Below are 72,089 nucleotides of genomic sequence, written 5' to 3'. Positions count from 1 at the left end.
TGGAAAATTGTAAATGTTGTCTTTTGGTATTTACTTTACAACCCTCTGTAATCTTCAGCAGTATTTATAGCTTCAAGCGGGAAGGAATCAAAATTAAAGAGGCCAGCTTGAGTTTCCTTTGTAATCAAATGCTTTTCCCATTTCTCCTTAAAATAAATGTGCAGCCTGCACATTTGGCTGCCTGAGGAGACCACCCGAAGAGTTTACAAGCCGTGACCTTGCAGAGAAATAGTTCTGTGGAAAAGCACAAGTTGCAGGAACACACAGAGAGGAGTCTCTCGGCTGGATAAACCAGCCGATGCTTTGAGGAGAGAGCGAGTAACTCGGCTTTGAGTTGGAGGGTTTAACTAGCGATAAGAAGGGGAAGGGGTGAGGTTTTCATTCCGGACGAGCTGCGATCTCCACTCACTCTCTTTCAGCAGCGCAGGCCGTGCCCCGGGTAGGGCTGGGCAGGGCTGCGGCCCTGTCAGTGCCCCGGACAGGGCTGGGCAGGGCAGGGCCGCGGCCCCGGCCGTGCCCCGGGCAGGACTGGGCAGGGCTGCGGCCCCGGCCGTGCCCCGGCCCCTGTGCCCGGCCGTGCCCCAGCAGCCGCCCCGGGGCCGCCCAAGGCCGGCCGGGAACAGCGGGGTCGGGCAGCAGCGGGGCCAAGCGAGGCCGCCGAGCCCGGAGCTCGGCCAGAGCTGCCCCCTGTGTGCCGCTGCCCGAGCCAGGCACCGACCCCAAGGAGTTGTGCGTATTCCGGACTGGAGAGACGGGAGGAAGGGCTGTGCGAGGGGAAGTCACTCCTAGGAGGGCATGGCTGTTGCAAGGGGATGAATCCAGTGCAACTGGCAGCGCAACTGTGCCAGCTAGGCACAGCCAGCGACGAGCACTCAGGGAAATAAGGGCGCCACAATGCAGAGCCCAAGGCTGATGGTGAAAATTTGGCCAGCAGTTACCTGAGAATTACTTCTGTTGTTAAAAAAAAAGGGTATTTGAGAACTCCTTTTAGGTCTCGACTTTGCCCTGTTGTTTACTCAATGCTCAAAGCAAGGTTTATAAAGAGAATTGCTTTTTATTGGACTAACTGCACTTCTTGGCAAAAACAGCTAAGCTTTGGGGCAAACAAAACCTTCAGACTTGTGCAGCTGTGGAAAGGTGTCATGGGTACATAAATTACAGGATCTCCTCTCCCTGCTGCCAAACACGCTTGGTCTAGGACTTGAGAACTGTTGCTACAGAGGGAATATCCCTGGGGAGCAAACTGGGGGAGTTCGAGGTATACAGGAGACTTAGCGAGAGAGGTTTTGGCTCTGGACTATCCGTGTAAAGAAAACACTATAACTGAAATGAAAGTAGAACTGCTAAGACGAAAATTTATCTCCCTTAGCAGCTTTGGGAACATACCAGAGCTGTAGTTGGAAGAGCAGCAGGGTCTGCTGTGAAGGAAACAGAATAGGAACATTTTCCAAAATTGCAAGTAAGAGCATTTGCCTTTTTACCAGCTAACCTAGGTCCAGGTCATCAGATCATAGCTACTTTTCATTTAATTTTTTTTTCTTTATGTTTGGACTGAAATGTCCATTTTGCATTGTGCTTCCTCCATTGCTGAAGCCTTCTCATCTGCTTTATTTCTAAACAGAATGCAGGATCAGAAAATATTTCATGGATAATGGAGCCTAGTTCCTTCCCTGCAGCAGTTAAACAGGTCATATAACCCCATTTGTAAATTTACCAAGGTTTCATCTTAAAACAGGTTTGGGGTTTTTGCCTCCATACTCCTATTGGGAAGCTGTTGCAGCACTTTATGTCCCCAACAATAATGTAATGAAATGAAGGTAACAAGCTAAATAAAATAAGGTAATAAACTAAATAAGATAAATGCTTTTTAGCTTCATCTCCGTCATAGTATGTAGTTTTGCTCCAAAAGATATATTTACTAGGTTTTTACCTAATTATCTTTCCCCAACTATTAGCTATCATCTGGTAATAGAAAATTCCTGTTATTAATTCCAAGGCTGCAGCCATGCACTTTGTACACTCTAACCTCATCCCCTTTCAGTAACTGGAGTTCAATGACCTGTATGATATTCCAAGCCTTTTCTAGTTTGACACTGCCTCCAGACTTTGTCATCAGAAAATGTCATAAGCACACGCTTACGCTGTACCAAAATTAGTCATGATACTATGTGCTATTTTTAGTCTCCAAGCTAATCCTAGAAAATTCTGCTGTTAACTTTACTCCAAACATACTTTCCCTTTCAATGCAATAGATTGTATTGAAATCAGTTTGAATTTGTGAGGGTAGTAGAGTCTCTCCAACACCAAGGAATTTGTGGTTTTCTTTGTAATTTTGATCTGATTTCCGTTAATTTCATTCCTCTAAATTATTATTTTCTCTCCTTGAAAAGTGAAGCCTTTCTCCTATTGTGGGCTAATTTTTGATGGGCTAATGTATAAATGGTTTAATAAGGTAAACTGGAAAAAAAGGAAAATTGTTTTTATCTGGTAGAAGGCCACTAGGTAGATCTCTCATAGTCTGTTTGACATGAAAGGATTTTTTATCCTTCACTGTTTCAAATTTCCATTTACATGGATGTGTTAATTGTTCTTTCCCATGCTGTGTGTTTATAAACCTTTCATAATTTTAAAGTCATCTTAATAGGTTTATAGTTTAATTAGTTACTTCCTCTCCTCTTCCATACTCTGTTTGCTCATCTTTTGTAATATGATGCAATTCTTGCCTCTGCTGTTCAGTTCACCATTTCAGGCAAAGGAACAGATTTTTAGAAAATTTTGTCATTTTAAAAATAAGCTTTGCAAGGAGCAATGTGCTATTAGGAGCAGGACTGGGGTTCCTGAAGCAACAACGATACAGAACTCACTTGGCTGTGTGCCAGATGGTCAGCAAATTCACGGGGGTTGTATCTAAACGGGGGAATAGAAGGAGGAGCCTCCTGTAACTGTATCTCGCTTAAGTTAATTACCGAAATGCCTGGTTTTCCTAGTCTTTGTTACTGGAAGTCACTGATTTACCATAACAATGACTAATCTGTTTGGTCTGAATCGTTCTTCACTATCATATGCTATGTTCTTCAGAAGTAATACTTTTTTCAGTTGTTTATATTATCTTAACCTTCTCAAATATATTTCGTAATTAACATGTGATATTTTTTCCTGTATCTACACCAAAACAGGAAAGATGTGCAGTGTTCTGACTGGCCAGCATTCTAGAGAATCTTGTCAGAATTTCCAAGGAGCACAAATGAAAATGAAGCTTAGGGTATTCTCATCAGCTGTAGTTCATATGGTACAAATCTTACTCCATAGCAGATATTTAAAATTAAATTTTTCTGTGTTGACAGACCACTGCAGAGCCCAGACATCTGAAACTGCCATCCTTATATCTTTTAATGTGAACAGTAAAACTTTTCATTTAGATTCTTACAACATATATCTCAAAATTATATAAACATGTTTTTCTAGGATAAAACAATAATTTCATTGTTTGCCTTACGCTGTAAAAAAGGAATGAAAAAGGATAATTGCAAAATTTTCAAGAAGGAATCTGAACTTCTACTCCTTGCATAGACAACTGTATTCTTCTTTGAGATACCTACTGTAAATGATGCCACTTGGCCTTCCCAGTGATAACTCCAGAGAAATCTGATTTTTGGTTAGTAAAGAAAGTATGTTAAGTTAGAATTTCTAAAAATCATGCTTTTAAATTTTGACCACTCTCTGGTAATATGGAAAGCCTTAATATTTTCTCTAGGTTCCGACTCTCTCACATATTTGTCTGTCTTACTCTGTTAACACTATTGGTACAAAGCCTTAACCACAAATCTGGAGCTGTCTCTCCTGAAGCCAGAGAATATGGAAAGAAAGCTCTCCTGGTCTGATGCATGCCTTTCTCAACAGTGGTATTCAAGGAGATGCAGTAGCTTATTTTACATCTTTGAACACCATGTCTCCTGATGGTTGGTTTCTTTGGTTAATGTCCTGAAATGTAAATAGGAGGTCAGTGTGTACCATGTCTGCTATTTCAGGGACATAGCTATTAAGATAGAAGAAGGCCTCTGCTTTGCTAGGCACCAGACAAATGGATCAAAAGGGCCCAAAGCCTGTGGGTTTCCTCATCGCCAAAGAATGCAGTTTGCTTCAAAGTCTCATTTTAAATCACAGTGAATCAAGGGCTTCAAAGATGAGCTCTGAAGTGAGAGATTACAGATTCTGAAGAGAGGACTGGCTTGTACAGATATATCACGCGAGTTGCTATAAATGTTAGGTCTACAAAAGAGCCCTTCAAGCCAGTGGCCTGAAAATTATAGTCTTAGATGGAAAGGGTGAGGCTGAAGCAGGGAGTAGAGGACCTTATCCCAATCTGCCAAACTGTATAGACTCTGAGGAGCATGGATTGTGGAGGAGGGCATGAGTTACATTGTATGGAGGCTGTTGATCTCATGTTTTGCTTCAGTCAGAAGATACATCACCGTGTCATCTTGGTACAAGATGCTTGCTCTTTTTGTTCTTTGTGCTATGATTCTTATGTGGTATGAGGCCATAAAAAACCACCTGCTGGAGCTCAGCTACATTTTTTCAGAGTAAATAACCTGAAAAGCTTGCACTGTTTAAAGTGCAGAAGAAAGTCTGTGAGAAGTTGTGTTCTATATGTCGAACAGATTATTCTTCTTTACAAAAGATTTGTCAGCAAGCCTTGTGGTTTGAGCCCTCTCATGACACAGTGTCTGTAAAAAGAAATGACTGGCTTTATAGTTTGGTTTAATGCAAAGTTCAGATTCTACACTTCCCTGATATACACAGACACAGGGATTGTTTAAAGACAGGTGTGTAAGTTGCTTATCTTTGCTTTTTCCTTTCTTCTCTTCTGTTTTTGACAGGTTAACCCATACCTCATTAGTTACAACTTTGGGAAATTTCCCAAGAAACCTAAAAAATTCTCTGAGAAGAATGTGTTTTCTGAGCTAAAAAAGATGCATTAAACTGTACTTCTACGCTTTCAAATTATACAGGAAGATTATGAAGGTCATACTCAGATTTCAGATCTGAATAAAATTTTATAGGCTGCTGTGTAAATACACACAGAGTAGTTCTTATGTGGTTTCTCGTAATAGTTGCTCTAGGCTTTCATCTGGTGCAATTTTCACTGAGTGCCATAATGACAGGTTCCACAAAGGCCCCCTCATTCATTTTTAGCTCTACCAATTCAAAAAAGAAAAAAAACTCGGGACAGAACAGCCAGTATGTAAACCAGACTGAGAAACAAGAACTTCTGCTGGTAAATCCTGTCTCCCCACAATGGGGACTGGTCACTCTAACTCTATTGAAAAGCTGTATGTGTAGACAAATATTTAGAATGCAGTGGAAGTGAGATGGTGACCAGCACATTAGGCAAGGTGAACGTTGAGTAGCAGCAAGAAATCAATTCATTTTATGGGACAGGTCAGTTTAACCAGATCAAAGGGACTAAGCACAAAGGCTAAGGATCAAATGGAGCCTGCCCCACAGTAGGTAGCTGCCTTTGAAATCATGTTCTGGATGAAGTCAAGTAAGAACTTTACCAAGCTAAGCAACTCAAATCAATGTGAGCTAAAACTAAGTCTAATGAGTTTGCTGGGAAGATACTATTCTTAAATAAAAGAATTTTAATAAAGCAGTAAATTTTCCTTATTAAGCAAAGTTAGAATGACTCCATTAGAATGCACTTCATCTCTGTCCAAGCTATATTTTTTATTTTTGGTTAGTTGGAGGAGATTGAAATCATAATCAGTAACATAAACAAGAAATGTGTATTCTTCAAATCTTCACCCTCACTAACTAAAAAAAAAAAAGAAAAAAAATTAGTTGAAATATGCATTAAACAATCCTGTGGCAATAGCCTACCTTGTTCTAGTAAGATCATGCTCTCCATTCTGCCCTGCTAGCCAGTTCCTACAGAGAAATATTTTAAAGCTGCTTTATCTCAAGGTGTAATTATTCAGGTAAGTTACTGAAATTAAAACTCTACATAGAAGCCTTTGGCTTATAACCTAACTAATTAATCATGCTTCTGCCACTCTGTACAGTAGATTGAATTTAGGTAGCACTCTGTTAACTGCCAGTTGAGATATATAGGTGATATTTACATGTGGCAAGCTAAACCTCAGTGCAGCCATTTTTCCTAGTCAAAACAACTATGGTATTTAATCATCAGGGAATGTGTAAATGCTGGAAGTGTTGAGATGATGTTTGTGGAGCAGTGATGTTTGCCTCTAAAATTGGCTCAGGAAGAACAATTTTCTTGAAAGATGATTCTGTATATAAATGCTTGTATTTCAAGTAATATTGATATCAATTTAATATTGATCATCTGCTTTTATTTACAGACTAACAAGATGGGAGGCTTTGTATAAAGGAAAATTTGGATAGGAATACAGATATATACAGATATTATTCTGCAGAAGGTATGCCTTGCTTTACAAATTCAAAACTTTCTTTGTTTTCTACTTATTTAACTTCTTCCACTTTGCTTCCTATTCAAATATTCCTCCTATTCAAATGTTCTCTTTTTTCCAATTATTGTGAATTTTATTTTTCCTTCTCCTGTAACATCTTTAAAAATTGTTCTGCAGCACAGTTTTCTAGAGAACAAAAGCACACTGCTGAAATGTTCTTTTTCCAGCATGACTGTATTTTATATCATTAAAGCCAACTCTGGGCAATAATTTTAATATGATAAATTATTCACCACAATAAATAACTCTCTATTTTTTTCTCTAATTACTATTAGGCATTCTGTTGAACATTACCAGAGTCCTTTGTGGGAATTAGCTTGCAAGTGAATACAAATTAAACCATGGATTTCAAAGGCCATATACAGACATAACCTTTATAAAGATTTAGAAATGTGGAACAAACTGCAGGCTCACCTGTCATGACCAAATGAAACACAATGTAACACAGGAGCTGATGCTGCCACAAACCAGGTCAGTCTGTCCCTTGGACACTTACCAGATTATCTGTTAGCTCCCTGTCCACTGCCACTGGGCCTGGTATGTGTTGAGTTTCTGGAGTCTGAAGAGAGTCCAGGTGCTTCATTTGTGTTTTTATTGTGGGGTACAAACTTTAGTGCTCCCTTCTGAAACTGAACATACCGTTCAACAATCTGACTCCCATGCCTATTGTTGGCTCTTCAGGCTTTTTTTATTGTTGTTTAAGTACGCTTTCAAGAAGAATTTGACATTTGGGACTATGTTTCAGTTCTTTGGGCATACATAGATATGAAGTAAAAGACTTGGTGAGCTGCAAAAGAACTAAAATATGAACTTTCTTTATTTACAAGGTAGCAGATTTACTGGTTGAAAATCAATATCTAAATGCAATTCACTTTTAAATTTCAAATTATTAGAAGTCTGTCTGTTCAATGTGACAGGACTTCTTCCTGCAATTTCTCTACCTGCTTTGGGTGAAAATGCCCATGTAGGTTAGCTCTTAATATTCTTTAAGTTCTCAGCCCCTCTTCCAAAAGACTTCTTTATCCTAGTTATCACCTTAGGCAAACAGGTACTTTGTAGCTTAAATACCCCATCCTTTTCTCCTGCTGCAGACCACAAAGAGTGCACTGTAAAACAAGTATCTCCTTGTATAAAAGATAATACTCAAAATGTTACAATCTTAGGCCAACTTCCCTTGGAATTCTGCTTCAAAATGCAGGTATGAAAATGGCATATGGGCTTGCAATCAATGTTTTAAGTTTGAGATAACACAATTCATAATCAGGTTACTCTAATCCTTTATAACAGGCACATGAGTACAAATGTTTTCCACATAGACACAGAATGTTCAGTATATTCATAACAATTTTTAACAGTCATCCAGCTTATCTGATTGGATACTATATCAAATGAACCATTTTATATTGGGAGGAAGCTTGATATGATTAGAACTATTTCGGGCAGAAAGATAGTGCAAGAAAGAAAGATTCATGATAGGGACATATGATTACAGTGCCCCTGAAGTAATGATTCATTTTTACTGAGACATTTTACAGATAGAAATTTCAGAATAACTTTCCTGAAGGTATATGTCATCTCTCCTAGGTTTTTGCCTCCTTTTTTTTCCATTGCTCATATGATAATGAAAGGACCTCTTTTTATTCTTCTCCTGCCCCAGTATATCCTGAATATTTCCATTCTTCATATGATAATGAAAGGACCTCTTTTTATTCTTCGCCTGTCCCAGTATATCCTGAATTCCTCCAGGGCATCATTCTTGGTATTATGGTTTTTTTTCAGGATTTCTTCCCTCAGTTCAAAATTTAAGCTTTTCTGAACAGCCAGGTACTAGCCTGGAACCATTAGCTAGTATTGATGAATGAAATGTCAGATTCTGGATCCAAGCCCATCTGGTCGACTTGTTGAAGTGTTTGCCCAAGATTTTTCAGTCTTTTTCAGAATAATCCCTGATCTCTTTCCATGGGTGTCCCTTGATATCTCATTTAGCTCTACAGTTAGGGAATATGCATTACTCAAAAGATTACTCCAATGAGTTTTTAAAGTTGAAAAAGTTTGAAAAGTCTCTGTTTCCAAGACCTTAATAACCTATTTCTCCATTTTTTACATTGTCTGTAGTCACAAGAGAGAATTTTTAAGGGGTTAGAGAGGAGTCAAGGTCTCCAGACAAATGGGTCTAACCAAAACTGACTGTGCCTACGGAGAAGAACAGTTAAACTGTCAGCTCTTTTTTGGTTGTTTTTCTTGTATTTAAATTTTTCAGGTCAGCATAGCAAATAGTACTGTTCTTGGACATCAATAGCAATAAAAGGAAATAAATTATTACTGTGGCATTTAGAGAATCATCTCCTGTTAGCTACTGGGCTGAAAGCCTCTTTAAAAGGGCTAAAACCTTCAGCTCCTTTTGATTTGATTAAGTGCACTAATCATCTGTTCAGCTTGAGTCAGAGTGAGATCCAAGTGCCAGCACTTCACAAGCTGTTCCCTGTGTCACTCTGACCACAAAGCCGCAGTAAAGTCAGGCTGAGACCAGCACCTGCCCAAGGCACCAAGGTGAGAAACTGCTCCTTGGGAACCAAGTCAGCTCTTAGTTAACAAACCAGCCAGCTGATTGCTGCTGCTGCCACCTTCAACCTGAACAGGGGACACAGGAAGTGACCAGATCTAGGGTCAAGGTATCACCAAGACAAGGTGCAGCAGCTCTGCTCTAAACTCTGGTTGGTTTTGTATCCCACTGGGGATTGAAGCAGTTATTCTGGGAAAACATGAATTCTGAGTTTCTTAGAGATGACTCAAAGAAAGTATTTCAGTTAAAGTTGCTTCACAGTTGCACATCTGACAAATAATTCAATATTTTTTGCTTTTAGGAAAATGTCTGTAGTTTAATTAAATATTTTAGATTAGAGAAGGGCTTTCCCTGCTCTTGAGTTGCTGTATTTAAGCACCTTTGTAACTGAATTAGAAATGTGTTTTGAGTCTCTGGTAATTTTGGCCTTTGGGTGTTCTCTACCAAAATACATTTTATAATTCTGTACTAGTAAATGCCACCATGGTAGAATAACTTTATTGAAAGCATATGACATAGTGATATTTTGGGTGTATAAGGAGTCTTTGGTTTCAAGGCATTTTCCTCAAATTAAGCAACTATGGTAAAAAGAATAATTATTCATATGTTACAGAAGGAGAAATTGAAACACAGAATGACAAGCCAAAAAACTTAGTAAAAAATTTGTCATGTAGTAATTTTGCATATCTATTTAAATATTCATTTTTCAAGGATGTTGGCATCTACAGGGCTTCTGTGTAGTCCACCAAAACTTATTTCAACAAGTCTGATACTGAAGAACAAATAGTGGAGTATAATGTATAAATTACTTTTTTCCCTCCCAGTACACATTTCATGCTCCTAGTCCTCTTTTCCAACAAGCAGACTATTCTTTTCTGGAAACCTTCAATGTTTCACTTTTTCAGTGGTGATTCATGCAAAGCTACATTTCAAAGTTAATGGTTCTGCAGCAACTCACCATCTATCTTACAGTATCCACCAGCACAACACTTTTAACACTTTCCTACAGAATGTTTTTCCCATCTTTTGAAGTTGTTGTGGGCAACATTCTACTTAAAAATTATCTTGTAAGTTGCTAACTCCATTTAGAAAAAAAGTAGAACTTTAAATTACATGTATTTTTTTTCAAAACGGCTAAAGCCAACTAAAGCAACCTTTCTGAAAATTTCTTTAGAATAAATAATTCCTGGGGTAAATATCAGTTGGATTCTCAACATATGCCAAACTTACATTGGCAATCAGATAGTGTGGCTGTTACAGCTCTTTCCAACAGGTGGGTGTTCATATGATACAATCCTCTAGTCAGCAGTCCAAAGGTCTTTTCAAGATGAGATATATATTTTTTGTCCTAAACATGTTATTCTTGGAAGGTGGATTTGCATGTTGAGAACAATAAATTATTGAAAAGAACTCTAATAGTACACTTCCCATTTGTAACAAAAAAAAAAAATTGAAATTGTACTACAGATACTTCTGAGAAAGGGGTCTTCCTCATTAAAGAAAATTTGTTTGAATTTTAATGACAGAAATGACATTTTAGTTAAATGATGTTTGAAGTGAGTAGCGAACAAAGTGGTAGAAACTTTTAGCTGGTGAGAAAGCAATTCAATAACAGACATTAGAAATTACTTTGCAAATATTTATATACAATACATTTACTTAAATTGAAAACCATCTACTCTTGGAAGGAACTTTCTTTTCAACAGTTGTGATTTGGCAAAAACAGTCCTGGGGACATTGTGTCCTGACATTGTTGACAGGCATGAAAGTCTTCTGTATATTTTCCTTCCTAGGAAAACAAACTGATAGCTCACATTCACTTTCACTCTCAGCTTGAATCTCCCACCAGTAGCATAGCTAAAAAGTCCTGTTCCTTCTTTGGCTTTAGGATAAGAACTGCCACATGTAATTTTTTCATCTTTTGCTCATCTGAAAGGAGCTTTAAGTGCTCATTCCTCTCCTTGTTGCCTTCCCTAAGCAAGTTCTGATCTTCCTGCCTGGTAACCTTCTTTTGTTCCACTCCAGCTTGAGAGATCCCATCAGGTTTAGCTTATTTACAGATTTGCCACAAGACTTTTTTACCCCCACCTAACGTCATGTGCAGAGATGTGGAAAAAGAAAGGAAAAGAAGTAGTTTTCTTCCAATGTTGAACAAAGGCTTTAATAGGAATAGAGAGAGAAAACACCTTCAAAGTTATACTGTCTTTAGTTCTGCTTCACCAGAGGTCCCTCTGTCCAGAGTTTATCACTTTTACTCCTGCCTAAATAAACAATACACCTGTTCTTCTATCTGACAAAGACAGGGTGACTACACGGCACCTAAATTCAAAATAGACCAAGTCACGTGGAAAAAAGACATCTGTCATACAGACAAATATTTTTGAAGTTTTGAACACTGGAATTAGGATTTTTGGGGTGTTAATTACCTAAATACACAGAGGACACACAGCAAAGTATTCAGGTTTCTAAGTGTATGTCTAGCTCTCAAATTCAATAGCACTTGTGAAAGTGTCAGCAGTGACATAGGGCTACCTAAAATCCTTGTGTACCTACAGAGCACACGGGGAGTCATTTATCTTCAGAAATTTAGTACTTAGCTCTCTTGTAAAAGTTAATTCTTTATATTGTTAGTGACAAAGAACAAAATAAAATAAACCCCAAGTAAGAACATCACTCAACAGAAGGCCTGAATTATTTCTTATTCATTGAATGACCTCTAGTGGTCATTCATCCTGGCTTTTACAGCAGTTGAAATGCCAGCTCAGAACATAATAAGCATTTTTTGGTGAAATATAGAGCATGAGAATAAATTATTTTCAAAACTGTGCATTATGAAAATTTTCTCTACCTCTGGCAGTGTTAAAATTATATTTTATTTCACTTTATACAGTGAGCCCTGGGAACTCTGCAGGAGTTTTAAGCCAGAGTTCTAGCACCTGCAGTGCCCCTTGCTGTTTTCTCTCTGCTAGCCAGTGCCTCCCTCAATCTTTGAAATCTCCCTCAGCTACTTTGAAGTTTGTCAGAGACACCCTTCTGTCATCCAACACAGCCTTGAGTGTATTCTGTTACCACAATAACCTCTGTTCAGCTTCTCACAACATCACTGTATTACCTGAAAAGGGCCACCAAGCATCACCTCTCACAGCTGGCCAAAGCAGAGCCCTTCATTCTGAACACAGATGGCACACGGAGTGAGCTTCTCTGTCTGAAGAGCAAACTCAGCAGATTTAATACTTGCAATATAATTGGGAAGAGAGCTCTAATCCTCAGTATTGTGGGACATGAAAAGAAGTCTGAGTTAAACATTCAGCAATATGTCAGAAAACAAATGGTATTCTCATCACTCAGGGGTTTTATCAGCATTTCTGCTGATGTTTCTGTGGCTTCTTTAACCAGTTGGGCCAGATTGTTCTGCTGGACATGGATATCGGTCTAGATATTAAAGAATGTATTAAAAGCTTTTGCAAAAGACAAAAAACAGGTTCTGAGAAATATCACCTCTATTACTATCTTTCTCAACTATGGAAGTTATACAGAACTTCTTATATTTTATTTTTTATGTAAATGAGCTTAGCTGCGATGCAAGCTGCATTACAGGTGAAGTATTCACATGATAATTTTATTAAACTCAGGCAGCTTTTGACAGTTATCTTTTCCACTTCACAAATCTGGTAACAGAGAAAGAATAGCACCTCCAACAGGAGATCAGTGAATAAGGAATTTATGGTTAAAAGCCTTTAAAGATTGTTTCATAGCCCTACTTCCAGTATTAAGAGATACTTGAGAGGAACTTGAACAAAATGCTTAATTTGTTTAAAAGGCATTCTGAGATTCTTGCTTACTAGAATAGTGTCAAAAGAAGAATAGTTTATGTGAGAAATAGTTTGGAAACTATGCTGACAGAACAGTGAGGAGCCTTTTCTACGGAGGCAGCACAATCTACATTGAAGATGGGTTTTTTTCTCAAAAAAAGAAAAAAGGAGCAAAACTGTGAACAGCTTGTATGACTGCCTGAATTTTAGTGCTCTGGATATTTTGCAAGGAAAAAACCCAAAAGAACAGATCTGTAGATGAGCATAAGATGTCATCACAATTTGATCAGAATGCTTACCAAAGGAGCAATTCCAGTATTAAAGGAATTTCTTCCCTAATTTCTCATTCATTTTATTGTAAGTGACAACAGTGGGTGGATTCTAGAGAATGATTCATTAATATTTTTTTTCTTCCTAGAAATAAGAGGACATGCATCTTAAAGCTAATATTTATAGCCAAGGCATTTCTGGGCTTGTATACCAAGTCATGTACAAGTAGATAGTCAGTCTTTAATCATTAAACCAAAGTATTAGAGAATACTTTGTCTCTAGTCTGTAGTCAAGTCTCAATTAAACATTCTTCTTATGTTAGAATTGATGCCTAGAAGGCACTCAAATTATTTTTTCTAATACCCAATATTTTTGAACATCTAAAGCTTGATTTATCTCTGTTGTTTGGTGAAACACTGTAGTAAAAAGTATCAGGCAAAATAACTTTTTAGTATTGTAATTAAATATTTTTTCTTTGAAATGCTGACTTTTCTGCTGAAAATTTACACATTTCTTTGGAATATAACCTAAGAAGAAATCTTGTCTTGTTCCTAATTTGATCAATTGCTCAGATTTTAGTGGAGATTGAAACTGTATGGTACCATGTGCCTCCTCAGTAATTTTAAATTGTACACATTGGGATTCTTACTATATGTTTGGGATTGATTGGTATTAGATAATTGGCTTCGCTATTTATTTTCTATAAAAGTTTATTTTCTATAAAAGTGGCCCTATGTTGGATTGAAAGGATTTCCCTAAGCTGGTCTGGTCAGCGTGTCCGTGTGTACAGTTTGCTCTGGGCTGAGAGTCCTTCTTTAGGGGTATTATGTGTATGTAGCTTTGCCTAAAACTTCATCTGTGCTCAAAGACTATTTTTTCCCAACCTTCATATCAAAATCCAAAATAGTTTCTTTAACTAGTCTCTGTGCTGGCTATGAAGATTCTAGTATTTTGTTTTTAACAAATAACTCCATTTTAATGTATTTTCCCTTTTTGAAACTAAGCCAAATATCAGTGGATATTTTGGGTTTGTTGCTCCTGCAAGACATTAAATACAAATTTATTATTGTCATTTTACAGAGTAGCTCTTGGACAGAAGTATTCAGCATTAAAACCAGGTTAAGGATACTAAATCCTTATGGTTCTTTCAGAGGCTGAGTAGGTCTTCTTTTTGAGGGTTCAGACTAGCCAAAAACATAGCTCATGAACTTTAGCTCAATTCTGCCTTCATGCTCTGAGCAGAATCTAAAATTTAGTAATGGCACAGCCTTAGCTCCATATCCAGCTCTGTTACTCCATAGAGAGGGGTTGCAAGAGCACTGTCAGGAGGAGAGTTTTTGAATTCAGATTGGGTGAAGATTAAGAAATAGCAGCAGTTCATATTGACCCAAATTTCACTAAGGGCTCCCACAGAAATGTGCTTTTAAAGTTCAGAAACTTTTGCATATGATTTTGCATATCAAAATCAATCCAATCTTGAAAGATTTCAGGGAAGTGGAATTGGAGCCTATCCCTAAATAGCCCTGCAGAACTTGCAGATTATCTTACAGATAGGTAAAGAATTCATCCTCCAGATCTTTCTATAAGTGAATATATATCTGCTTCCTATGTTTAAAGAAAGTTCTTTTCATCTCCCTCTTTAATAGTCTGAGGAGGCTAAGAAGTTAAAGACACAAAATGTGTCGGTAGCACTGGATGGACTTACATGTCAAACAATAAAATTACATTTACATTTCCACTGGATTTGACAAGAGCTGATGAGATGTGACCTATGCTTGTGACAACAGCCTCTGTAAAATATGTCAAAGTTGGTTATTGTCTGATATATTGCATTAGGAGGAGTATTACCAGCAGGTTCAGGGATGTGATCCTCTCCCTCTATTCAGCCCTGGTGAGGCACATCTGGAGTGCTGAGTCCGGTTCTGGGCTCCTCAGCACAAGAGGGACATGGAGCTCGTGGAGTGGGTCCAGTGGAGAGCTGTTAAGTTGGTCAAAGGTCTGGAGCATCACTCTTAGGAGGGGGAAAGGCTGAGGGAGCTGGGCTTGTTCAGTCTCGAGACGACTCGGAGAGGTCCCCATCAGTGTCTGTAAGAATCTGGAGGGTACCAAGATGATGGATCCAGGCTCTTCTCAGTGGTGTCAAGCAATAGGATACAAGGCAACAGGCAGAAACTGATTCACAAGTTCCACTTGAATATAAGCAACTTAGTCCCTGAAAGGTGTCCCTGCCCATGGCAGGGGACTTGGAAGTAGATGATCTTTAAGGTCCCTTCCAACCCAAGCCATTCTGATTCTATAAGGAAGAACTTCTTTATTGTGCAGGTGAACACTTAACAGGTTGGGGGGGTCCCCTTCACTGGAGATACTCGAGAACCATCTAGATGCATTCATGTGCCATGTGCTCCCTGCTTGAGCAGGGAGGTTGGACCAGATGAGCCCATCAGTGTTCCCTTCCAGACTTACCAGTTTTGTGATATACCTCATCCAAGTGTGAGCCTTTACTATAATATTTTACTATACTATATATGCATATGTAAGTATACATTATTTTAGAATGTTAGTGTAATCATAAAAGGTGATTTGTTTTAGGAATTGCTGTTCAAAAATGGATTTTTTAATTACCTCTAAGATTATGTCATCTGTCTGACCACTAGTGTCCACATTTGCAGACATACTTCACATTTCACTTGTATATAGTTCATTCATTAGGGTTTCTGCAGCATTTTCTGGAAGGAATCATGCAGCTCCCCACCTCCAGTCTGTTTGGGCAGTATATACATGGTGATCAACACAACTGCATTTTCTTCTCTTGTGGTTTTTCAAACCATAAGTACCGTTGCCTAAAACTTCACCAGTGCTCAATGCCTTGTTTTCTCAACCTTCAAGTCAGATTGCACCATTTCTTTAGAAAGTAGGTAGCAGAAAAGATCCTGTGATGGGATGGGACTTCTTGCTGTCTAAGAGCTGACCAAGGCTAAACTCCTATACAGACTGTCTTTAAAAATCCAGTGTTTTGCTCCCAGCCCATGTGTGAGTATTACAGGGGAGTCAAATGGACCTGGAAGAAATCACTGATGCACAATTAAGTGGGCTGCCTTTGTTTTTGGATTTAACTTACAACTCTTGCAAACTATGGTTTTCCCACTATTGTATCTCAGAGTGCAGAATGAACAGTACCAACCTATACCAATACAATCAGAATAAAATAACAGCAGAATTTTAAAAAGATTGTGACCACAAATAACACTGAGAATTACTCTTAAGCCATGTAACACCATGTTGTAAAAGCACACGAACTGAGCGCATCCTAGACATAACTGAACAATCAGTGGAAGCTCTCAAGTCACTGTTCCACAGCAGTGTGCTGGTTCTCTTTCCATAGCTGGGAGAGCACTGCATGGGAGGTTTTGTCTCTGTCACTGTCATGATCAGAATACAGCCAGGGACCATCTGTTGAACAGTTAGTTGCAGGGCAATATGTGGTATAGCATTCAAGTCAAACCTAAATAAATAACTGCAATTTTTGAATTTCTTAGTGACTTTGTATTAATTCCATCAGACCTTTAAATTGGCTGAGAGCATTTCTAACTATATTTTTCTTGGTTTTGGAGACATTATCTACTTTGCATAAGGACTTTAATCAGAGTATTAATACTTGCTTAGAAGTACATACTTATAAAGTAAATACTTAGAAGGAAAAGAAGCCAACACATTTTCCTTGTAAGGATGTCTTTCTGATATAGCAGGAGTAAACACTGATACACAAAGAAAGCTTTATTTCCTGTTTAAACTGTCAGCGAACAAACATGCTCCAGATGTTGATTAGCCTAATGTTTTTACAGTAAATGCAACTCCTGTGATTACAGCACCATTTCCACCCATAACACTTAAATGCTAAAGTACTTTCTTTCTTTAACTATTGTAAATGGACTTATATTTATACAGTAAATGCCACTCCTGTTAGCATGGCATCGTCTCCACCTTAAGATTAGCACCTAACTGCTAAACCAGTTCCGTTCTGGAAATAAGAACCTAAGAACTTCTGATTCTAAATCCACAGTAAGAGACATTTCCTAGAGCGATGCACGGGATGGGCTTTGTTTGTTGGAGAAATTTTTGTCACGGAATAATGCGACAGCCACTTCGCACGTTCCCCGTTACGAGCTCTTCCCAAGGGGCGCAGCAGCCTCTCTCTCCTGTGTGCATGAAGTGCAGAAGGTGGGGAGGACACGCTCAGGAGAGAACATCCCCGCTCTCAGCCTCTCTCTCCTGTGTGCATGAAGCGGAGAAGGTGGGGAGGACACGCTCAGGAGAGAACATCCCCGCTCTGCCGGCCGGGCAGAACGCTGTAGGGCAGAGCGGGCGGGCAGCGCACCATCAGCGAGGCTGGAAAAGACCCCTGAAAGCACCGAGTCCAACTGTGACCGAACACCTCCTTGTCACCTAAACTATGGCACCAAGTGCCACACCCAGTGTTTCCTTAAAGACCTCCAGGGGCAGCGACTCTATCCGCTCCCTGGGCAGCCCATTACAGTGTCTCATCACCCTTTCTGTGAAGGAATTCCTCCCAGCGTCCAACCTAACACCTCCTCCCCTGGCGCAGCTTCAGGCTGTCTCCTTTCGTCATAGCTTAGGGCTATGTCCTCTTGAATGAAGCCAGCTGCCTTCGTGGGCGCAGGGACATGAACACGGGCAAGGACAGGGGAATGGACATGGGCAGGGATAGGGAGCGACAGGGACACGGACATGGCCGAGGGCAGCGGCACAGGCGGCGGTGGCGGAAGTGGCGGCGGCCGCCCCCCCGGCACGTCACGGCGCAGCGCAGGCGCGCGGCGGGGCTGCCTTGGCTCCCGCTCCCCTCAGCCGCCTCCCTCCTCCCCTTCTTCCCTCCCTCCGGCCGTCCCTCCCTCCGGCCGCCGGGCCGCGGCTCCTCCCTGCACCACCTTTGGCCGAGTCGCGGGAGTGCGCAGACGGCTCAGCTCCTCGGCGGCAGCGGCTTCATCCGTGCCGAGCATCAGTCGGGAAGGCGCGTCCTCCTCCCCTGCCTCTCTTCTCGCTGCCCCCGCGGCCATGGAGCTGCCCGAGAGCCAGTGCAAGAAAGTCAAGCTGAGCAACAGGGTGCCGAGCTGGGTGAGAGGGCGGGCGGTGCGCCGGGGGGCAGGTGGGCGTGCGAGGGCAGGGGAGCGGGGAGGAGGCAGCGCCGAGCGCCGGGGTGATGTGGCAGAGGGCGGCAGCGGGAGCCGGGACGGGGGCTCCGGGCGCCGCTGCCCGCCGGGCCGGGAGGGATGCGGGCGGGGGCGCGGCGGGGCGAGCCCGGTCACGGAGCGGCAGCGCCGGGGGCAGCGCGGCCGGGAGCCCTGCGGGGCGGCTGCGGGGAAGGGCAGGGAGCCCCTCCGGGGAGCACCCGGCTCTGAAGGCTTCATCCCTGCCTCTTCCGCAGCGAGCCCTCGGCTTCCAGCTTTTTGGAAGAAGGAAGACTTAAGAATGCGATGTACAATGTGGCCATTCATAAACCTGAGTTGGCCAGAGACTGGGGTTCTTTGTATAGCGGGTGTTATGTGGAAAACTGTCGAGACTGGGCTTAAAAAAATCTAACCAAAGCCTTCATTCTTGTTCATAAAGATGGGGGAAGATCGGTTTACAGCAAAGACCAAAATGCAGCTATTTAGAAGAGACATTGCAGGCCTTTGATAACATTTGATACCTCTGATGATGCAAGACAAGCGAAAAGAAATGGAAAAGAAAATGATTTCTTTCAATCAATGCTGAGTTGAACCAGGCAAGACATAAGATCCAGAAAAAATTTGATATGAATGTAAGAGTGTAAATCAGTCTTTGAAGTCTTGCTGTGAGTAGTGCAGGCCACAGCTTTCTTGATAAAAGCAGCTGTTGCCTGAAAAACGGGGAAGTTGCTGTCGTAGTTCTGGGTAGATGTTGTGCCTGTCCAAGCCTCTAACACCGTGTACAAGCTCAAACTCGTTCACATAAGAGAGTAATCGGCAATTTACATTCTTTCAGTTTCCACTAGAAAAAAGCAAAATCAGATGTTTAGAAGACAGTGAAATAGACGATGTCTGCGTGGGCTTAACAGAGTGTATGCAAATGTTACTCTGTATCATTTCCTTCATCACAAGCAAAGCCAAGATAGCTTTGTCCAAACGGGGGCAATTCCTTAACGGACATTAAGTGTTTGCTGAGTTCAGCTGAGGTTGGCAACCCCCCTCTATGCTACGTGGCAAACAGAGGAAGTCTTCCACTTCTCCCTTTTTCTTCAGAAGACCTCAGCTGAAATGCTGTCTATAAACCAGAAAGCTGCACCAGGAACAAAAGTGCTGCTGATTCACATGCTCTGCAGGCAAATGTTCGGGCACTTCTGGCTCTGCATCTGTTCAGCTGAGAGCGAAGGCAAAGCAACTTACCCTGATGGACTTGGCAGCCCCCAGGAGAGTAGGCAGAGCCCCGTCTTTCAGAATTTCTCTGTGTGTGCAGTGTGATTCAAAATCCACCTCTGCCTGTGGAAATGCCCTTGCCAAGCCCACCTCTGAGCACAGCCAACAGTTACTCCCCATTTACAGCCACAGCATAGCCACAGACACTGCCAATAAGTGTGGAGAACACGGCTTGATAGGGAGACATGTGGAGCACTTTCTTTAGAGTGGCTTGGATTCCTAACATTCCTGACAGCTGTTATGTCAGTTTGCAGGTGACTCAGAATGAGAACTTGCTCCAATTCTTGTTTCTGAGAGCATATTCAGTAGGGTAATTTTGGCTTCATTTTTTATCCATCCCCTCTGAGGCCAGGCAGTGAGTCCTGTCCAGCACTGGTCAATGAGCTGTCTCTGCTTTTGGTCATACTGGTATGGCAGCAGGTGGCAAGCAAAGACACGCTCCTTAATAATATCTTTAATACTGAATTTCTTGTATCCACAGTACTGGGGAAGATTCTAGGTGATTGCTGCTACTGTGATCTTTCAAATTGTCCCAGCTTTAGAGCACCTGGCAAAGGGGAGCTAGTCTGTGTTGGGAGCATGCATTTGGCAGCTCGGGTGCTGCTTTATGTAGAGGTGTTTAAGTGCCTTATTGTCACTGTGGCAATCTGCTTTCTGGTGGGCTGTTGTAAGGATCCAAGTAAGAATTCTTGTTGTAAATGGGAGAAAATGTAATGCTATAGGCTATGGCAGAATATGGATTGGGGAATTATGTGTTTAAAAGAGTAAAAGATATTATTGCTCAGGTGTAATTTCTAGGCTCGCCCTTCCTTCCCAAGCACAGTTGTCCTAATCAAAGCACAGATTTTCAAACCTGAATTTGAGAAAGTAGCTAATGGAAGGTATTCCTGACAGATCTTTTAGTCCTGAAATCTCATATAAATATGTAGGTATAACCTCTGTGGTAGCTGAATTTTTGTGTTGGAACCATGTCTGTTTTCCTTATTTGTGTTTGTATGTAGACAAAAAAGATGGGCACTCCTCCATGTGTTTGAGTTTCTGTTTGGCTATTGAGCAGAACACTTTGCAGGGAATAAAAAGAAGGCTACCAATTGGTTATCAGTGCTGAATAATAAATGTCAAAAAAATGTGTTGTTATCAGGGAGTCACTGGTTTATAAGAGCCATGGCGAGCAAGTTAACAAATGACTTAAAAAACTTCTGTTAAGACTGGAAGTGAGAAAGGCATTGAAAGTAAGACTGCAATTCAGAGGGGAGATTGCATGTGTGGCTTTTGCAAACTTATGGGGGTTCCTGGCTTGGGAAACCAATACTGTCATCTTAGAGCAGAAAGATATGGAATTACAGTTTCTTCAGTGTATGTGGTTTATGTGGAAACTGTGTCTGTTTTCTGATCCTTCCAGCTTCAAGCTGTCCCAAGTTTATGATGCGGCTTGGGGAGTCTCAGCTTGCCATGGAAAGATTTACTTCATTCCCCAGAAGAGAGTAAATTGCTTTGTGAAAACTTAAAATTTGATATTGATCGTGGAATCACGATCAATATTGTTGCTTGGAAGTAACGAGGAATAAATTCAGCTATGCTGGTGTATATGCCATTTGTCTGTTAACCATAAAACAATTAAGATATAATCTCTTCTTTTGGCTGTCTTATGATCTTGGCATTGCAACTTGGGTTTGCTTTCCGTCATCTGGTTGCCTGTCTGTGTTCTTGCATCAAAGGTGTTTGGCACTGATAGTCTGATTTGGTTTTGGCAATAAAAAAATTATAGCTGTAACTGGGCAAAACATCAATAATAATAATAATAAAAAAATGTCATCTCAGGAAGTCTGTACATAAAAAGGTTGACAGAGTTAGTATTTCCTTTTGATCCCCATCATCTTTCTTTCTTTCTTTTGTTCCCATGGTTCCAAGGTGTCTGTAATCATTAATTTCCTTGGTCAACTACCTGCAAAGCTAAAATTTACCTTCATGGCAGGAAAAGTAAACACCGGGTTATCCTTCCCTCTTTATCATTGCAGCTCTCCAGTGCACATCCAAGAAAGGATTTCTTTAGTACCGTTTTTTTTACTTCAATCCCAAGATGTTTGCCTGTTGGAGCAATTTAGGTTTCTTGCGAGAAATGAACCAGCATGGTGGTGGAGAAGAAAGGAGGGATTTATCAGCATTCTCAGCTGACATTACTGCTATAATGAAGCACAATGGACTGAAGCACTATTTCTGTTTTACGTGGCAAAGTAGGAGGGAAAATATTAAGGTGAAGTGTTTGTCTGCAGAATGCAGAAGCCGTGTGTTGCAGGGTGGAAGACATTTTTATGGGGATGTCAGAGTGGAACTATCTAATGGCTGTTAAAAATGCAGATAAACCTTGGTGATTAATGTCCTCTTTTTCATTAGCCGCTTTACAAAAATGTAGTGTGTCCTTACAGAAGTGACTGCTATAGTGAATGTAATTGGGCTTAGAATTTGAAAATAGCTTTTTCAAAGAGAACTTGCTCATCACACTGTTTTTCTATCCCATGTTTCCTTAGTTTCATTTCTTTTAACATTATTAATATAGATCTCCAAAGTGATGCTTTGATATAGTGTAAAAGGAAATGACTGTTCTTTATGTCTGGTATCATTTTGGTTGGTCATTTAATTTCATCAGTTGATAGTCATCAAATTTCATGTACAAGAATTTCAAGACTTGCTAAATAATTCAAGACCACAAACAATATGTGCCAGTGAGTATTTTTTTGTGCCACATCAATATTTGTATTTGTATGTCAGGGATAGTAATTAAAAACTTGGGTTATTGCAGATACAATGTTCAGCTATATATGCTCAGTGGTGTGGGCAAATCATAGGGAAGCAAATTATTTAATAGGAAAGTGAACATAATTCGGGAACTACTTTTTTTTTTTTTTCTTTTTTCAGCAATGGAGAATGACTTGCTCAATTATTAACTTTTTAGAGCACCTCTTTAAAATTGGTTTTCTTTCAGAAGATAAGGGGGATTTGGGTACTGCTTTGCCCAGGATTAGTAGTGAGCTGCCTTGTTTGTGTGCCTGTACACAGACACAAAAGGTGGGTCAGCTGGTGACTGGCAGGTGTGTGTTTGAGTGCATGCAGACTCTTTGGGCACTTTAACCTTTAGTCTTGGGTGCCTGCTTCTGGAGTACAGGTGGGTTATTGTCCCTCTGCTCAGCTCACTGGCTGCTCCACTGCACATGTGTGCCTCATCCTTGAGCAAGGCCTTCTCCTTCTCCTTGCTGTGATTTCTTGTCTCTGCTAAGTAGGTATTAAGACTGTTTTTTTTTTCATAAAAGTTGTGTCTTTTTCATATTTTAAGAACCCCTCCAGCCTACTTCCTCAGGGTTTCATGAGTTTTTTAAACCTAGTGTAATACCCTGATTAGTTTCATTGCTGCTTTCCTAGTTTCCTAGAAAAGAGAGGAAGCTGATATAACTTATGGAATATGGACTGGAAGAAGTCTCCTTGGATGAGACATTTGACCTCTAATGTACGAGTCTGATAACAGACTTGTTGCCAGGGTTCAAAAGCCAAGCATGTGTGGGTTTATGTCTTGTAGGAGAGCTTACTGAGACAGTGGCATGGGATTTGTGCTTTGAGACTGCTGTTTCTCCAGTGCCTGGTACAATGCAGTACAACTGCAATTAATGAGAGAGTGTAGCTATTACTGTGTTAGTTTGAATGGCTGTGTACATTCATTATGCGCTGTATAGCTTTTAATTGAAGCACTTCAATTATTTGTGTTGGTTTTAGTTCCACAATTTGCTCACTAAGATCTCCAGTTTTATGTACTGCATAATTGTTCCTGCTATAAGAAGAAAGATTTTGATTTTTTGACTTTTGGTTTTAGTCAGCTGTATTGCGTGCACTTTGTGCACAAACCAGCTTTGTTTTAGGAGATAAATTATTTGAAGTAACATGATCAGCAAGGGTGATGTCATTTTGTATGGCTATAACTTGTTTACAGATTGTGGTTTCTTCTGGGTTGATATTCAGTGTTCATCTCACTTTAGTTGCTGGACTGTCACCACTGAATTACGGAGTTATTGTGTTTAAAACTGAACATAGGTTCTTACCTTGAGCTTCTGTTTGTACTAGTGGTGAGCCCAGCCATGTCTAGAAGTGGGGCATAAAATCACACAACTTCATGATTTCCAAATTAGTTATAGATAAACCTTTGAATAGAAGAATGCTGTAGCAGCAGTCCTTGAAGCCACAAGTAGATACCATATTTTTGTTAATTCTGCTTTGTGGTGTCCCTCTCTGAAACTATGAACAGCTCTCTGCTAGTACTCTGTAGAGGAATATAGTCCCTACTTTCTTTTATATTAAATATACTGCATGTTTTCTTTTTTGACTGGCCCTGATACAATGATGAAAGAGAAGGTAGTGGCAATATATTGCAAACAAGGGAAGCCAAAGCAGGATTAAAGATACCACTGATCCCTCTCATCCCCTGCCCCCCTTCTCTCTTTTTTAAAGTCTTATTTTGTGTTTGATTGCTCATGCATGGTCTGACAATCTAAGGTCTTGATCTTTCACAAACAAAGTTCCTATAGCCAGATACCATTAAACTCTGGGATGATGCCAAGGCTGATCTTCGTGTGGGCTCTCTCACTTCAGATTGTGAAATGTGTTTGACAGCAGGCTCATCTTACTGAATTTATTTGTAGAGCAGGTTATTATGATGAATAGTTTTAAGAAACTTGGTAACCAGGTTTATTTTAATTAAAATTATATTTTAAAACCCCTATCCTTAAAATAAATTTTTTAAAAAGTTCCTTGAAATAATACTTTCTTTAAACATTTAGAATCAATGATAACTATCTCTTGTCTGGAGACTGATGATAGACTGGACACTGTGCCACACATAAAGACACTTGCTTAATTGAAATTTGGAAGAGATGTGCATAGTTTGCAATGAAAAGGCCTCTGAGGAGTTAAAAATGAGCCAAAGAGCCAGTGCCACCAAATTTAACAGGTATGAGCTGCCCTTGGTGAAGTCAAGTTGGCAGTCACAAATCACCTCCTTATTTTCTGTGTGTCTTAGTATAGTTTCCAGGATCTTCTGCTCCATGATCTTGATGGGCAGAAAAGAGAGACTGGTAGGTTTGTTGTTGTCCAGGTCTTCCTTACTTTCCTATTCAAAACCAGGATGTTTCTCCTTTTTCAATAGAAACTGCTGTGGCTTCTCAGATATGGTGGATCATGACTTAGACACATCCTCCACCACCAGTTCACTCAAGAGCTATGGGTCCATCTTATCAGGTCCCATTAACCTGTGCACCTTCAGGCTCCATAGATGGCCTCAAATGTGGTCTTCTACCTTGGGCAATGGTTCTGCATTCTCCCAGTCCCTCCATTTGCCTTTCATGACTTGGGTGGTGTGACTGGAGCACTTGTCAGTGAAGACTGAGGCAAAAAATGTGATTGACTACCTCAGCCTTTTCCATGTCTCTGGTAACCATGTCTCCCTTTTCCATCCAGAGAGAGCCCACGTTTTCCCTAGTCTTCCACCCTCTATAGGATTCCTTTTTGTGTTTGAGTTTGTCTGGGAGTTCCTTGTTCATCATAGGAAATCCTAGGTTTCCTAGCTGGTTTTGCCTGACTTCCTCTTCGTTGGGATGAATCACTCCTGAGCTTGGATGAGATGGTCCTTGAATATTAACCAGTTTTCTTGGGCTCCTGTTCTGTTCAGGTCTTTATTCCATGGTACTCTACCAAGCAGATCCCTAACATCACTTGAATAGAAATCAACTCAAGCAGTTCTAGCAGTTCATCTCTCTTTATTATAGTTGATTTTTCTTAAGCAAGTTTTATTTGAAAGTAGAAGTTGATTAACCTGTCCGTCCCAAGCTTCACTGAAGTAGCCCAAGGGGTGTGGTTGTCTCTGGCCAACTGTTCTAATTTCCTGTGCCGCCTTTGATCCCTGCTGGAGCTGATGGAATCAGTATTGGTTTTACTTCCATTTTTCTGTCCTCAAGTCTTTCTTTGTGCCTGTGGATGAATTTGTTTGCTTTGCCAACTCACCCTTTATCAAAGACTTAATCGACTTCTTCTTTTCCAGGGAATGCAAAGGGCAACCAATGTTACCTACCAAGCTCATCATGTCAGCAGGAATAAGAGGGGCCAAGTGGTAGGAACAAGAAGTGGTTTTCGTGGATGCACAGTCTGGTTAACAGGTACAGCCATGGATTTCTGAGGATCCTTTCATTTTAGTTACTCCTTTGAAAAGCTACTTAGCTGTAGCTCTTTTTTGCATGCAACATTGAATGTTTGTGAAATCTAAGACCTTGATGCAATTTTATTACTATTTTTAGGTAGACTAGCAGGAAATTGCTCTGGGACAAATAGTAACTTGAGAATATATTTTGTTCAGTGCTCTGAGAGGGTTGTTTTTTGATACTGTCTGCTACTTAATTCTGGTTTCCTTTGTGTGTCTTGCTTTTTTTCCCCCACTCTTTTTGTTTTAACCAATTCTGTCTCTTTGTACTGTCCATTTTATCTATTTAGAAATGAAATGCAGCGCAGTTTTGTTTTTGTAAGAGTCTGTACTTCTGGATCTTTTCTGTAAAAGCCTCTTCTCTTTGGATTCTTATTGTCTCCTTGGTTTGAAATAACATTTCAATATAAACCTGTGCCATTGGACAGCAATTGCATGTTTAGGCAATGCATACTGGCAGTTAGTTTTGAAGTCAGCTCTGTGGGACTTTTTTTTGTATATAGAGAAGATAAATACATTCTGGAAGACATTTTTTATTTTGTAACAGTGAGGAAATTTTTCTGTCTTTCAAAGTTTTTGGAAGCTTTAAAATATTCCCTGTAAAGTTGTTTGTTTTTATTTTTATTTTTAGTTATTCTGGTAATTTAAAAAAGTAGCAAAATATATAATTTAATTGGCTTGTAAACATTTAGAACATTGTTGTATTGCAACATAAAAGATAAAAAGTATTAGGGAAACTTACTACATTTACATTAAGTAAAACTGATTTCCATTAGTGTTAGTAAATGTGTGTGAAATGTAAAGCAGTCATTATTAACAAACTGCTGAGAGCCATTCCAAGCAGATTTCCTTACTGTCATGTATTTCTTTGGGAAAAGAATGGAGCCCGTTCACTCCCTCTTTGCATCACACAGCTCCAGCCTGTCTCAATGCTTGAATGATCTGGCGGGCTGCCTTTCTGTTTCTTCTGGTAATTCATTAATCTAATTTTGAAAAAGTTCATGATAAAAATGTGGTTTCAGTTATCTGCATGGCAACATTTTCCAGTCAATGTTCTTTTTAAACAAATGTGATCTTAATATTCAATTTCCTTTTTTTTCAGGAAGGAGGGTGATGGTAAGATATCAAGAATATGTGTGGGAAGCTAGGTTTTTGAAGATGTTTGAGCAGTAATGTGAAAGGGTGAAAAGGACTGTAGGCATTGAAGTAAGCAATATTAGCCATTCTAGAACCATGCAAACATGAGTCTCAAAATTCTAATAGGTAACAGAATAAAAGCTGAAATATTGGGACACTCCAAGACTCTCTCACATTATCAGCACTCATGGAGTTGGAGTGTATGGAAAGGTCTTTCAGGGATTGCTTTTCATTTTTCAAGGTAACCTTTATTGAGAGCTCTTTTTTAATTAATGTTGAGTCAGAGGATCCTCGTAAAGAAAACTGAGGAATTTGGGAAACGTGGAAAACCATTGCTTTAATGTGTAAAATAATATGCAATTTTTAGAGTGTAAGTTATTTTAAAGACTTGTCAGCTTGAGGAATGTTTTTAAATACGTTAATGTGTAACCTTAACTTTTGCAATTCATTGCATGTTGGAGACCAAATGATGTGTGAAAAGACAGATCGTGAGTGAATCGCAAGCTAGATGTGGGGACAAAAATGGCAAGCCAAAGACCTCAGTGAGAAGTAAATGAAGAAGTTGCTGAAATCTTCTTTTGGACTGTTGTGCCTATTTTCTGTGATGGGGGTGTACGTAACTGCTGCCAAAAGAAGACCATTCTGTTTCCTGCCTTGTGTTCCTTCTCTTGCACAGCACAAGCTGTACCTCTTGCCCAACTCAACACTGAGCTGATTTAACTTAGGAAATCATCAGTGAACTTACCACAGCCTCCTCCCAGATACACAAGAGGGAGAAAACCCTTTACTTTACTCTCTCTTTACCTATTGTCTGTGTAAAAGCCACTTGGCCTGTATTCCAAGTAAGCTTATCCAGAAGGCATTGCTGCTGATGCCTATCACTTTGGGATTTTCACAATGTACATGTACTACAACTTGTCTTAACTTGTTCCTATGCTTATATATTTATATTATTATTGACTATTTTAGGTCTGTCTGGTGCTGGGAAGACCACAGTGAGCATGGCACTGGAGGAGTATTTAGTGTGCCATGGTATTCCGTGCTACACTTTGGATGGTGACAATATCCGCCAAGGCCTTAATAAGAACCTGGGTTTCACACCAGAAGATAGAGAGGAAAATGTGCGTCGTATTGCTGAAGTTGCTAAATTGTTTGCAGATGCTGGTTTGGTGTGCATTACTAGCTTCATCTCTCCTTATGCTCAGGTAAGTGTGAAAAACATCTAGATGAAGTGTAGGGAAGATGTAAAATATCAGTCAGAATCCTAGTTACAGAAATCCATTTCTGAGTGTAGCCAGAATCAAATACTTACTTGGTTGCTTTTGGGATTTTTTGGTGGTGCTTGTGCTTTATGGAGATGATTGCTCAAAACAGAAATACTAGTTTAAAATATAAAATGCTGACATTAGTTCTCTAACTGGAACTATCCTTCAGTCCATTAGACAGAATTATTACTCTAATAGTACAAAGAAGCTCAAGTGATGTTCCAAGAAAGACCCTTAAAATTGCAATATCTTGTTTGATCCATGTAGATTCCAGTACTTTTTAAATATGAAGACTAGGTGTACACTTAACCTGAAGGCTTAGATAAATTGCTTTTAAAAGCAATTTCTCTTTTAGTGAATGAATGATGAGAACTTTATTTTTATCAAGTGACTTAAGGGAAAAGTGTTTTGATTGCCTGTAGGTTCTTTTTACTTTATTTCATGTTGTGTATACAATATGACATTTATTTAAAACTTAAAATTAATGTAAATCCATGTTCACATTGTTGTGTGAAGACTGTTTTCACCTGTACATAAGAACCTGGAGGGGAGAGACAAAAAGGATGTGTGAACACCCAAGTTTCTTGAAGAATGACCCAGGGACTTTAAGCTTAGATGTTTCACAGCATGAAATGTGTTATTTCTTTGGTTAGAGTGGTGCAAACACTTCTTCTGATAATAATTTGGGGAACTCAAACTCTACAGTATAACAGAAGTCTCTAGCTATGAGAAAAATAACTAATGAACATTATTTAGTAAGAGAAGATTTTAGTGGATTTTGGAAGAATTTTTTTGTCCTCTCAGTGAAAGTCACCAATATTGTTCCAATGCTTGGCAAGCCATAAAAAGAATACGATAAAATAATGCAAATAATACAATATTTTGACTACACAAGTCTTGTCAGATTAAGGAATGTAGGGAAGACTGGTACTTGGGAGAGAAGGGTGGTTATATCAAGAGCAGCAGATAACACCTCCTCCCTGCTGTACTCAGCTAGGCAGATGTTATTCTTCAGACATATATGTATGGATATAGAAAACCCTGCATTCTATTGGCTGGGTTTGCTTGTGGGTTTTTGTTATAAATCAAGTTTAATGTAAAATATCTCACATCTTCCTGTCAGCTTTTACCATGTGATGTACTGTAGCCAAAGTGATGTACCTTGCAGGGCATCAGATAATCAAATCACATTTTTCTTTTGAAACTTTGAAAGCTTGTTTACATTGGGCTGTCATCTTCTTTAAAATGAATTTCAAAGGCAAAAACCAGTAAAAATATATGGGCACAACCTTTTAGTTTTTTTCTTCTGTTTTCTTGCAGGATCGTAATAATGCCAGAAGAATTCATGAAGGGGCAAGTTTGCCTTTTTTTGAAGTGTTTGTGGATGCTCCATTGCATGTCTGTGAGCAGAGAGATGTTAAAGGACTCTATAAGAAAGCCAGGGCTGGAGAAATTAAAGGTGAATTTAGATGTAATCCCATCCTTTCTACAGAAGTGTAATTATTGGTGTAATTAGTGAACCATTGGTGTAATATGACTCCAGATGAGTGGATGTGCTCAAGTCTATCACCCTTAAAAAGAGCATGGATTCAGGACAGGACTGGGAAGAAAACTGAATTAACTTCTAACTCATGGAACTGAGTAGCTAAGTGTGTAGGACAGTAAAAGCAAGGAAGTGGCTAACCACGGATAGAAAAAGCCTTGAGCACATTAAAGGTTGCAATAGAAACCACGTAATGATTGAGGATTAGTGTGTCTCCTTTGTGTGTGCATTTACCAGTTGAAAAGAGCCTAATTCTTTCTAAAGTCTTTAAAGAACTGCATTTGTAAAACGTGCTAGTTTCTTCTAAAAAGTAAAACACGGCCACTGTCACCTGTAAAGACCAGTAAGAGCACTTCTGAAGATACTAACTTTTAAATCTGCATTCTAGTCTAGTGCCCATGAACATTATTTCCTATCCCCAGCCTCAGGTCAAGATTTAAGTATAACTTGCAATAAAAAGAGCTTAGCTGTGCAATCATTCTTTGCAAATATTGTTTCAAGTGCTGCTTTACTCTGTTATGTTATAGTTTCACAAGCTGGTGATAGATAGCTCTGTATTTAGTAGCAAAGCAGGATTTTTAAAGTAATCACTTCTGGGAGTGGAGTTTGCAGAAGCAGGATTTTTAAAGTAATCACTTCTGGGAGTGGAGTTTGCAGATGCTGTATGAATTCACCTTAATCAGAAGTGATACAAAATTCAAGAAATTGAAGACATTCTGTGTGAGTAGTTGCTTGATACTTCTAGTGCTACAAAATATTTCATGCAAGCACCAGGAATAAATAAAGCTGAACAAAGATTTGTTCAAAGTCAAAGCAAGATGGCTTGAGCTGACATGATACAAAGATACAGTTCTGTACAGAATCCTTATTTGTGCCTATTTTGTGAACATCCTTAGTACTTTGTTAATTTTACAAGCCACATAATGGAACTGTTCCTGAAGAAGTGGTAGTGAAGTAAACAGTGCCTGAGTAAGATACAAGTGGGTGTAGCAGTGACTTTATCTTATGACCTATCTGATATATGAAAGATAAAAATTAAACAAACTTGCCAATTCATAAGGAAGGTGAGCAACTGTTATTATGTTTTCCTCTGGAAATGGTAATGAGACATTTTCTTTGTCTCATGTTCCCACTCCTCCAGTAATCAGATCCTTCTAAAGTATACAGGTTTTGGAAAAGGTACCAGCCTTTCTTTATTACACGAGGTACTGCAGTAATTGATATTTTTCTTAGAGGAGGAACTAAACTACTAGTTTTGAGGGTATTTTAATCCAAAGGGAAAAACTGGAGTGCTAATGTTTGCATTTGTGGAGGATGCAGGTGTTGAGTTGCTGAAGCCCAGCTGAGATTCCTGATCCAGATGTGACTTGTAGTGCTGATACTCTTTGCCTTTAGGCTTGATTTTTTCTTGTTTATGCATGGGTGGCAGAATCTCCACAATTTCAAAGCAGGTTGCAAGCTAAGTAGGCCAGAACAAGTGTCACTGGTAGCTTGTACAGTCTGTGACAGCTTTTATAATAAACACAGTCATCAATCTTACATTAGCAGCTATCTTGAGATGAGCATATTAGCTCAACTAATGTAAAAGGTGTTGGAATTCCTTACTTCAGAGTTCTGCTTGGTGGTATGAGTGTGAATTTACATATGTACTGGATGTTAGTAATATTTTTTCATCCTTTATTTATTTTTTTAAGAGTAACAATCAGTTGATAGCATGACAAGCTCTGGGTTGATGTGCACAGTTCTTCTGCCAGTGCTCTTTTTTTTATTCACAGTAAACATCAAGTAGCTTCACCAACAAGTAAGTGCTTTGTATGTACTGCAGAATGCTGATGTTTGATGCTGTCAGATATTATGATTAGGAGAGAAGATAAATAAAAAACCTGCTGATTTCCCTAAGAATTCCTGTATTAAGGAAACTAAAACTCCATGTTCCTGCCTGTTGTGTGTGTTCATTTATACATAGAAAACTGTCTGTGAACAGCATTAAAGTGAAGTCATCTTTTGGAGGAAGTAACCTAATATTTTTGTTTTACATTTTGTAGGTTTTACTGGGATTGACTCTGAGTATGAAAAACCAGAAGCCCCAGAGCTTGTGCTGAAAACTGATTCCTGTGATGTGAATGATTGTATACAACAAGTTGTGGAACTTCTTCAAGAGAGGGTGAGCAGAAATGGAGACATGTCTTAGAAACGTTTTTCCCAAGTATTTGTATGCGTAATCTTAATATAAGTGCTGGGAAAAACAAAGACCGTTTTTGAGACATAAAGGCTTATGCATCTTTGAATTCAAACTTTTAAACTTGTCCTATTGTGTGTTTCCTTTTTAAATATAAACAATGCACAGCATTGATCTCCAAGTGAAATAAGATTTGGACAAGTGGAAAATTAATTTGTATCAATAACTGGAAGGGAAAGGAGGCTGTCTCAGTTGTTACAGAACCAACAGTGAATGCTGACTTAAAAATGCTAGCAACCAATTTTAAAGAGTCTGAATTTTTACATTGTCTCTATACTGTACAAATTAATATATACTGCACATGTGAAGAGACAGGAGTGCACTTACAGAGTGATTTGATCTCACTTAAATAGGGGCTGCTGTGCTGGTGTCTGCTTTCCCTTGTTGCCGCTGTTTTTCTTGTACTAGTAAAAGCAGTCCTGCAATTGTGTAATGATCAGCTCAGAAAGCTATCTTCTTCTGACATGGCTGAGTTGAGTTTATGGTTCACAGCTTCTGAAAAGGTAGATCTCTTTCCTTGTTCATGCCTGCAATCAACACCATCCCTTTTGAAGTCTCCAAGCCTTCTCTTGTTGCCTGATAAGTAGATTTGGCTCATTACCCAACCTAAAAAACCTCACCCCCAACAAATGCCACATGGAGAGCAAAACAAATAGACAAAAAACCCCAAACTCAACACTAAAAGTGAAGGCAGTAAAGAGATGGCTTTATCCTCTTGGAACCATACCCCCAGAATTTTCTAATCCTCATGCAGAAGAAATGTGTTTCTTTACATTCTTCTCTATAGTCAGTGGTTAGTGGATGACATTCCAGATAACTATTTCTTTTTAACGGAGATACTCTTGCAGATAATAACTCATGTTTTTTTTTATGTCAGTTGAATGTTCTGGAAGTTTTGGGTATAGACAGTAGTTTGAGTAAATAAAGCTCTATGAAGTGTTGAAGTTGATACAAGCAAACGAGCTCATCATGCAGCTGGTACAAGTTAATTTTAACCCTCTGTGTAAGTAAGCTCTGGAGAGATTGCACTGAAATTTTCAAGAAAAGTCCTCAAGGATGACTGTTTGCTTGGGGTTGCTCAGGAGATAAGACAGGGCAGAAAACCATAAGATAATTTTTGCCCAAATCCCCATCTGAATATTTTTTAGGAAGAAAATAAGAGAGCTGTGTAGGAGCTACCTATGAGAGGTGGCAGTTCCTGACTGGGGGGCCCTGTGCCTCCTGCTCAGAACAATTCATAGTTATAGAAACCTATGTCACATGTGCCAAGATAATGATTCCTGAAGGCTTGCATTGGTACACAGTGCTGACTGCTGGCTCCTAGCCCAGTCAGCTTTGTTTAAGGCACATCTAACACTTTTTTCCACTTGTTTGAAGATAACAGTATAATGAATGGCACGATACCTTAGGGATTGCTTAGTTCTGTGGGAGACAGTGAAGTCGAGGCAAGGCTTAAACAGGCCTGTCTTGGTTTTAGACTATATTAATGCAGTGCTATCTTGAGAATATGATTTCTGTAGATTTCCTGTAGTTTGAATAAGAAGGCTGAAGAAGGACTTTTTATAAGGGCATTTATTGAGGGGGCAAGGCTTTAAAGTGACAGAAGGTAGTTTAGATATCAGGAAGAAATTAATTACTGTGAGTCTGGTGAGACACTGGAACAGGTTGTCCAGAGAACCTGTGGATGCCCCATCCCTGGAGGTGTTGAAGGTCAGGTTTGATGGGGCTTTGAGCAACTTGGTCTAGTGGAAGGTGTCCCTACCCATGGCAGGGAGGTTGAAACTTGGTGATCCTTAAGGTCTCTGCCAACCCCAACCATTGTATGCTTCTATGATTCTATGAAATAAATTGTTCAGCATTGTATATTTGCCAGCATTATTAAAACATGTGCCTGTGCTGCAGAGAAAACTACCTGCATGCTCTACTGTACATAACAAGGGCATAGCCAGGAGCTCAAGAGAAGCAATTTTGAAATTTTATATGGCACTTGTGAGACCTTGTGTGGATACCTTGTTTGTGCCCTTCTCCTTCACCCAGAAGAAAACAGACATTGATGTGCTTCTGTGGGCTGAGCACAAAGTCACCAAGGTGGTCAGAGGCTAGAGAATGTCACTGCACAAGGAGAGGCTGAGAGGAAATGAATTTGTTCAGCCTGGAGAAGGCTAAAGGAGTTCTTGTTGCAGTTTCTATCATCCAAGTCAGAAAGTATAGGAAAGACTGATGAAGACTTGTTTTAGAGGTGTACAAGGATAGGATGAGGGGCAGCACACATGAAATAAAATATGGGAGATTAAAATTAGACATAGGGGAGAAAACCTTTTGCTATAAAGATGGTCAATTATTAGAACAAGTTGCTTTGAGTGTTTGGGGTGCTCTGTCTTAACATCTCTGTCTTAGAGATACTAAATTCTTGATTGGCCAAGGTCCTGAGCAGCCTGCTGTAGTGGGACCAGTTTTGAGCAGGAGGCTGGACTAGATGATTTCTGGAGGCAATCAGCATCAGCAAAGAACCCACCACCCCAGTGTGAGGAGGCACATTTCCATAATGCTTCTAGTTTATTTTTTATTATTTTGTCATTTTTTTATACGAATGCCTTGTGAAATAACAAATATTGTGGAATATTCTTTAACTTGTCCTTTGGTAGAATTAAGCTTTCCGTAAAACTGATGCCTCAGAATGGTCACTAGATGGCTTGCTAGCCTAACATTTTCCTAATTCCTAAAATTCATGCAGTTTAAAGATGCATGGATTCCTTTTGTTGCTGGTTTTCTTGTTTTGTTGATGTTTTTGTAATCTAAGTTGATGTTTTAAGTACCACTTTCATGTGTGCAAGGGAGTCTAGGTTTAGTAGTCCTGCAAGTTCTCCCAATGTCAGACTCTGTTACTAGAACTGTCTTCAAGCTGTTTACATTTGTATAATGAAGTAGATTGTTGACAGAAACTGCATTGTGAAACCTTTGTTTTGCCCATTAGTGGGACACTAAAACCAGGGTAATACTTGAAGAGATCTTTTTAATAGGCACGTTTATTTTAAGCTATTGATGGTTTGTAAAATTAGGACATCCTAGCCTGGTAATGAGGCAGGGTCCAGAGGGAAATCTGTGAGGCAGCTTAATGTGCACTCCATCATTACAGTGTTGCTTACAGGAGGCAAAACCTTCATTTGATTCTGGGGTGGTTGTTGTGACAGGAGTCTGCTGCAGCTCTCCTGGGCTGTCATGCTGCTGCTCAGGCAGAGAAAACAAAAGGCTGATTTTGCCTAACTTACAATGTATTAAAATCTGCCAAAGTGATGTCTGATATGTAATGGACCAAGCTTTTCCTTATCAAACACCATTTCTAAGTGCTAGTTTAATTTGTCTTCTTTTGATGCGTCTTTGAGCATATGAATTATGCAACAGGCAGTGAAACTCATCACATCTTGATACTCCCTTAGTCATTTTATCTCTCACTTGTCAGCCTATTCTACTGCCTTTGTTTTTCTTTCCGTGGAGGTAGTGCCTAAGGTCTGATAAATGCATTAAAATTCCTGAGTTAACCTTGTGTTTTCTGCAAGCATGCCTATTTATTCTACCCTGCATATACTGGAAAAGTCAAGATAATTTAATTATTGTTTGTTCTCTCAGGGCGAGCTTTTTTCTCCAAAAGTAAAGCATTATTTTACAAAGGTTTCTCAAACACTAAAAAATGTGTTTTAAAAAGAATAGTCAGCCTCTTTTCACTGATTTTTTGCTACTGAAAATCACTGGAACATTTGACTGGGTTTTGACGTATTACACCATCCTTTGCTGGAGGAGACTCTTAACAGTTTTATCATGATGACCTTCTCTTCTTTTAATTATGGTTTTATCTTTGTTGATCTCTTCCAACAAGTTTAAAGTCTTAAGCATTGTGGAGTGATAATATCTTGTTTAATACACGTGGAAGAGCACTGAATTTTTTTTCAAATAAAAATATGTTGGTTATAGAGTTAGATTTTGGTTCTTTGCATATATATGCACAGATGATGTCACATTTAAATATTCTAAGAGTTAGGATATAGATGAAAATACTGGTGTTATGGTATTAGCTGTAGGAAATACTTTTAATGTGTACTTCTGTATTAATTTTCAGTAGAGAAGGAGCTTTATGTATTTTGCCTTCATGTTGCCATTTCTAATGTGCCTTGTATAGTGAATAACTAAAAATCATAAATGCTTAGTCTCTAAATCTTTTCTTACTTCTTCAGGCATATGTCAAAGTATTGAGTCTGCCTTTCTACTGTAGATAATGTATGCATTAAGAAGTCATAAAAACTTCATTCAATTCAATAGTTAAATATTTACTAGATAAATGTTATATGGGTTACTTAAGGTTTAGAAAAAAAACTCTTGTCAGAATGTTTCACTTCAGCCAGTCTGCTGGCTTGAGTAACTAACAATATATCATAATCTTGGAACAGTGCTGGCTTTTAGATGAGTAAAAATTGCATAATTAATAAATTCTTGCTGCTGTCTAGTGCAACATTAGAATTTTACTTCTTGATGTATGTTCAGTGCCTAAGAGGCATTCTGAGCAAACATTAAGTTTTGTTTATTCCTTCTATGCAGGACATTGTACCAGTGGATGCCTCTTATGAGGTGAAAGAGCTTTATGTGCCAGAAAACAAGTTACAGTTGGCCAAAACTGATGCTGAGTCTCTGTTAACCCTGGAAATAAATAAGGTATTGTGTGTTCAGCTGTCTCATTGCTGCAGTTGAAGGACAGTCTGATCTGTTGCTTAGTGTAAATAGATGCAGCAGAAATACTTGCACTGGTTACAGAATACACCTTGATAGACTTTTTCCCTCTTTCCCTGTGTGAAAGCAACAGCATCTGTGGTTTCTTTGTTTACTTACTAGAGATAATACATCTTCATACTTTCATGAATAATGTCTGGTATAGTGTTACTTAGTTTATCCCCACCCTGGAGCAAAAATCTACAGTGATTTCCTCCCACGCTCCCTCCAAATCCATGGATGAAACCATGCCTGGGAATGTCTTGTATGAGAAATTGTTTCTAGAAGTATTGCTTCCTTTTTTTTTTAGTTTACTTACATAAACCATTTTGTTGTGAATTGTAATTGCCTAGAAATATAGGGGAAATCAATTACTACTTCTTCATTCTTCCTGTTGGTAGCCTTCAGCTGAACAACATTAACTTTTAATATGCATACCAAACTCAAACAATTGCAAAGACCAGATCTAGTTTATTGCTTTTTTGCTGATTAGAGCATACTTCTGCTGTGTTTCTAGTTTTCAGCAGAGAGGATATAGAAAAGCATGGAACAACTTGATCAGCCCTATTCTTATTTTGGTTAAATACATTATTTTTCAACTCAGAGCAATCAGATGAAGCTGCTTCTGGCTGTGTTTTTTTTCTACTTTATTCATTTTTCTGTATAACTAAGCCTAAACACAGATACAGTGCATGGGTTTTTGCACTGGTTTTTTGATGGTATTACTAGAAGTTAAAGCTAAGCATTTGATCTAGGAGCTGGCTAAGCTCAGAGTTCAGCATTTATTGTGAGTAGACCTTGAAGGATTGAGGTGACATACTAAGCACTGAACTAGGTAATTTTAAAATTTTCTTGGTCTTTTACTAGTAATGAATATTGATACTTCCTTTCACATTTTTCTATTTTTTTCCACATACATCTGTTTAGAACTATTAATTGCTTTGTTGAGGAATAAATACTTAAGGTCACCATTATTAAACTTCAGTAGGGTCCCTTTCTAAATTGCTCCTTATCTAGAAAAACAAATAATTTCTCCCTCCACCCCCAACCACCGGGTTGTTAAATATCAATCAAGATTCTGATGTGACTTTGGGAATAAATTGTGTTTTGTACTTGCCTCAGTATAATTAAACAGTGTAATAAAATTAGTCATGCCCTTTGCAAAAGAGACTTGCACAAGCAAAGCCTGTCCTTGTCAAAAACTTGACCAAGTCTTAGAAATGCACATGCAGAAATAATGGAGACCACACACTAAGTCATAGTGTGACTGAGTGCTAAGGAAGGAAATTCTGTGTAAACTGATATTTTATGCTAAAACAAGTACTAGTCCAGAGAGAATTTTAGTTCTGGATTGTCTCACTAGTTTATGAAAAATAATTATTTCGCATTTCTTTAAAGATTAGACCTCTTAATATTTACCTTCATAATTCTGATTTTTTTTTTAGTGGTAATCATATATATTGTTATTACTTTTTCTTTTTCTTTTTAACATCTTTGTTATTTTACTTTGTTAGATAAAGGCAAGTGGGATTCTTTAATTTTAATAAGATGAACTTTATCAAGATTTATAAATAAAATTTGTTGTTGTGTGTTTGTTGGTTTGGTTTTTTTAACACATGGAAATTTGATCCAGTGTAAAGACTGGGAAATAGCCAAAAATATGAACAGTGAGGAACAAGGTTTTTTTCCTTACTTGTAGAAACTTTGAATTATTTGTGATTAAAAATGGTAACACTGAGAAATCTTCCATTTGTACTGTCCTGCATTTTAGAATTAAAGCATGATCTTTTATGATTAATACCTGATGCCAGTAATTAAGCAGCAACTTTTATCTGCTCTAAGTCTATCTCTTCATTTCTTTACAAGGTGGATATGCAGTGGGTACAAGTGCTAGCAGAAGGTTGGGCAACACCCCTGAATGGCTTTATGAGAGAGAGAGAATACCTCCAGTGCCTTCACTTTGACTGTCTCCTTGATGGTAGGGTAAAACACACCATTTGTAAAACTGAGCAAACTAATCATACTTCCAAAATATTTTTGATGCTTTGCTTTCTAGTGGTGGTATGGTTAAACATTATCAGGCTTGTGCACAACTTTGGGTCTGGGATAAGGGAATAGAATATCATAAATAACCAGTTTTAAATGTGATGGTTTTATTCTTTTTATACCTACCATCATATTAGAATTTGAATATTTTGTCTTTTTGCCTTTACAATTTTTTTTTCAAATATCTTAATTTCTGAAAAACATTTAATTCTAAAATACATACTTCTAATTTGTTTTGAAGAAATTTATCTTGTAATTTCAAATTCTATTTTAATTGTTATTTAGCTCTGTGACCAAAAGATTTGTTTTGTATTAGTAATGAAGGAAAGGACAACAAACTGACTTGAGTGCTGGAGCTGTTGCAAGTGTGAAATCAGAATCTGAGTATGAACAATTGTCACGTGTAATTGAATTACTGTAATTTCCAGGGATGATTTAAATGAATAAATTTTATTTTGCATTACCAGTTGGCTAAGAACTTTTAGATAGTAAGTCATAACATCCTCACATTTTGGAGTTTGATTGTGATCCTCTGTCATTTTTAATTTATTCCTGTCTCAAGGCTGTTTTACTCCAGCCTTTTTCCTATATTCATGCTTCCTTTTGCATCACTCTTGTCTTGCTAGAGACCAAATAGCAGAACAAAAAGAAGTTGCTTTTCTCTCAATTCTGTAATACAGAAATCTGTCATCCTTCTTATATTTCTTAATTTCCTTTTGTCTAGGTGCTATCCCAGACAGCATAATGCCATCCTGTTACTTGGCAGTATAATTTTGGGCTGCTAGTTTTGTTCTCATTTCATTTGCCTTCTGTACATCCATCCAGGTGAAAAGTCCTCTGTAGATGATATGCAATGCATTCAACTGCTAAAATAGCTTGTAGATCCTAGTCCTGCCCTGTAATTTTCTGTAAATCAGGATTTTTATAAAGTATTTAAGACCTTGTATGGGTGAGTGTATCAGATATAACAATGTAACAATTTTTTAATCTTCTTTTGCTGTTGTTTTGAGTATTTCGTCTGTGCTACAAAAAATATGAGTAATGAAAAATAGCAGCTTATTGATGGAAACCATTTTCAGTCCTAAGCTTGGATAAAATCATTATGTTCCTCTAAATGTCCTGCTCCTGATTTTCTCTTTTTAGGGATCTACTACAGCACTTACATATGCAAATCTTTTTAGAAAAATGTGATTGCCTTAAAGCTGCCTTGCTAGTTGCAGCAATGGCAACAGTTAAGTCAAAACAACACCCTCAAAGTTTCCTCCTTGCTTGTATGTTAGTTCTGTGTCCTACAGCAGCAGTCATTTTGCAGGGCTTTGATTCTGAAGAGAGGGAAATGGTTTATTACCTGCAGTGCATCTCATCCTTTGGGCTTTAAAAGCAGTGTTCGTACTGAGTGACTTCTGAGCTGTGGAGAGCAGTGCAGATGTGTTGATAGTCTCCCTTTAAAGATTAAGTTCTCTGGAAAAGTGTCATCCTGACACTGTGCTCATCTGTGATTTAACAGACTTGCTTCACTGTCTTGCCTCAGTTTCTTATTTGTGCAGTCGCTGAAGAAAAACGTAGAAGATATTATGTTGGTCATGGACAAAATAATCAACAGGTTTGACATCTCTTCATACATTGAAATATTTATTTACTTGTCTGCAAAGCAATTTTTTATCCTTTTTGGGGTGTCAAACCACTCTGTGTGACTGCTGCCAAATTCAGTTTTATGACCTAGTTGCTTTGAAAATAACTGGGCACCAAGACTGAATTTAGAAGGAGATGCACAGCATGCATTATACATTTTGCATTATAAAAGAAGGGGGATCTATTTTTCTCTTAAACTTTTCATCCAGGTTTATAATTTTTAATTTCTTAAGAAATTTAATTTCCTAATAAAAAATGTGTTGCTTAAATTATAGCAAAATTAGTCTTATTTTAGAGTCTTTGCAAATGCCAAAACCTCCATTAACTTTAAAGGGTCTATGACTTTTCTCCTGAAGACCACACAAAAGTTTAGAACCCAGGCGTTTGTAGAAGACTTAGAATATTTACTCTGCTGGGTTTCTCAAACCTCACCCTTGTAGAAAAGAAAAAGAAGACTTCAGCATCTGGCAGTGAAGTAGATACTTAAAAAGAAGGACCACACGACCTTAAAATTCAGCTATATTGCCTTAGTTTTAGAAGTGAAGTAGCTGGTAAACTTTCAGCTGAACAAACTATGCAGAATGTTTGCCTGACTCAGCAGTTTTTTCTGGAAGGTAAATGTTTGAATCTGAATACAGTTTTAAGTATACAACAAAAGTTACCTTTTGCAACAGTCCAGTTATGCATGGTAACTACTTAGGTACATTTGTCTGCTCCTATTGCAATGGTTTTTTCTTAGGGGCCCAAATTGTGTCTACTGAGAATATGATTTCCTTTCTACTAATTACCCACTCCAGTAATAATCTTGTCTGATATTTTAGATGATTTATTTTAAAATGTTATTTGTGTATTTCTACTTTTTATAGATTCTTAAGAAAGGTATTAAGTTTCCCAAAAAGCAGTATCCTGCCAGTTTAAATATTTTTGTGCAGCTGTAAGTACTTGCTGTGTATTGTGTTTGAGCTGTATTTTCAGTACAGTGTTCTCAAATCTCAGTGTACTCTTTCTCAAACCTCAATGTTTGCTCAATTTTATAGCATGTGTCTTATGGAAGAATGAGTTCATTCTAAAAGTTGTTTAATCCCTGTTAAGTGTTTCAACTACCTGTCATGTAATACACTTACAGCCTTAAAAGTAAGATGTTAATTAGGTAGATTTTCATAACAACATCGATGACTGTTTCTAAGGATAAAGGGCTTTTTTCCTTCCCTCTGCAGGGGGAGTTATTAATCTGTCAGTGCCTATAGTGCTAACAGCTACTCAAGAAGACAAGGAAAGGCTCGATGGGTGCACAGCAATCGCGCTGGTGTACGAAGGTCGCCGCGTTGCCATTCTCCGTAATCCCGAGTTCTACGAGCACAGGAAAGAGGAACGCTGTGCTAGGCAGTGGGGAACCACATGCAAGGAACATCCCTATATCAAGGTGTGTGTTTGAAAGTTGAAAATGTATTCCTGTTTGCTGTACTGTTGTGGAGATGCAAATTCATTGAAGTGCATGTCTCTGATTGATGTACTTTGATAAAAAAACTACTTTGAAAATTAGTTAAAATATCTGAGCAGAAACAAAGGTAATTTTTTCTGTGCAGCTGTTGAATAGTCTGTACTTAGTGTGAAAATCTAATGTCAATATGTACACATGAAATGAATTTAGAATGTACTGTAGAATCTGTGCTACAGAAGAGGGAACTTTGCCCTCCAGTGTGCCTATGAAACACATCCCTCTGTGTCACCAGATGGATCATCAAAGCTCCTTAATCAGTGGATATATGCATTGTGAAGGATAGAAAACTTCTTTTCTGCCTGCATGTGGTGCACGTGAGACCTGCCTGCTTTAGATGTTTTTCAAACAGGCCCTGTTCCTGGAGAGTTCATCATTTAGCTCTCTGGGGAGTAATTTCCCATCCATTGTGCTCGTTATGTTTTATTATCTTGGCCTTGTGTATGTCACACTGAAATGTTCTAATTGTAACACACTCACCACAATGCTCTGTTGGCTTATGCAAGCTGATGTGAATGTTACATCTCAGCTCTGCAGAGCCAAAATATGTTTGTTTCCCCTTTTGTCTCTGAGGTATTTTTGTTAACAGGTATGACATATAATTAGGTAAAGAGAAATCAAGCATACCTCAAATTATGAGCTTGTTCTTGAAGAGGGAAAGCCTTTGAAAAGTTGTAAAAGTATATGTATGACCAACAGAAGATTTTTAAAGCTCTTGATGTATTCTGTGGTGTTGAAGATCAGATTATCCCTTTATTGAAAAATTAACATAGGTCTAATAACTTATAAGAAAATCTCATGCAGACCAAATTTGAATGACTTATATAGAAGATAAGGAACTATGTTCTTATGCCTGTGCTGGGGTGTATAGCAGTAACATGATAGCATGTTAATTTGGTGGCTGTTCTTAATCAGAAATATTTGGGTACCTGAGAGATTCTGTAGTGCAGAGTTTTCTCATCCTTGCACCACTATCACACCTTCCCTTCACCTTTGTAAGATGTCAAGATCTGGTATTTTCTTCAGGAAGGGAAGGGTTACCGTGAGATCATTTAATTCCTGCAGGTCAAAGAAAAAATAAATTGAAAAATCACACCTAATTTTCACACCTTGGCTTTTAGGCTTAGTATGTAGTATCTTCTGTTATATCAAGATTTATTATCATTTCTAAATTGCATAAGGCTAAAAAAGTTATCAGAAATGTGTATGAAACTTGAAAGTTTTTTGATTTTGTCTTCAAAAGAAAATGCATTCTTAGAAATTAAGTTTCACAGTAATGTCTGTGTCTCTTTGTAGAGTATGTTAAGCAGCTTGCCATAGTTATTTTTTGATAAAGCATGAGGTGATATTTAAAGATATAAAAAGAAGTGTAGTGACTGTCCAACACCTGTTACTTGGGTAAACTGCTACTATCAAACAAGTCCAAAAGCTCTTCTGCTTCAAAGATTGTGATTTTATTTGTAGATTAAAATGGGTGAATAGTTAATCAGAATTGTTTTGTTTGTTACTTTATTCTTGACTAGAATCCTGTAAACTACAGAGTTCAAATGCTGCAATATCTTATATTGCAGCATTGTATTACAGAGTACAAAAGCTTCAATAGCATTTGCTTTGACCAATAACTATTAAGTGTGCAACTTTGTTGTATTGCTCTATTGTAATTAAATTTTAAAAACATGCTAATAAAAATATATGCTAATATATGCTAAATAAATTGTAATAGAGCTTTCATGACTCTATCTTTGTTTGTCATGTAGTGTTGGTTAAGAATATTGGCTATTTGCATTTCTTTATATTATCTCAATTTTGTAAGAAAGGTTTGTGCATCTCTCCTGCATCATGGGATAACATGTCTGGACTATGCTCCAGTGAATTTTTTTCATTTTTTAACACTGATGCTTTACTTCCAGCTGTCAAAATTAACCTGGAACACAGTCCTTGGTAAAGATGTATCCCCATTGCAATGCTCTTGATAAGAGAAGCTGATAACTAATCCTGACAAGGACTTTTTTTTTTTTCTTAGATGGTTATGGAGCAGGGGAACTGGCTTGTGGGTGGAGATCTACAGGTCCTTGATCGTATTTATTGGAATGATGGACTAGATCAATACCGCCTCACTCCGGCTGAACTAAGGCAGAAATTCAAGGAAATGAATGCTGGTGAGTAATTTTTTTTTGCTTACTTCTTCCTGCAGAGGCTTATCCGAAGGTCTGCTGCCACCAGTGTGGCTGGCATTGTTTCAAGGGTGAAAATTTTGAATGCTCTTGTAGGTGGCATTCTTTGCTTTTAAATGAAATAATTTTTATGATCTGAGGAATTGCATTGCCTAAATGCATAACAGAAGCTGGTAATGCCTGAGGTTCTGAACTTTATCTTTCCATGCACTGTAGACATGTTAGTAATGCAAGAAAAGATAATGTTAAAATGTGGTAAGTTGTGATTTAAAGATCATGTTTGGCCAAAACTACAGAGGTATGGTTGAATGCTGAACTTTTATGCTCTGCTATTTTTAAGTCTGTTCCCTGATGCTTCTGGGGAACAAGGCTTATGAAAGTAGTGCAGGTAGGCTGGTGCCAAGTTTCTTTCCAGCACAAGAAATAAAACAATTTTTTTCACAAAAGCGGTTGTGTTAGGCAGATAAGTTAGAGGCTGAGGAATGTCATAAAGCAGAGAACAAACACGCTGCTTTCACTGTGGCAGTGACTGGCAGGCAGCTGCACTTGTAAATGTGAGGAGAGAGATTAACATTGAAAATGAAAAGCACAACTGGTCCTGAGCTCCTGTCATTGTTCTGTGTGGTCTGCAGGTTCTGTTTAGGAGCTGTAGGTCTGCAATATCAGTCTTTTGGCTAACCCCTAAACAAACACATATTTGAAATCTGAAAAATCCCTGTTCTCTAGGTTTTCATTGGTTCCATATTGGAGAATCTCTCGTTACTGTGGTTTTGCTGTCTTGCAGGGCACTCAAGTTCATTTGAATTTGCAGGAGAGAGGGAAATCCTGTGGCAGGGTTTTTTATGGAAGGGTTTGTAATACTCTGGAATAGCAGTTAGTCTTGCTTTGTTCTTACCATGCTTAAAATCTTCTAAACTAAGATGAAGGAAACTTAGTAAGGAACATGAAATCCCCTTTCATTAGTTTCATTCCAAACAGCTCCATTTGTTCTCTAGATGATATATTTAGCCTTTAAGATAGGTAGCATATTTTTATTTCTTGTTAGAATACAATACCCTTATGCTAGTGCAAAATCCAAATAGAAGTCGGAGAAACTAGAGTACTTTTGCAGAAAATTCAGAAGTTAAGGAAACTGATTTTTTTTTTTTTTTGTACAGTGGTTTTCAATTAGTTTTTCTTACTAAGTGTTATGAATATGAACGAGACCAAACTTTCTCTGGAGAAAGAGGTTCTTGTTTATTAAAATAGCCGTAAGGAACAGAGTACCCAGGATAAGCCCACACACCCACACAGTGAGCCAAAACCAGAGCAGTGCGCTACCCCCAAGTGCACTGGGTTCTCCCCAGAAAACAAGTTTCCTAAAAGAAGAACCCCAACCCAACCGAACTTCCCGCATTTATAGCCACCTTCGAATCCAGGATTGATCCATTTTGGATCTGCATGGTCATTGGTCCATTTCCAGGCTTCTCATTGGTCTTTAATGCCATTCATTCTGGACCAATTGCTTCTGCAGGGCTTTGAATGATTGGTCAGATCTTCTATCCAGTCCCTCTTTGACGTCGTCTTGCCCCGCCAGACCGCCCTTCCACCAAACCCTGCACCCTTTTCCTAGAACTTTCTAATAATCCCCCCCACTCTTAACATAATACAATTAATATAACATAATTAATATAATATAATTGAACTATACCCTAATTTAACATAACTTTTACTTACAACACTAAGTACAGTGATTTTGTAATAATTGATAATTCTTCAATGACCTGCGAGCACTGCTATTACACTTGTTTATTAGAGCTCAGAGAAAAACATATACTGAAGTTTTTTCCATGCCTGTACACCTCCTGATAAAATAACTTGCTTCCCTTATATCTTCTGTCTTGTTTTTTTCCTCCCCAGATGCTGTCTTTGCATTCCAGTTACGCAACCCGGTGCACAACGGGCACGCGCTTTTGATGCAGGACACTCACAAGCAGCTTCTGGAACGCGGCTACCGGCGCCCGGTGCTGCTCCTGCACCCCCTCGGGGGCTGGACAAAGGAGGATGATGTTCCTCTCATGTGGCGCATGAAGCAGCATGCTGCAGTGCTGGAGGAGGGAGTCCTGAATCCAGAAACAACAGTGGTAGCTATATTCCCTTCCCCCATGATGTATGCAGGACCAACTGAGGTAAATACTTCAGGAGTTTAAAGTGAAACAAAACCCTTTTCATAGTGCATGAAGGTATTTTGTGCGATGTCTGATGTTTGTGTGTTGTGTGGTTTTAATGGAGGGAGAGACTAATTTTGCTTGAGAAAGCAGATTATCAAGTCTCTGTCACCATCCAAAACATTATTGTCTGAAGAAACTTCTATATTGGAGGATTTTGCTGGAAATGCTGGGAGAAAATACTGTGTTTATAGGTTCCTTTCTTTACAATTACAAGGATATGATAATAATTTAATCCTTCCTCCTTTTTTAATGGTCTTTTTTAGAAATAATTATAAGATCTGTTAACATACCAAGTGATTGTTCTGAATGTTAAAAATACTTAAGTTTTATGATTGTTAAGCAGGAAGTTTATATGTTAGAGGGGCATTCACAAATTAAGAAAAAAACAGTCTGTTTATTTTTTGGCAAACTTAATTCAGAGAGAATTGTTTCGAGGCTTTTGTATGAAATAATTCTTTGGCAACACTTTGTTTAGGAGCCAGGTCTTGGGTTGGAGTCCCTAGAGGTTTGTGGGAGGCAGCAGAAAGAATAAATGTTCTTAGTTGAGGACAGTTCCTTGAGGGGATATTGATTCTCCATCTCATTCCTTTTTCCAGGCTCTGAGGTTAACTCTGGGGGAGCTTTTTTCATAGATAGGAGATCTTGCCAGTGAAGTTAAATTAGGCAGATGCCACTTATTTTCTGCTGGCCAGTTGACTGGTCAAACAGAGCTTTTTCTGCCTTTCAGTCCAGAGAAAGAACTGCAGTCCAGATCTAGTGAGTGAGTTCATGTGGGTACTCTTCTGCTGCTCTCCATAGGCCTTTTATGAGAATTAACAGAAATCTTCTACGTCATTCTTGTATGTGTGAGGAGGAGCAAAATCCCCATTCCTTATTCTGAACAGGATAAATTTTTTCCTCCTTAAATATTTTCCTCCTCCTATGACCTATGAGGTCATTTCCAGTGACCTCAGAGTACAGCCTGACAGTAATATTTGTTCAAGTAATAAGAGAGATTCTTTCTTTAATAATTTTCCATAGGTTATTTAAAAGTCATTGGTACCAGATCTGTTTCTATAGCATAAATGCTTTACAGAAGAACAAGCAGCTGGTGATATGGTTATCTACAGGATGGATGTATCCTTCCAGTCTTTAAAAATCCAAATGGACAACTTTAATATAGATAAATTTAGGATTTTTTTGTATTTTTAACATTACTGGCAAGTGCCTTGGAAGAAAAGCAAGAGTTCTGTAAGGGAAAGCTGTATCAAACTGCAATAAATTCACCTGCTTAGGAAAGTTAATCTATTACAAGCATTCATGTGCAATGTGTACCTGGTTTATATGCCCTTTGGGTTTTAATGTTCATGCAGACAAAGTGTTAGTTCTACCTTGAACAATATCCTTGCCACATGTACAAGTTGAAAATGCTGAACATGGGTGGTTTTTCGTTCTGAATGTGTAGATGGTGCTGAAGTAACTTTCTGAGTACCTACTGTGCAGATAAAAAGGGGACAGTATGTTTTAGCTGTAAGTTTGATGGTGGTCAACTTAACTGGTTCTTTATTATGTTGTGGCTCCATAGTAAAAGTCACATCTGATTAAGGAAAAATAGTAGTTACAGAGTGCATGCCCATTTTGAGAGCTGCAGTTTTGGAGCCTTTTCTTCTGTTAATTGTTTTTGCTGTCTCTGTTGTAGGTTCAGTGGCACTGCAGATCCCGGATGGTTGCAGGAGCTAACTTCTACATTGTAGGGCGAGATCCAGCAGGGATGCCACACCCTGACACTGGGAAAGACCTGTATGAACCAACCCATGGTGCCAAAGTGCTCACAATGGCTCCAGGCCTCCGAGCACTGGAAATTGTACCCTTCAGGGTTGCAGCCTATAATAAAAAAAAGAAGTGCATGGATTATTATGACTCTGATCAGTAAGTTATATTTTCATTTTAAGAAAATTCTGAGCAATAGTGGCCTCTTACCCCTGCCCACATTAAAAAATTTGGTTATAATTAAATCTATATTGCTCAAATAGGGCAGTGTTGAAGATATGATTTTAAACAAATGTAGCTTAATTTCAGCACGATTTGGTTCACAGTGCAGCTGCCTGATCTAACTTTAGCTGAATACTCCCCAGGTACTGGAGTTTCTCTGATTCTGGAACATAATGACACAGATTGGTAAATCCAGAAAAAGATATTATTATTTATTATAATGGTAAAATTAGCTTTCTGCTGCTTTGTCTTTCTAAATAAGCTTCTCAGGTGTCAGGTGTGCATCAGATAGGAGGGAAGAGACACACTGAGAGTGTGCAGCATGGAAAAGAAAGTGGACAAGATGGAGTGACAAATAGCTATTTATTTTCTGTATTAGTAATAAAGCACAATGATGCCCTAAGAATATTCTGTGTCCCAGGGTTTTCAGCTGTTTTATTGGTTTTTATTTTTAATCCAGTTACAGAACAGTTCATTTAATCTTCTGTATGCATACTTCAGTGTTATTTTTCCCTTGTGTGGGATAGCAGTGTCCAAAACTTTGTGTATGTGTTGCTCTGGTGACAATGAATAATACTGGGAAGATGACTTGTCATTTTAATGTAACCCTCTTTATTCAGATTATTGACATGTACTTTTGTTTTACATCAAACTGCAGTCGAAGTTGGTACAGAAATGCAAACTTCTCTGGGCAACCTGTTCCGGTGCCTCACCACCTTCACAGGCATGAGTTTCTTCCTAATATCTGATCTAAACCTACATTCTTTCAGTTTGAAGTCATTCCTCCTTCTCCTATCACTACAGGCCCTCGCAAAAAGTTCCTCTCCAGCTCTCTTGTAACTTTCTTTAGGAACATGAAGTTGCTATAAGGTCGCCCTGGAGCCTTCTCTTCTACAGACTAAACACTCAGCCTGTCTGCAGACTGCAGAGGAGAGGTGCTCCAGCTCTCTGATAAAATTTTTGCCCTCCTCTGGACTCATTCCATCAGATCCAAGGACTTTCTATGCTGAGGTCCCTAGGGTCTGGATGCAGTACTCCAGGTGGGCTGTCACAACAGTGGGGTAGAGGGGAAACATCACCTTCCTGGACCTGCTGGTCATACTTCAATACAGAAAGATCAAAGTGAAGCTGTTTTAATGGTATATCAGTTCTTACTAAATTAGAATATTAAGGGAGTAGCAATGTGACAGGCCAAAATTCAGACTGTTGATTCTCTGATCATCGATACTGTACTCTTAGCAGAACAGATGTGATTTGAGTCAAGTAAAATTAGTAAAATTATACCTCTGTCATTAGCCGTAGCAAATTATTAAAGAGAACCCAAACAACTCTTTGAGATTTCTTTATGAAAAGTAGTGGGAACAGATTTTCCCTTCTGCCAGACTGCATCATGTACACCCTTTTATCCTTTCACTGTGTCTATGAAGCCTTGGTTTGGGGCTCTTTTTTCCATGATTCTATAAGTGTCATGGAAAAAAGGCCATGCTGCCACTAATGTGCAGTTCTGCCCTGGTGCTGCCCATTTGTTTTGTCTTTCCCTGGATGCTGTTTGTAGATGGGCTGCTGTGTGCAGCAATCCTCTAGGTGGCAATGCGGACCCGTGCAGGCTCCCATCACTGCTCCTGCCTGCCAGATTGGAGCACTGTGGTAGGCTCCAGACAGAGTCAGAGCCTGGGTGGGTGCAGCTGGCTGCCTTTCAAGATAGTCTGTGTAATGCTGAAAATGTGGCAGACTCCTGGACCATGTGGTGTTTGACTCTGCAAGGAGGATGGCAGGGAAGAGAGGATTGCCTGGAAACATGAGATGATCAGTACTGGTGGAAGACCCTTGGATGTGAAATAGTGATGTTTGTGGAAATATTTCCTGAGCTCACTTGGTGAAAAACACAGTGTGAAAATGTGGGAAGGAGGGTTGTATGCATAGAAACATTGCTGTGACTTGTATCAGAAAAGGGTAATTTGGTTATCTCTTGCACCTTTCTCAGTTTTTTGAGGCTTGGGCATTTGACAGCCAACTAGACAATTCCAGTATTCACATCCCTAATGAATGTGTGGAAGCTTACGGCAAAGGGGTTTCCCTTGGACTGAGCTATAGCTGGCCTTGTGTCTTAGCTGCTGGGTGTAGTTATTCTTTTCCCATGTGGTCATCTCTTCTGTTCTTTCAGGCCTCCTGGACTCCTCTGTCTGGGAAGGTGCTTGTGAGAAGCCATAGTAGACCCCATCTGCTGCCTTGAGTGTGTCTGTAATCTGGCAGAGTCGCAGCCACACCTGGCTTGGCAGCAAAGACATGCAGAGGTTTTTGCAGTGGGGCTCTTTGCTGCCATTAGTGAAATACCTTTTGGCTTCTCAGGGAAGTCCTAACATGAGAATCGTGGTAGATGAATCTTTGGCTCATGGTGAGAGGTTGCCAAAAGCTTGGTCCAGTTGCCAGAGGGATGTCTGAAAAGCTGTGGCTGCAGAATTAGCGGTGGCAGAGGGTTGATTTGCTCAGCTTTTATGAGAAAGGTGTAACACTTGCTGACAGCACTCCTTGTATGCCTGTGGGGATGGGTTCAGAGGCTGGGTCACTGCTGGTCAGCTGCCTCCAGTCAGGTGCTGGGCAACTGTGTGAGACCTGCCTGTGCCTGAGCTGCTCATGACCTTGCTGGCAAGCCTGGGAAGCACCAAAAAGCCTACACTGGTCCTGCCTCCAAATCAGTGCCAGAGGCCCTCACTGCTCTGGTGTGCTGACTGTGATTCCAAGAGGTTATTGTGCTTAAAGTCTTCTGCTCTCAGAGATTGGTCTCACAAACCAAAGCACAGTTTTGTGGAGCTGGTATAGAAGGTCAGTTTGTTTCTCACTTTGTTAGTACCCTCCAGAACATGTGCTGCCCTTGGGGTTTCAGTTGATCCAGTGGCTGCTTGGGACCAGTATGGAGACTGCTGACTTGGTGTGTCAGGACCTTGTGCTGCTGGTCAACAGTGCTGTGTGCTGTGTGGGAGCTGAAGGCACTTGGCCCCTGTCTGTAAGGAAAGGCAGAAATATCCTGGTTGCATTCAGGATAACAGAGCATTATCTGTGAGGAGAGGGGGTAAGGAAAGACTGACCTGAAAGCATTAATAACAGCTGCACAGCAAGTGTAGTTGCAAAGTGGTGCACAAAACTTAACTTTTATAAAATGTTTAAATAAAGTTACCCCAACATTAAGACATATGAACAACCGATGACTTGGAATTATATTAATGTTTTACCTCATGAAGCCTGCACAACTTTAAATTTATTTATTGGACATCTTAGAACTAGGTTTAGCACCTCATGAAATTGAACTCTTGAAACTTATTTTTTGAAAAACAATTTGTCTGAAACTTAGATCTAGGAGAGTGATTTGAGGAATGCATTTGAAGTGATGTATAGCAGCACAGGTAGAACTAATTTGATTTTCTTTTCCCTTTGGTCAAAATGAGGATGATAAAAATAAAATTGCCATTTTTGCTGTTGCTCAAGTCACATAGAAAACCTAATCTAAGTTTCTGTGTGGGAAGCTTGAGCGTTTCCACTTACATAGAATTCTGAATTAATGCATATAAAAGCTAGCAGGAATATTATTATAGTCCTTATCAAAGTTTTTGCACTTTAATATTTCATAAAATTTTTTATCTGTAACTGAATATATACAAATGTGTTTTAGAAAAGCTTATAGGAAGAACTCTGGTTATAATGGATAATTAAATTGAATGTCTGACTTGTAAACAACTGGTAGAGTGAAGTGTGAAGAAAACAACCAAAGAACCAAGAAACCAACAAATAACACCCCTACCCCCCCCCAAAAAAAAAGCTTACCCAATGCTGAAATTCCTTCAGAAAATCAGTTAGTGAGATTCTTCAGCCAAAAAGGCCTCACAAACAGTTACCACAGACAAGTGTAATTTGGGATTGGTGGCTTAATAATAGAAGTTGGTTTTGTGAGCAGAGATTCCCAATTCTTTATGGAAGATCAGTTCTATAAAATGCAGCCACAGACTGCTGCTGAGAAAAAACTCAATTAAGAAAGGAAATTAGTCTGGCAATTAAAAAAGCCACAACAGTGTCTGGAATTAAATTACTTTTTTTTTTTTTTTTTTTTTTTTCCCCTGAAAGAAAACGAAAGAGAACATTTTGGCTAAAAGAAACCCATAAGTAAGGTGACTGGAGCAGATTGTTCATGCTGCCTATAAAATGTAAATGAAGCATGGGTATCTGTGAAGAAGAGAGATTTTAACTTTATATATTTTTTTCCTGGGACCTTTAATATGGTTGCCATTACTGCTTTAATCCTATAAAATCATACTTATGGGGGAGCTGTTCCAACTAAGTACATACTGTTCTCAAATTAGATTTTTAAAGTGGTAGTAAGAGGCTGCAATAAGCACACTTGACTGTTCTCCCTAATTTAGTTATGTGAAATATGGTTTTTCAATTACCATCAGTACATAACGTAGGATACACTGCATCAGGCCGGGAGACTTTAACCCTACTGCCAGTCAGAAAGGAATTAGGAAAGGATTTGCTTTGCATACCTTGATATTACTCACAATATTGTGTTCTAATTTTGCAAGTTTGTTCCAGGCTGGTTGGGATTTGAACCTAGCTGGCACTAGCTGGTTCATTCAGCATAATGGGACATTCATTCCCAAGGCACAGTGTTGACTTCCTGTAAGAGTTACAGAGTAAGTCATGACTTGATGCTGCAAGGGCAAATTTAAATTCAGAGGAAGTCCTTCTAGAAGGAGTTTAAGGTTAGAATTAGACCCCAGATAAGGAGGCTGTGAATTGTCCCAGAAATTAGTCTGAAGTCTAGTAGCTGAGTAGAACATCACAGTTGTTTTGAAGACAGACCAGGGTGAATAAGTCATGTTACTATTTTATTTCCCTATTGTTCTATTTGCCTAAAAACAAAAGGCAAAACTGTGAATAAATGGTTTGTACTTTTATCATGACTCTTGTATTTAAGAGTAATTCTTTAAGACCTTGAGAGCACCAGACACTGCCCTTCACAGAGAATGAGAGTTTCTAGAAGATCATTTGCACATACCTGAGAGAAGGTCAGGGTTCCCAAGATTATGACTGATCTTTAGTCATCTTTAGTCTTTCTCCCAGATGAAAAATCTACTATGTAATGTGGTCTATACTTAGATTAAATTTGTAGGGAATACTGAAGCAGAAGAAATGTTCTCTCCAGTTACTTTATTAATGCACTGTATTGACACAGAGGTCCAGCACAGGAGGTTCCCTGTAGGCCTGTGGCAGTCACTGCCTCCTTGCAAACTAATGATGCCCTTGTTTTGTCACAGGACCTGTAAGGTCTCTGTAATCCCTGTCCTCCATCAGTAAGAAATATTCACACTGTGTGTAGGTATGGTGTTTTCCATACTACACTCACATACTTCCATACTGTGAGTGTAGTAGAGTTCTAGGGTGCTGTGCCACTGAGCAAATACCAGTCCTCAGTGTGAAATGTTCCAGGACTGTTTTTCTGTTGACAAATTTTTGTTGTGGTTCTGTTTCTGCTTTCTTTTCCTCCTTCTTTTTGGAGAATGCTTTTAATTGCAGTGGCACAAAGTGTTGTGTTAGTACCAGTCAAACTCAATTGGCACTAAAGTTAGTACCAGTCAAACTCAATTGGCAGTAAAAAGTCAAGTTAATGTTAAGAGTATTTAGTAGCATCCAGTGTGGCTAAAAGAAAGCTGATTCCAGCAGCTACTGAGTAAAATTTTCAAAGGCACTTAAAATGCCATGCTCAGAAAAGGCTTGTGTTAAGTGTCATTAAGGGTCATTTCAAATCTGACAAGAATGGGATTTGAATGACTTTTTTGTATAGCATCTTTAATGGTCAAGTGTTTCCTTCTCTCATGTTCCACTCAAATCCACCTTATATAGAGTAACTCTTAATGTCCTCAAAATTCACTCTGAATGACATTTCTTGGTGACTCCTTTTACTATCTCCTTCTACTAAAGCAAATTACTCATACTGATATATTTTATTTCAAAATGCTTGTGGGTCACATCATGCCACAGTGGTCACAGTACTGATGAGGTTTTTCTCCTTAGCAGGAATCTCAGTTTCTAAAATTTAATTGAAATTTGTAAATGCTTTCCATTTTTAAAAAAAGGCAAAAAATACTGTCTTGTTGTGTATATATTGCCAAGGCTTCATTTGAGTAAGAATTTTTTTTTAAAGAAAAACCCTTTCAAAATAGACCTTCAGGATAATGTGAGGACATAATTTTTAATTTTTAATAGCATTTTGGAAACATTATGACATGCTGAATGTACCACGTTTCTGATCTGAGGCTCACTCACTTTTTTCCTTTCATTTTTTTATAATTTCTATAGATCTCTTTAGCTTCGTGTTTCTCTCTTCCTTGGTATCTCTGCTTCCTACCTGCTTTTTGTGCAACTAGGGATAAGGAGTTGTATGTGTTATTGAAGCAAACTTCTATGACATATCTAAATGTAGTAGTTTGGTAGCATTATTTCACTTGCAGGGTATGGGACAAAGTTGAGTGCTTTTCTGAAATCTGAAGAAGCAAGTGGAAATAAAGCACCTTTTTTTTTTAATGCTCCAACTTTAGTGTGGAGAAACCACACATGGAGTAACTTCATAGTACTTGCTTTACTCTTCTCTTCCTGATCATCTGAACACTTGGTATTTTTTTGACAGAATTTTGACAGAATTAACCGGATTTATCACTTCCCCACATATATTTTATATAAATAGCTCTTTGCAAAGCACTCAAGTTACCTTCAGGCAGTGTTAGTGAACAGCAGACATCTCTCTGCTAAGGCATAAAATTTTCAGATGTTATAAATAGCAGTGCCAACTTTTTCTCCCATGGAGCTACACCAAGTTTAATTTTTCATTTTTATGTGATTTATATTTTGCAGGACTAAAGCACAGTAGGATTTTTTTGTCTTGTGACACTTCAGGAACCCACAGTCCCAAATTTAGAGCAACAAGAAAAGAGCATGTATGACAGTGCTGGTGTGTAAATGTATACAGCCCAAATCAAAAAGTTATGGGGCTAGTGTTATTGTGAAAGGGAACTGTGGAATGCTTTCTGCATCTTGCTAACTTCCATACCCTACTGAGCATAGACCAGCACTTAGAGCCAAGTTCTGCCCTCTGATGTGCACACTTGGCTCCTGTCTCTGTCTAAGGCATGTACATCTGAGATCAATACTTGGTTTTTATTTCAAACAGACAAGTAAAGAATGAGTAATGCATACATGTTGCAAATTGAGCAAATGGCATAAGTAAAATTATATATTTAATTTAGAAATACATATTTTTTTCCTTTGGAACATTTGATAGAGCTCTGGCATTCCTGTCTTGCTTTTACTTTCAGTCCTGTGAGGAGTAACTTAATTTGTGGAGCTTTTGCTGCTTATGACTACATACCTGAGAAGTTAATAATAATTTAGAGTCTTATGTAAACAATGGTAAACAATCCTAATCTGTCTTCAGTTTTTTCATTTGTCCAACTGAATTTTGTTTTTTTATGGGAAAAGGTGTCTTTAGGGGAAGGTATTTTTATTATTCCATTGCTTTTCTCTTTATTTTGAGCTGTATATGCCATGCTGTCAATATGCATAAATATGTATATGTGTGCTCAGTGTCTGGCAGAAGCACAGCTAGGAAGTTTGCCTCTAGATACTGAGGCTTTCACGTTCTCTGTTCTCCAAACAGTGCCTCACTAAGATGTACAATTTTTTTTTACACATTCTCTAGTGGCACTGAAATGACCTTCTTGAACCAGCACAGGAATATTCAGCCAGCTCATCAGGCTGGTCCCCTGGCAAGGCAAGGTGTAAATCATGATGGCTGCTGTTGCCTTGGCAGAGGGCTCAGACAGTAGGTAGAGTAGATGGCTCTCCTTCAACAGGAGTTTGTTTCCTCACAGAGAGCAAGCCAGGCTCAATGGAAACACAGACTGAATTCAATCACAGGGGTTCAGTTGCACCATGCTGCTGTATAGTAGATAGTTTTGCCCCTGACGAGGGAAAGGAATGATGAGGAGGACTCCACCTTATCAGAAGGCTAATTAATTACTTTATTATACTATATTATTCTATATTATATTACACTATGTTACATTACATCTAAACTGAATCTGCCAAGCACTCCACTGCACTGAATCTCATGACTGTCAGCCAACAGTCCCAATACGCACACACCTGGATCCAGTTGGTCAGTGAATCAAAGCACACACACCAGAATCCAATTATCAGTTCCCTTCAGATAAACAGTCTTCCACAATGCATTCCACTTGTGAACAAACACAGGAGCAGTAAATGAGATAAGAGTTGTTTTTTCTTTCTCTGAGGTTCAGAGAATGTGAAACCCAGAAGTATTCCTGGGAAGAATTGTGCCTTGCTTTTCTCTGTGAAGAGAAATGTGGCTACACTGCTAAAACCTCAGGATTTACCAAAGCTGAATATTGTAGAGGATGTGTATTCCTGAGATTTACTGCCATTGCTGGCCTTGAAATGACAGCTGCTATACAGCATTATACTCCCAAGAAAAAAATGTGTGAAGTATCAAAAAAGTAGAAGGAATATGAGCAACTTTGCCTGCCTTTAATGTATGTTCTTTTTTCCCTCCCTTTTCCTCCACCCCTACCCTGCCAGCCATGAAGACTTTGATTTTATATCGGGGACCCGCATGCGCAGGCTGGCTCGGGAAGGACAAAACCCTCCGGAAGGCTTCATGGCTCCCAAGGCTTGGACTGTGCTGACAGAGTACTACAAATCCTTGGAGAAGGCTTAGGCCTCTTATTAACTGCAGATCAACCTTTGACGCCTGATTTATTTACGAGAAGGGGACCACACAGTCACCATTCATGTTGCTTTGTTGTGGTGTCTGTCAGGAAGTTCTCTGAAAACAGATTCTTTCTTCCTAACTTAGCATCATTCTTTGCCTGCCCTTATGGGTTCTATTATGTCCTGGCACCTAACTAGCTGCTGGTTTTAATGTCTTCTCTTTTATTACAGTTAATATTCATGCAGTAGGATTTTTAACTCCTGTATTTTTTTTATATTTTACTGCCTCTGTCCTGTTCTGAGTTCTGCAGCTGTTAAATAGATGCAGCTTTTTCATATGTTTAAGTTCCTGGGTAGTGTCTGGTTTTAGTAGTTTGTAGGAGAAAATGTAAGACTTAATCCTTTAACTATGGATAGATTATCTATAAATCAAAAAAGTAAAAAATGTTTCAAAATGTCTGTAAAAGTGTCTTCATCCTTATCTCATTATTATCATCTCCAGAAGCACTTAAAATTTATTTCTGACTATGTAATCAAAAAGCAGAAGGGTTTTTTTATGTAGCATAATTAAAATTTTGCTTTCTTTGTTTAATTTTGAAGTTTATTTAGTTGTACGTTGATTCTCTTCTGCTGTGGACCTGTAAAGATGGACAAGTAATGAATAAAAGAAAATACCTAGTTTTCAGTTACAATTGTAACAAATTCACATATTGTTTGGTTGCTCTCATATATACTTGCTGCCATAGGTGTCAGTAGAGTATGTTTTATTTCATTTGATGTAACTTACTGGTTTTTGAGTCCAGATATACTTAATCAGCCTACTACAACTTTTTAAAAAGCATGATAGCCCAAACTTAATTTCATGTTTAATAATTGCAAGAAAAATAAAGAAAATCCTTAGATTTTGGTATTTCCTGTGGTAAAAATGCTTTGTTCAGATATTAATTTTCTGTCTATTTTTCAAGGTCTCCAAAGAGTAATTTTGTGAGTCAGCTTTGCTTGCTTTAAAGGCAAAGCACATGTTCTTTTAGAATTCTTCAAAAATCCTGAAGAAACATAAGAAATGAAAAGTAAAACATTTCTTCATGTGTAAAGTAACACTGGTGTCTCTTGGTGTCTTTTCAAGCATTTGCAAGTAACCAGTGGAGCAGTCATAACCTCTCTTAGCTAGAAACTACCTCATATCCTTGTCACAGAAACTTTTTTCTTGTTAAACAGTGTATATAGGAATATCCAGCTCAAAACTGTTGTTAGAATGTTGATACTGGATGAAGCATGTGTTCATCTAGATTAATTTTTTATGCCAGGAAGGTTGTGATGGGGGGAATCTGTGTAATGAATTGGACGAATGCTACTTGAAGTGTTTGTCTACTTGTTCACAGTAGCATTTAAGACAAATTCTTTGAGACTGACCTCCTCTTTTCTTCCTCTGTATCTGAAGAGATGTAGAATATATATTTTTAGTGGAATCTTTACTTTGATAGACAGTGAGGTGAAATTGGGAAAAACTAGAGGCTTGTTTATTAGCAAACTACAGCAATTGTTTGAGACTGTTTTAGTAGCGTCAAGCCTATTTCTTCAGAATCACTGAACAGATTTTCTTCAAACTTGACTTTCTTTTTAGGTTGTATCAATATATAGGATGCATAAAATCCAGAAGAAAGAGTCCATTCATCCATGTGCAGCTGTTCATGGAAAACTTCAAGTTTAACCATGAAGGTGAACTAGAGTTGTCAGCTGCTAAAGTGGGATTTGCTGTTGGAAGTTGCAGTTTGGACTCTTTGCTGTCAGGTTTGATTCTTTTGCTAGCTGTGGTGGAAGATAATATTTTAACAGAATAGCAAACACAGAAGTTTATGTTTTTAAAATGCTATATGAAGCTTGGAAAATAAATGGGAGTGATGAAGGTGAATTTGAATCATCCTGTGAAGTGAATTTAGAAGAAGAAATGCCTTCAAGCAGATTAAAACAGTGATAACAAGCAGATCTCGTTTTCTAGATGTAACCCATGTTGTTGTTACAGTGCCTCTGCAAAGCATTTCTTGGAGGGCTCTGCATTAAAGAAGCTGCAGTATTCTGTGAACCTAAAGCCACAGCATTCCCAGCATAATGCTGCTGGGAACAGGAGCATTTGATCAATTTGTAGGCAGGACTTGCTCTATACAATAATATTTTCCTGTGTTATATGAGTTTTCACTCTAGAGTTCAAATTTTTCCTCCTGTCTGCAGCTTCCCTACTTAAGGAAGCCATACTTACAAGAAAGGGCTATCCTACCAGAAATTACTCTTTTGCCACTGTTTTTAGCTTTTCCCTGTCTTCTCTCAGTGGATAGCATTATCAATTGACAAGTCCTAACATTCTGCTTTCAACAGCAGGTTCAGCTTCATTAGGGGTGCTGTGTCATTTGAGGTGCTTCTGAGACAGCAGTTGGGCTTCTCCAGAGGCAGCAGCAGAGCTAATGAGGTGAGGGTTGTTGCACCAAACATGTGCCTTCCCACCTGCTCTGGCACCAAAGAGCTGCGACCTCAGGACATGTCGTGCAAGCAATAATGTGATCCATGGATCACCATGTGATTCCGTATGATGATAGAACTACATTTGATAGGATTACATTTGATCAATGTAAGCAGGACCTAATTTTGCAGCTGGAAAATTAAAAAGCTACATCGTCTCCCTTCTTAATTTCCTAAAACAATTTTTTTTTAACTGGAAAAATGCTGGTATGTATGGGAATCAAGTATCTAAGCAGTTGTGTAGGTGTGTTGCTACAAAGAGCAACAAAATCAAACTTTCAGGCATGCCATCTTTCTAAAGGTTATTTAGCAGTCAAGAGGAATTTTACACTGTTTATGAAGATGACACATGTCAAAAAGTGTTCCCCCTGCCTGATACTTTCTGCCTCTACATTGATTTACCTTATAAATGGTTCTTTACCTGCTACTGTTGTACAGGATATTTTATGGCAATTATCCTGTACTTTTTATACAGTCTTGAGGTAATTATTCTCTTCCATAGGATCATTCTGATGTATTGGGCAAGTGATCTATGAAAGCAGTAACACTCTTGATCCATATGATACAAACACAGTCAACTTTTCAAAGTACAAGATGAGCAAGGTAGGTGGAGATTACCAAAACCTAAACCTTAAAATAAATGGTACAGAATTACTGCATCTCCTAGGTGAAGTAATTCCTGCAGTACCCATAAGCAACTAAAGAAAATAGAAACTTTTTCTAAAGGACCTTATGACTGAGAATTCATTTTTTTTTTTCCTGTGTGAGTTCTTTTATGCCTTTTTTTGACTGGCATGAATATTCAGAGTAACTTTTCACAGAAGGATCTACAGGTTGTGATGTAAAAATAGTAGATAAATGCTGAGGACGCTGATTTCTGATTTTTTTCTTTCAATGGGGAATCTGAGCACTAGCAATTCAGTAGTGCATTAGAGATGCAAAATGGAGAATGCAGACTAGGTCCCAAGTTGTTTTTCAGATGCAGTTTGGAGCTAATCAAGCTTCTACATCTGGAATAATGCAGTAGAAATCAGGAGGGGAAGGAAATGAGAGGCTGTCCTGGCATAGTGGTTGTGGAAATAGACAAGGGTAGTCAATACTGTAATTTGCCTGAGTTTAACCCTCTCTTGCATTTCAAATTTCTGTAATTTTAAAAAGTTTCATAAGTGGATAATTCAAAGCATTACACTTCCTGTCTTTCCATGTTAGAGAGAGAATAAAAGTTACTCTGAACATCCTAAACAAATATTAATGGATTTTTAAAAGATTATTTTTCCTTCCCAACAGTTTAAAGGTGCTAACCAGTGTATTGCAGCGTATATATTTTCCCTATAAATGTTGACAGCTTCAACAAGTGTGTGTGTGTGTGTATTACTTTCAACATTCCTTTTATCTCTAGTCATGAACCTTAAAGTTATCATGCTAGGGATTGTAAGAACATAGAAAAAAACCTCTCATCTCTGCTTCCCTGTGAATCAGAAGATCTATTACTTAATCTATGGCACCATCTCCAAAAACAGGGAAAGGTAAAACTAATCCTTCACTTAATACGGGAGAATGGATAGGGAAGAAAGAAGATGGAAACTGGACCTTTATCTAACTTTGCATGTATGTCTGTAGGAATGAGATTTACTGTGGTGTTAGAATGTTTGTAAGAAATGTGTAGAGATGGCATTCTACTCAAACCTGACGTAGAATCCCTTCACCAATCACCTGTAAAGAGCCAGGCGCTTCAGCCTGGAATGAGCTGGCCAAATTAAACACTGCAATGGAAACAACTGACAGCTCAGATTAAGCATTTTGTCTTTTTAAATTGGTCTTCGAAACTTTCTTATCAAAATTCTTGATTTAAGTGCTATTAAAAAGAAAAGTGACTCTGGTCCCATTTTTTTTTTTTACATGCTTTGGTTTTTACAGATGGAGCTGAGAAGCTAGACTGCAAAGAGGAAATTTAAATTTCCAATTTAATGGATATGAGGGTTCCTTGATAGCAACTAAACAAGTGCCAGATAAACATGTGATTTAAAGGGTGACTGTGCAGAGGTTTCAGCTCATTTGTGTTGTTTTTACCTTGAAGAAAGCCTGAGGGCTGGAATACCAGCGCCTCTTTTAAATTAGCTTTTTCATTCACAAAAAACTTTTTGATTATGAATATAGCTGGATTTTTACTAGGCTTTTGAAGTAAACCCCATTGAAGGGGTTTCTTTGTTTCTCCTTCAAGCTCTGTGTCTGTTCTTGTGGTATTAATTTTTTTTTTTACCTGTATCCCTTTTCATTATTTAGTCTTTATTAAAATCACTTTTTTCTTCTCTATGGAGGTTATATATGCTTATGAGCCAGAATCATGCATTCACTATTTCCAGAACTGTTTGCCCTAGAAACCTCATCTTGATATAATTTTGAAGTTGGGGGGGAAAGGCAACTACACTGAAAGCTAGAAAACACAGCTTTAAAGCCACATCTGGAATTCTTAGACTGTTAGTGGCTCCAACTTTAAGCAGAGAGTACTGACATTTTATATGCCATAAAACTCAAGTAGCCTTGAATCCAGTATAAGAGTAGTGACCCGACTGTCATGTTAAAATCCATCTACACAATGCTTTGAAGAGTGATACCTGTCTATGTATAAAATGAGGAAAAAATACCAGTTTCAGTATAAACTTTACAGGGCTGAAAATAGTGCCCAAATCTTGCTTTTATCCTCTGCAAGCAAAGCCGTTTTTTCTGTCGAGTCCTACATTCATCACTATAAATTTCGTCATATGAGAGGAATACAAATATTTTGGCTATATCCATTTATTTTCATCTCATAGCAGCAGTTATGGTGCATGTAAAAAAAACCCTTTTAGTCTAAGCTGTGAGTTTTTATATTTTACAGAGCACCTGCAGATCTCCAGGCTTTCTACCCAGATGACTTGTGCTTGAATTACTGTGCTCTAAATCAATTATTTTTGTAATGCTTGATAGTAAAGTTCATTGCAAAAATTGCGATGAGATAGATGAGAGACACCAGTATCCATTGTTAGTATTCCCTGAACATTGTTGATACGTTTTATTTGTTATAAAACATGGCAGTTTTTTCAGGACAAACCTACTCTTAACATGGAAACATTTCTCTGATTTCAACAGCGCTCCTTAGAGAATGAGAAATTATTTAGGCTTTGTTATATTAATTTGATTTCATCGACAGCTCTCTCAAGGACTTAAGTGGAAGCAGAAGAAACTCCTTTACCCTTAAAGATTGGGTTCAAATGGGCTGCCTGCTGTAGAATGGAAAACTGTAGCTGATTAGTCAATGGAAGGTTATTTGCAGGATTGCTCATGTGTTATTGAGTTCTGCCTTGTTTATAGTTCATCTACGACCTGTGAAAAACAATATTTTAATGATTTGATTCAATTGTTTCCAGACAATGAAGACAATTATGAGGCAAGTTCATGTTTAACTTTCCACTAGGAAAAAGTTTAGTGTTATTACTGCATCCTAGTTTAAATATAAACTGTCTGAAAGATAGAGTGTTGTAGTTATATGAGCAAAAATTTCCTATCAAACTATGTGACAGCAGAGCAATAAACATACCATCAGAGCCAACATCGTAAGTACAGTGCAAAATGGTAAGTATTATTGACACTTCTTCATTAGAGACAGTTATTTATAACTCCTTTGTTCCTCATTTCTTCAAGGAAAAATACGCCCTCTTTCTGAAAACAGAAAACGGGTATTCCTTACTTGGTAGTTAGAGACGCTGAGAATAGCAGTGATTCTTCATAGTTTTTCTGATTTGCTGTGAGTGTTTTTAAATATATGGACACTTCTGAGCTCTACCATGAAATGGATTTGCAAAGAACATTTAAGTTTTAAAGATTTTCTTAGTAATGGTTCTTGGCTATTTTGCTTTTTGTAGTTGATAATTTTCCCTTCTGTACAAAGTTGTTTTCTAAACATCAGTCTCATGTAGAGATTGGTGAATTTTCATCAACTATCAAAACAACTCTAACCCCTTCCTTTTTCATATTAGCCTTTTGTTCAGGGATTCATTCGTTTTGTGAGGATTTCTTGTCAAATACTTTATGCGCTGGAGAAAAGAGTATTTAAAGATGGTGATTTGATGGTGGAGAATTCCAGGATAACCTTATTCAAGCACTGACAATAAAAACCCACATCTTGTTACATGTGGTTTAACCCCAGCTGGCAGCTAAGCCCCACACAGCTGCTCACTCACTCCCTCCATGTCTGGATGGGGGAGAGAATCAGAAGGGTAAAAGTGAGAAAATTTGTGTGTTGAGGTAAAGACAGTTTAATAGCTAAAGAAAAAGCCACACACACAAGCAAAGGAAACAAGAAATTTATTCACTGCTTCTTATGGGCAGGCAGGTGTTCAGCCATTCCCAGGAAAGCAGGGCTCCATCCCGTGTAATGGGTTCAGGTTCTTGGGAAGAAAACCACCATTACTGCAAATGTAAGCCTCCTTCCTTTCTCTTCCCCCAGCTTTTTATGGTGAGCATGCTGCCATATGGGATGGGAGATTCCTTGGATCAGCTGGGGTCAGATGTCCTGGCTGTGTCTGCTCACAGCTTTTTGTGGACCCCTAACCTCCCCACTGGTGGGCTGAGAGCAACCACCAAAACTTCAAAATAATATTGTGCTGTTCCTATAATCACAATTAACATTCAAATGCAAATTTTAAGCAGCACGTTCTACCTAAAACATGTGCACATTTTTAATGTGCTTGAAAAATTAAACATAGAAGTTTTGATTTATGCAAGTGTCCCCCCTTGATAGGGGACCAATGTATTTTCTCTCTCTTATTCAAACATTTGCATCGTCTTCAGTTTGAGAACTTGCTGAATGAGAATTGGCAAAGACTGAAAATCCTGGTCAATCTACACCAATCCTGCACTGGACAGTTTCAAACAAGCAAACAAATAAATAATTGAGTTTTTTCACCTGTATGCAGTAATTCCTCATTTGAGATTTTCCTACGTAACCATGCAAATACTGAAAGAAAATTCAGCCTGTCTATGCACTCTTGGTTTGATTATTATCCTACATGTCTGTGGCCCTTGAAGCTAGTGCTAAGAAAGTAGGTTATTTTCCATGTTCACTTTCTGACTTTAAATCTGGAAGACATGTTTGATGTTCATCAATGTGAAGTTGAAGAAAGATCTGTCTGCCTATGAAAAAATTCATCTGACTGTATTGAGAGCTTCCTGATCTTCTCTTTTTCAGGCTGTGACAGAATGTTGGCCTACACAGAGCTTTTATTTTGACAGAAAAGGAGTAAGCCGCTGTTTTTTTAAAAATGCGACACAATTGCGTTTTCCAAAGAAACAGACTTATCTTAACAAGCCAAATAAAGACAAAAATGCAGCTTACAAAATGATCAGTACAAATCAAAGAAGGTCTGCCCACTAAAACCCAGAGTTTTGTGACTGTATACTCCCCAGGGACACTACCACTAATGTCAAGAATTTATTATGGATTTCATTATTCCTGTGGAATTTTCAATGTCTGCTCCACCTCTGCATGCAATTTTAACGAAACGTGGTACATTCAGAGATATTGTAACAGTGGATACATTCCCCTCTTGAATCCTTTTCTTCCTTCTCTCATAAGATACTATCATTGTCTCAGGCCGAAAATGTTCTCAGCTCAGATGTTCTGAGGGAAACATCACAGTTTAAAAGGGAGCTCATGCAGTTTCATCAGTCAGCTGTGCAAACTGAGAGAAAGAACTGGAGAGTGTTCTGTGACAATGGAGTTTCTGATGTTGGTCAGGGTCAATATAAAAGGAACATACAGTCTGGTTTTTTTGCAGTCTATTACAGCTGTGTAGGGATTTTTTTTGTTTGTTTGGGAGTTTCTGTTTGTTTTAGTAAACATCAGTCAGCCTGTCATCTTTTAATGGTAGTCTATGAGCCCTTCAGGGAAGTGCAACTCACAAGTTTTAAACCATTGCTCTACAAGAACAGTTAACAAGTTGTCATTAATTTTGCCTGTGTAAAACTACAAAGTACAAATGTCAAAGAAACAAGAATAAAGAGAAAGAAAAAAATATTATAAATTGAGTAGGCAGTATTTGAGGGGTTAGCATGTTTGTAAAGAGGAACTGAGACCCTGAACTCTGAGATTGGATCTCTTGTGCACTACCTACTGAGTTGGAGCCAAACCAAATACCACTATTGCTCTGGTAGAATCTTCATCTAGAATAGTCTTGTCTGCACAATGTGTTGAGCCTTGTCTGTGTAAGAAGAAAATGTAGAGTATTCATGTTGTTCTATTTGCGTTTCTCTTTAGAAAAGCAACCATTGTCTGCCGTGTTGTTGCGTGTTAATCGTGACTGCTTTGAGATTATTGGTCTTGGACCTGATGGCCTTGACCTTTCATACTTTGGCTTTACCTGGAATGGAGGGGGTTCCAGGAGCTTCTCTTTGGGCTCATCTTCTTCCTAACTGTGGCAGTTGCTGAGTCTCTCTCAGCCAGAATTTTTGGGTTTCCTGAGCATGCTTTTCAGTGAGCTTTGCTATTTTTATTATCTCTGGAGCATGTTTTTGTGGTCTGTGGTTTTGGGCATGTGGTTTCCCCTTCTCCTTCATCATATATGTGGAGCTGAAAACAAGATACTGTAGTATAAACCAAAATGTCCTAATTTACCATCTCTCTCTGCCTCTGCTGCTCTTTTTTATGTTACAGCTTCCAGTCAACAGCCTACTTGCTGAGAAACAGTGAATGCTCACATTATCCAGCAGCAGCTGGATAGTACTGGTGTGCTACCAATGCTGATTGAGTTACAAATACAAAATACAGTGTCATAGGAGCTAGTGTAAAGAAAGGTATTTCCCTCCCAAACAAACCCAGTAAAACTTTGTTTCTTTGCAAGAGCTGTGAAGGTTGGAGCAGCTTTAGCTCTGTATATCCTGGGATATTTCCATATTTGGCAGAAACTGCTCTTTTGATGTGGCCCCATAGTAAAGGCAGTTGCAATACTTGTGACTGCTCTAATTCCATTGCTTTTAGCTCTGATTATAGAAGATTATATCTGTGGAACACCTAGTGGTGAAAGAACTTGTGCCAGATCTAGAAGCAGAACACTGCATTTATTTGTAGTTTTTTTTATTCTTGCCATTCCTTTTGTTGGTACAACAATGAGAGTGGTTTCTCCTGAAAAATGAGGAAACACACTACAAGCTCAAGTGACATGGAAGGAGTTGAACTGAAGAAAGGAGCTCTGAATTGCTTTTTTCTCTTAATATCTCTAAATAATACATACTTCATCTTTTGACCTCTTCATTGTTCTGTATTTTGCTCTCTCTAATACTTCTCTGATGAGCAACATAGATCAAAGAGATTAAACCTTGTATGCTACTAATCTGACACAAAGGCTGTGATTCCTCAGTACTTCAAGGTGAAATGATAAATAATCATGGTAATGAGGAGAGCCTTTTTGTTTGCAGTAGGACATAATTAACCTGCATCTAGTAGTAATTAATTTGCAAAATGTCCACAGAACTGTTCTAACACCATCTGTGGTACTGATGCAAAACCTCGGGAACAGTCAAAAAGTCTTTGTGTTTTACAGGCTTCACTGGAAACAAAGAGCAGAAGCCCACTCTTTTCCAAGTAGAAACATGCCAATCCTGCAGTAAGTGTAGGGGATGGGAGAGCATAAACATTTCAAATCAATACAGACAAAAGAATTTAGTATTTTCAGTGATACTTTTCTTAATCAGATTTCCTTATTAAAGAGATGATTGCATAAAAGCAGAAAGATTAAACTTGCTTAAAGAATTATCACCATTTTTTGTTTTTAAACCAAGAGCTAATAAATTTTTTTTTAATTAATAAAACTTTTAAATTGTAGGAGGACAGAGAAGTGTATTTGTAAAGTGACAAATTTCTTAATGCTTCAGATTTTTCCTTTGTCTCTGGTACTATGACTGTTTTCAACCCAGCCTGAAAACACAACACTTAATCTGCACAGTGATGGTTATTACACATGAGCATGTCTCTGGGCTCTGTCAGAGCCTCTGAGGGCTGTTGACCTTACACTAATTAGAAGATGTCATTCCCAGTGGGCTAACAGCAGATCTGCCCTTAGCACTCGTGCTCTGGGATTAATTTAATGGGTGAAGTGCAAAATGCTACATAGATTTCTGTGAAAACAGGCCACCATGGGAACAGCTGTTTAAGCATGTTCTTGCTTTGGGAGGCTTTCAAGCCATTTGGACTTTCTTTCTGTGGCAGCCAGTGCTGGCAGATGCCCTCTCATGTTCAGAGGTGAATCTTGTCCCTGGAAAAGTAATTCTGTAAGTGCAAAGAAAGTGCATTGCGGTTTCACTGCAGGAGTCAGTACTTGGTGTTTTCCTGACATTGCTGAACAAGCCTTGCTGTCTTGTATATTAGACTGACTTAATTGGAGGATTAGAATATTGTTGAAAACTTAGTGGTTGATGAGGGATTTCTTTTTCCCTTTCTGTTTTAGTAAAATTAAACATTCTCTGTTTATTCTATTCTGTAGAAGAATAAAAATCTTCTCTTTATAAAGTTCTGCTGAATAAGCAGGACTGTATCAATCTTGCTCAAAATGAAATACCAGCCAGACCTGCTGTTCATATGTGACATGCTTATTTGCATTTGCTCTGATCTTTTGCCCAAATAAAAAGCAGGAACTGAATAGGATTTAATTACAGGCTTATTTGAGCTTTGTTTTTTGGAGGCAGTCATGAAGTGTCATATTTATCAGACTAGAACTTTTGAAACATGGTCCTTTTTACTCTCTCCATTTTATCTTCTGAAGAAGGAGATATCTGATTTTTATCTGAGCTTTTTTGTGATTTGTTTCATTTGCTTCTCACAGAAGCATACATTAGTGTAATGAAATTAGGGTACTTCTGTCATAAAGAAAATAGTGCATTAAAGGAATAATTTTTTCTCACTATAAGTTCTAAGCAAAAAAAATTGCATTTTCATTTTTAGGGTATGTAATTGTTTGGTGTTCTATTTCATCAGACATAAGGGGGATAATATCAGACTAGATTAATCTTTCTAAAGTTTGATAGGGCTTTTTATTGCTTCTCAGGAGAACTTGTGAAATCTAACTTCTGTCAATTTTGGTTTATTAGTTTCTCTGGATTTCTACTAAACCATAGTTATCACCCATGAACCTGTCACTGTCAAGGCAGTCACGACACAAAGCAGAGATCACAAGCAGTCTCAGTTGGCAACTCTTTATTATTGAACATACACTTTCCAATTGTTTATGCTTCTTCTACCCTAACTATTGGCCACAATAATTCAACAAAATACTATTGGTGAAAAGTTGTAGTGACTTCAACTAACTTTCTAAAAATACTTTGTCCAGCTGCAAGGTTCTCTTATCTTTCCTCTCTCGGTCTCCTTGGTTACAGCTTTGGAGAGAGCTCACCCATGAACCAAACTATTTTACTTGTAGCTTAACCATTTCAATTAACATTAAAATCATAAACATAAAAATTCAGCCATTTTTAGAAGCAATTTATTTTTTGAACTAATTTGACACGAATTTTTTCATATTGTGATGTTTTTCTCATTTATTAGAAAAGTGCACTAGATATGCTGGTCTGTTTCCACTGGACAAGATTCCTGATGGGTGAGTTAGATGTACTCAGTATGGTGAAATCATGTTACTAGATAAGTTTTTTCCTAATTTATGCTCAAGAGGTGAGTTTGTTACTGATGCCTTTTGGCTTGCAGAATTAATTCTGTAGAGTTCTAGTGTTAAGTGTTGCTTAGAAGAAATCACATATTGAGAAATACAAGAGACCTTTTAAAGTAAAGCTCTGCCTTTTTATAAATTTTTTTTACATGGAATGATAACTGAGCAGCATTTTTTTCTCTTCAATGTTGTTCCCATTCAAGAGTACCAAGGTATTTTTAAGGGTTTGTGTATCCATATAAAGAGATAGAGGGTGAGAGAGAGATTGGGAAAAGAGAGAAAGTGTCTTAACCACAACATATGTTTCTCTGGAAATTCATCTGTTTTCTTCAGTGACAAAGCCACTTGATTATCCCTGTTGGGATTGCAGGCTAACAGAGCTATGGAAGAATGAGCTGGATGCCATATTGCTTAATCAGCCAAGTGGTTGGTTAGTCTAGTTATTTTGTGCACAGGACAGGTGCCATAGTCTCTGGCAGAAACAGTATAACATGAATTTTCAGATTCTGTCCTTCTTTGTTAACAGTTGGGAAAAAGATATTTGTGAGGCAACTAAGCCTGAACTATTGCAAACCAATAGAATGAAAATCAGTGAAGGAAGGGCAAACAGTATCTTTTCCAGAGTTGGAATGTTCCTTGGATATAAAGGGATTATGCAGAATATTATATAAAGCACTTTCAGGTTACTCAATTCAGTTGTCAAAGTTACCTCGACAAACCTTGTAGGCTTCTTAATATGGCCACTACAGAGCAAAGCCAAGATTTGACACACAAGGGAAAATTTTTAGAATTCAAGATAGCATTATCCCAGCTCAGAGAAACACACTCAATGTGGGTTTGCAATATTTTTAACTTCATGAAGTGTGTACAATGACACAGAGAGAATAGATAATACCACTGAGAAAAGCTTTCCCTGCTAAGCCAAAAGTAAAAATCTTTCACCACTATTAGGTTTTATTATTGTTCAGGATTTCATAAATGCTTCAAGCAAAGCTCTTACCACTTTTTCCTCTTCTACACAGAGTAAAAGAATCCTGGTTTGAATTAGCTTAGTATTCACTGAGAGTATGGTGAGGAAAATGCATACAGTTAACTTTCATTTAATCATTTGTTATAGTTCAGTTTGGTGTCATTTAAAATGAGTAATTCTAGTCTATAACACAGAGGAGCTCTGCAGGAATTTATCCACTGAAAGGGTTGTCAAGCATTGGAATGGCTGCCCAGGGAAGTGGTGGAGTCACCATTCCTGAGAGTGTTTGATAAATAACTGGACACAGCACTTGGTCCTATGGTTTAGTTGATATGGTGGTGTTCAGTCAAAAGTTGGACTCGATGATCTTGGACGTTTTTTCCTACCTTAATGATCTGATGATTCTGTAATTGTCTTTTCGAGTGGGTATAACTTTGTCCCACACTTAGAAATGAAAAATCTTGAAGACATTATGTCCCAGATGATACAAGCATTTTCTCAGTGTCTGCTTTTTTAAATTAAGTTGCAGCACAAATGAATACTCAAGACTTCATAAGGCTGGAATGTCCTTTTCTCCTATGCTAGAGATTATGCTGGGTATATTAACAAAAAATACTTTAGACCTGGAGGCAGTAGTAAAGGAGGAAATGGGAGACTGGTATGAAAGAAAACTCATGAATATATCCACTTATGCATACAAAAAAAATCCTGATCTACTGTTACATAATATAAATGTCATGAATTGAAGATATTCTATTAACTGAAAGGGAAGATCATAATGGAAAGAAAAGTAATGTAGAATAGTCTGTAACCTTTTGAAAAAGAAATCAATAATTTTTTTCATCATCTTTTCTTGTTAGTTTTCTGTCAGTCACATTTGCTTCTCTAATTTGATCTTCTTTTATTTTGTTCTGATGTGCAGCTATGCTTCTGTGTTCAGGACTATTGTGGTTAAGAGGTACAGAGCTTGTTATTTTGTGCAAATATATTATGAGCTGAAGTAAAGCATTCTGCACTTGATTATGTGCTAGCATTTAATGTCCTTGACTCTATTTAATACTTTAGATTATTAGAACCTGTACTTTGAATACATGATTTTTTGCAACTATTTAATCTATTTTAATTTTTATCTGTGTTAAACTTTGGTATTAGATAATGTCAAAGTGAATCTTATTTGTTTAGCAATGATGGCAACAGAACACTTTTGGAATCTAAGTGTAGCATGACAAATGGTTGTTAGAAGGAAGTCTGTGCTTTTTTATCTTTAAGTGCAATGGTAAAATCTGCCTCTGGACAGAAGGTTGTGCTCACCACTTGAGCAGAAAAGACACACTGATGGAAGCTGGAGTTGCTCTTCTGACTTCATGGAAGCATTACAAACAGGCACTTTTGGGCTTGGCTCAGAAACTTGTAGTGATGTGAGTCCTTGAAGGTTCAAGTGGAGAACAGGCCTTTTGGTTTGGCCTTTGCACAAGAGATTCATACACTCTGGGTATATGGATTATCCTACACGAAAGGTCTTCATCAGTTTTTGCCATATGGTTAAAACATATATACATATTTTTGCTGTTACATCCAGGCACTGTGAGGCAGCTGGTATTAATGAATAAAAATAGCCAGCAAAATCCTGGCATGTGGTTGCTAGAAGGAACAATTTATAGCCAAGGGTCTTTTAGATTACTAGAAAGGAGAAAAAAGGAACAACCCCAAAACACATGACCTTTGAAAGTATGCATGAACTTGAAGTTTCATCTGCATTTTGGGCACCTGTATTGCTCAAGGCAGCAGAATATGGAGCTGATTATAAGATATTAATTCTATCTATTGCTAAAAATTATA

At 38.4% G+C, this 72,089-nt stretch overlaps 1 protein-coding gene across 1 annotated transcript; it reads left to right on the top strand.

Annotated features, from left to right (window-relative positions):
• Positions 1 to 17,979: 17,979 nt before the first annotated feature.
• On the top strand, positions 17,980 to 57,984 carry PAPSS1 (3'-phosphoadenosine 5'-phosphosulfate synthase 1). The gene is made up of 12 exons (XM_064710928.1): positions 17,980 to 18,269; positions 25,668 to 25,782; positions 27,930 to 28,165; positions 29,546 to 29,684; positions 31,814 to 31,932; positions 36,598 to 36,711; positions 38,632 to 38,743; positions 41,661 to 41,866; positions 43,965 to 44,100; positions 46,015 to 46,283; positions 48,004 to 48,233; positions 56,943 to 57,984. Exons 1-12 carry the CDS (start codon positions 18,210 to 18,212, stop codon positions 57,079 to 57,081), a joined length of 1,875 nt encoding a protein of 624 aa, XP_064566998.1. The 5' UTR covers positions 17,980 to 18,209; the 3' UTR covers positions 57,082 to 57,984.
• Positions 57,985 to 72,089: the final 14,105 nt, after the last annotated feature.

The sequence above is a fragment of the Zonotrichia leucophrys genome, chromosome 4, assembly GCF_028769735.1.
Source record: "Zonotrichia leucophrys gambelii isolate GWCS_2022_RI chromosome 4, RI_Zleu_2.0, whole genome shotgun sequence".
In the NCBI taxonomy this organism is placed as follows: Eukaryota; Metazoa; Chordata; class Aves; order Passeriformes; family Passerellidae; genus Zonotrichia; species Zonotrichia leucophrys.
Note: the sequence above shows the minus strand (reverse complement) of the source record. Positions and strands in the feature narration are given on the sequence as shown.

Bases quoted from the DNA above. Each gene is read 5' to 3' on its own strand.
- PAPSS1 (XM_064710928.1), top strand. From the start codon at position 18,210: ATGGAGCTGCCCGAGAGCCAGTGCAAGAAAGTCAAGCTGAGCAACAGG. The intron at 25,783-27,929 runs GTACAGCCATGG...TGACTATTTTAG, and splicing joins ATGCACAGTCTGGTTAACAG to GTCTGTCTGGTGCTGGGAAG. The intron at 44,101-46,014 runs GTGAGTAATTTT...TTTCCTCCCCAG, and splicing joins ATTCAAGGAAATGAATGCTG to ATGCTGTCTTTGCATTCCAG.